The 60,948-nt window shown below is 39.0% G+C and overlaps 2 protein-coding genes and 1 long non-coding RNA gene across 4 annotated transcripts in view; 2 read left to right on the top strand and 1 right to left on the bottom strand.

Annotated features, from left to right (window-relative positions):
• Nucleotides 1-2,915, top strand: part of LOC145769448 (uncharacterized) — a 3,215-nt gene extending 300 nt beyond the window's left edge. Inside the window, exons 1-4 of one of the 2 annotated variants that reach the window (XR_014289013.1) lie at nucleotides 1-470; nucleotides 1,087-1,275; nucleotides 1,500-1,618; nucleotides 2,592-2,915. The exon at nucleotides 1-470 is cut by the window's left edge and continues 300 nt beyond it. This is a non-coding gene — a long non-coding RNA (uncharacterized LOC145769448). Of the gene's footprint in view, nucleotides 1,276-1,499; nucleotides 1,619-2,591 lie in introns of both variants that reach the window. The other variant, XR_014289012.1, reaches the window with a different exon arrangement.
• A 28,446-nt stretch (nucleotides 2,916-31,361) lies between these two features.
• On the top strand, nucleotides 31,362-51,900 carry LOC145769287 (DNA (cytosine-5)-methyltransferase 3A-like). The gene is made up of 17 exons (XM_082580876.1): nucleotides 31,362-31,490; nucleotides 32,145-32,241; nucleotides 37,119-37,256; nucleotides 37,567-37,693; nucleotides 37,782-37,883; nucleotides 38,634-38,782; nucleotides 41,423-41,530; nucleotides 42,298-42,410; nucleotides 46,122-46,176; nucleotides 46,358-46,492; nucleotides 48,076-48,157; nucleotides 48,512-48,657; nucleotides 49,536-49,629; nucleotides 49,958-50,106; nucleotides 50,389-50,474; nucleotides 50,717-50,947; nucleotides 51,212-51,900. Exons 1-17 carry the CDS (start codon nucleotides 31,423-31,425, stop codon nucleotides 51,354-51,356), a joined length of 2,025 nt encoding a protein of 674 aa, XP_082437002.1. The 5' UTR covers nucleotides 31,362-31,422; the 3' UTR covers nucleotides 51,357-51,900.
• A 2,211-nt stretch (nucleotides 51,901-54,111) lies between these two features.
• On the bottom strand, nucleotides 54,112-56,366 carry LOC145768707 (mitochondrial nicotinamide adenine dinucleotide transporter SLC25A51-like). The gene has a single exon (XM_082580283.1). The coding sequence runs from the start codon at nucleotides 56,238-56,240 to the stop codon at nucleotides 55,350-55,352; it is 891 nt and encodes a 296-aa protein (XP_082436409.1). The 5' UTR covers nucleotides 56,241-56,366; the 3' UTR covers nucleotides 54,112-55,349.
• Nucleotides 56,367-60,948: the final 4,582 nt, after the last annotated feature.

Genomic DNA, 60,948 nt, shown 5'->3' on the forward strand with positions numbered 1-60,948 from the left:
TGCATAGAACAACACTGCAGGCACAATAATTGTTGTGAAAACTCCATTATGACGTCACTACTTAAACTTTGACTGGGCAATATGACGCGTTGAAGTGAAAGAGGCAACAAAGCTTTAGAATGCGGCGATGTGTTATATCAACGTGAGGAGATGCAATTTAGCAGAAGAACTTGGTTTGTTTTGATGAAGGAAGACAGAGGCCATGACTTAATCCTTTGCTAAAGGGATTATGACGTCACTCGATTCACTTCGACTGTTCAAGCATGGCGGTTGTGCTCAATACACAATTACGTGGAGAGCCGAAAGCACAATGCTTATGTGAACAGCGCTAAGAGGAATTTTTGCTTCTTGCATCGAAAATATAAAAAATCGAATTCAATTGAGATAGGCCTATTACGGCCGAAAGAAGTTTTAGAAATGATCAAAATGAAACTATAAGAATGACTTACGACAATGTTTATGAAAACCTGGTAAGTGAATGTCTTTTATTCATTGAACCTGAAATAATTGTGTAAAGTCGTTTTTGTCACTAGGCTACGTTTACACAATTTAAAGAAAGTTATAAAACTCAATTTAGAGAAAGTTATAAAACTCAATGACCAATGGAAAACTTTCATATGAAATATTCTCGTGACAAATTTAGTGCCAGTGCTTCTAGATGAGTGCTAAGAAGATATCAGCAAAGTAGCAGAGCTTGTGATGTCCCACAACATGTGTAGGGTTCTGCTCAATCTTTGATTTTGCTGCTCCGGCAGTGTTTGCCTGACTGCTTGAATGTGTTTGTATTTTTATGTCGTGTGGATAGGTCTGTGATGGTTGTAGAGTATTTGCAAATGTAGCTTCCATTGCCGTCAACTGAATAATAATAATAATAACATGTTTTATTTTGCGCCCATTGCGACGACATAGCCTACAGTAGCCTACACTGCGACCTACATACGCAACAAAACAGACGACTGGAATCCCAAAATAAACTTTAAACGTTGGCTGTCATTTGTAACAGTCGAAAATGTCTGTAACAAGTGCTGAAGCTTTTTAATATGATGGATGAAACCCCTGTCATTACATTCGATTTACATTTTGCAGGTAGCAAATTTAAGACAAGCTGTTGGCAAAAATGCAAGCGATTGTATCAGTGGCCTTATTACCAACTATTATTATCGAACACAACACAGTTCAAAGCATGTCGAGAAAAAAGAAAGGAAAAAAAAAACGTCGTGAAGTCTAAGCACTCGTTTGATTGTTTAAAAAAGAATCTGAAAAAGATTGTTCTTGGTGAGTACGGATAAATGTTTTTACTACGACTAAATGATTATGTCATAACTATGCCATTTTGTTCTTTTGATTAATGTATGATGTAATTGTGAAGAGTATTGAGTAATGTATGAAAATGTTTTAGTGGTGTATTCGCAGTGATGTGAACAACGAACATGGTGGTTAGTAGGCTATGTCGGCATTATATGCTGATTTAACACTTCTTTTTTTACTTTCATGATTAGACATGGTGATGGCGCACGACAAAGCTGCTGCCGTGCAGCAAATTGATGAAGAGTTTCAGAGTGATTTCGAAATTGGAAGGACAGGCAAGGTGGCTGAAAACGGCAAAAACTAACTTTTGGTGAGCTTGTTATATGTTTGAAAGACAACAGCGCATGTGTTGCTTTAGTTGTTGAATAACTACTGTACACGCAATTAGAATGTATTGGAACTTGATTATTGCTCTGCGTGGCGCAGAATCGAATGATAAGTTTTTTGTCACGCACGTTGGAGAGAGGGATATTACATTGATATTACAGATTGTCAATTAACTTCGTAGTATCCTGAACGACAACTGATCAAAATCCTACACAGTGGCGTAGCCAGAAAAATGTTTTGGGGGGGGCCAAATATTTGATGAATTGAAGAGAACAACAAAGTGTTTGATTTAAAGCCATCGCCACTTGATGTGCAGTGGCGTATCCTGGTGGGTTGAAGCAATAAAACTGGTAGCGGGGTTAGAGCGTGCCGAAGGCACGCGTATTCTAAGGGGGTCCGGGGGCATGCTCCCCCGGAAAATTTTTGAAAAATTACACTCAAATAATGGATTATAGCGCTTTCTGAAAACACTTTTAGGGTAATATTTGTATGAAATTTATTAGCAGATAAACAGCTATTAACTTATTAAAGATAGCTCTTACACACGAACTGGCAAAAACTGCGGCTAAATTAGAGAACACCAAAAACACAGCTAAACAAAAACTCAATAACTACACAAAAGCCCAACAGAGTAAGCCATTCTGAAATTGCTTCCACAAATTAGTTCAAAGAAATGTAAATCGCGTAAATTTTGGGCGATTTACGATTTGGAAAATTTATTGGTGTCTTTCTGTGTGTCTAAAACAAGTCCTTGGGGGTGTTAATAGCCAGATCTCTTGGAAAACGATATAAATTTCTACAAACTTTATTGCATTTTCAACAAAGGGCTCAACTTCGGAATCCAAAGTTTGAAAATTTGGGGGGCATTGCCCCTTTTGCCCCCCTGGTTACGCCTATGATTCCTACACTGTTGCCAAACAGCCCTCTTGATTTAAATATTTTTGTTTCATTCGCAGGAATTCACAATGATAAAGATACACAAGAAAAAGCTGCTGATGTGCAATGAATCTCCATCTGTCAATACGATTTGATGTGGCTTGTTTCTAATAAATGTGAAAATATACGAAGCTCGGCTGTTACTTTGCTTTGTCACAAAGGGAGAAGTGTTGCTTATAAATCCGTGTTGCTGCTGTTCTTTCGCCCAAGGATTAGCTAGGTTCAACAATAAACTTTTGGTGATGAGCGAGGTTTAAGTACAGAGACGTTTGGCAAATGTAGATGCCAATGCTGTTCAGATGTTTTATGCACCAGCTTGCTTTGCATGGCCAACCTTGGTCAAAGCGCGGGCATCACAATAGTCAATAGATCAGATGAAGCAGCATCATGGTGCATAAAAGTCAACCAGAATTTAGGCGCCAGATGAAGCAAAATGGTGCACAAGCCATCTTGCCAACGTTGGCCAGATACAAATGCCAACGTTGGCAAGATGAAGCAAAATGGTGCATAAAACATTTTGCCAACGTTGGCAAGATACAGAAGCCAACGTTGGCTAGATGCAGAAGTCGACGTTGGCTAGATGCAGACGCCAACGGTGGCAAGATGCATACGCCAACGCTGGCCAGATGCATCCAAATGGTGCATAAAACATTTTGCCAACGTTGGTAAGATGCAGAAGCCAATGTTGGCTAGATGCAGAAGCCAACGTTGGCAAGATGCAGAAGCCAGCGTTGGCAAGATGCAGACGCCAACGCTGGCCAGATGCATCCAAATGGTGCATAAAACATTTTGCCACCGTTGGCAAGATGCAGAAGCCAATGTTGGCAAGATGCAGATGCCAGCGTTGGCAAGATGCATAATCCAATGTTGGCAAGATGCAGAAGCCAACGATGGCAAGATGCAGACGCCAACGCTGGCCAGATGCATCCAAATGGTGCATAAAACATCTTGCCAATGTTGGCTTCTGCATCTTGCCAATGTTGCGGCCAACTTCTTGCCAATGTTGCCCCAACAATCAATGTTTACTGGGTAACAGCAGTGACTACAAGGGTGAACAACGAGGCGCTACGTGAACAAAACAACGGTGAACTGACAAGGATTATAACAAGTAACATATACAGGAAATGTGCTGCGTCGCACGCTTAGATGGGAGAAGCGCAGCTCCTAAAGACAACTACAGAGCAGGGAACTACTAAACGAGAGAGTGATTAACTGAGGTAATGTATGCAGTTTCAAGTCTTACCCAGGACTAAGAAGTGGTTGAGAGCTACTGTAATTCCTTTGAAGACTGTATGCAAAAACGATGACTAAGCTAACTAAGGAAAGGTGGAATGAATGAATAGATGGATAGATGGATAGATGGATGCAGTTTTACGTCGTACCCAGGACGGAAACTGCTGTAATTACTACGATAACTGTATGCGAGAACGGCACCTAGCTGATGGAAGATGGGATGGATGCAGTTTTACGTCGTACCCAGGACGGGGAATTAAACAGTGAACGTGTAACAAAGCCTAAGATACCTACAGGCACCACAGTCCAGACGGGGGCGAAACACATTGTCATCGCTGCTGTCAAGACGCCCCGATCGCGAGCCACGAGTGGGGCAACGACCAAGGACGACAACGGCGAGGGAGATTAAAAAACTTACGGTTGTTGGCTCTTTCTTTGTTTCCACAACGATAAGAGTTAAACTGACTGGTAAAGCGGTGGTCGAATAAATTTGTGGCAGAATACGGTGCAATACTGATGAGCCCAGCCTCATGGTAGAAACACGTGTCTATCGCTGTCAATTCTTGCTACAAATCGGCTGCCGAGAAACATATTGTTGATTGGATGGTCTGAATGGCTTAGCGTGGAAGCTACACCGTTATGGTTGGCGAATCGCAGCTGCTCGCTGAACTAGTGAGTGCTCAGCCTTGTGCTGATAGCCGGGAAGAACGCCCCTTTCTTCACATTGTCCTCTGCCCTGGCGCCTGCTGGTTTTGTTGGCTCTTTCTTTGTTTCCACAAAGATAAGAGTTAAACTGACTGGTAAAGCGGTGGTCGAATAAATTTGTGGCAGAATACGGTGCAATACTGATGAGCCCAGCCTCATGGGCGAAACACGTGTCTATCGCTGTCAATTCTTGCTACAAATCGGCTGCCGAGAAACATATCATGAATTAATGTTACTTAACTTGAGTCCCACGGCGTCGTCGTTGAAGGAGCGTCCGATGAAAGGCAGGCTTGTTATAATCCGTGATATAATCCAGAATAATCCAGTGCATCCAGCGATCAGTTCACATTCAGTCAATTCACAGTTAAGTCAAGTAATTAATTCACAGTAAGATCGCGTCGTTACAGCTCACAGTTAGCAAAGATCACGTCGGGGAATCACGTCGGGGTCACCAGAAATATGTAGCGGACGCTGCTTTCAGCATATCCACCCATACACAGCCATCAGTGGGATGGCAACATTCCTGGGCAAAGTCGGCAAGGAATGATAGGACACGAGGTCGATTACGCTGCTGTATTGTTTACTAACCCAACTCAGAAGATCAACGCTTGCTCACAACGTAATTGTTTATAGTTTTTAATCTTCGATCCAGCAACACAGAAAGTAAAGGAAAACACCGGAATATTAAAGCTCCACCACCAACAACTGGATACGAAGTATTGTCGCTGCTACATTAACAATAAACTGATCCAAACGTCATCCTGGCAGTGCCAAAAATCGAAAACGGTAGCAACAACGGAACTGATATATTGCTTTAGAATTACCAAGACTGATTTCTTGATACCGGTTTTAAGTTCTGACTTTTGATATTGCATTCAACTGATTTCCATATTGAAAGAACCGACTTTTCATATTGAACAAAAACTCAACAAACTATTGATTTTCACATAGCAAAAACTTAACACACTCTGATTTTTACATGTTGTAGAACTCTACAAAAGACTAAATTTCACATAGCAAAACGACTGATTGATTCTATAGCAAGAACTGATTTTACATATTGCAAGAACTTAACAAACGACTGATTGATTGATTGATTTAAAATCATGAGCTTAACTTCTTTAAGAAGGTACTAGTGTGAGATTGCGAGTTTTACATATGATCACACAACGCAACACGACTGCAATTCTACATAACGATGAACCAAGGTAGGAATTCGGCATAGTGACGTTGATTACAGAAGTTGAATTCCCGATTGCTGAATTGAATTCCCGAGACGTGCAGTTATGCGCTCAAGGCGGAGTCTTCTGGAAAATTCTAGTGACGTGTACGTGTGACGTCAGAGACGACAGAGCTCTCTGGCGCTACATCTTACTAGTGCATATTGTTTTAATTTACCATATTTCCTTGAAAGTGTCTTACGATAGGAAAGTTGACAACGTTCCGCGAAGTTTCATGATTGTTTGACTTGTATACATGAGACTGGCTCACAGAAGCTTAACTGATCTTCTTTAATACCGTACCCTATTATCTTCCCATGAACCGTGTGAAAACTTATTCTGTTTATTGTACTGTATTTGCGATGTGTGGTTATACACCTGTTTCTGTATGATGTCTTTACAGTACCTCGATGCTTGGGCGGAGATGTAGTGTAAAGGCATAATACATGTTATGCCCTGAGACGCCACGCAATGGTAATTACGCAGCACTGTGCGCGTACCTGCCGTTGGGCGACGCAAGGACTGCTACGTGAGCGATGACTGAGGTTTTTGTGGTCATTCGAGACTAACGCAACAGTAGCTTACATGACCTTAAAAGGGCACCATTGCCCCTGCCCCTCCATCCACAAAAAAGTTGAGGGCAGGGGGGCATCCACCCCCTGCCCCCCCCCCCCCCCCCCCCCCGCGTCCGGCGCCCCTGGTGATAACACTAAACAACTTTGATGGCAGTGGAAACCGATTGAAAAAATCAAGCAATAAAACTTCTTGAAACCTATTTTTCGCATCTTTTTGTTGCTAAAGTTTGTTCTAGGCTACATTAACCAAAGCTTTTGAAATATCTATGCTTGAAATAGGAGACGCCAATGCACAAAGTATTTTGATCATCTAAACAAAGAATTACACAAGGTAGGTAGCCTATTTGTATTGATTTCATCAAGGTTTGAGTTATCGTAACTGGTCTTTCGATACCTTTTTTTGACCTGTGTTCGCAATAGTAGGCTAATAATAATGTTTATTTGCATCAGACAAGGCTGTCCATATCCAAAACACAACAACAACGAAAAACAGCAAAATAATACACAAACTGCAAATGCACAAAATCTCACTAAATAGGCGATCTACTGTTACAAGTCTACAGACAATGGTACAGTAGTGTTACAAGTTAGAAGAACTGAAAGTATTCAGAACGATAACAACAATCAGATGACATGGCAGCCATCAAAACTAGATAACGGCATACATAGAATTATTATAATGAAGACGGTAATTTGATAAACGATGGCAATCGGACCTCATCAGGGAGGCAACAATAGAGTTAGACGATACTTCGCATCTTCCAACAAAAGAAGAAACATATTTCTGAAGTAATGCATCAAATGTTATAATGTTGCACAAGACTTGATGTTCACGTACGCTATAGTGTTCAGGCAAATTGTGTATAATTCTAAATGCATTATTGAAGGCAACACGCAGGCGATTAATGTCACGTTGATGATAATTTTCCCACAGATAACATGCATACATTGGAGTACAATATGAACGGAATAGAACATTTTTAATATCACTGGAGCACTTGTAAAGTGTTGATTTTAATTTGTTGGCAGAACAGTAGATTGATCGCACTTGTCGATTTATATCCTTGTCGTCACACATTGACGTGTCAAGAAAAACACCCAAATATTTGACACTGTCTACGAATTTGATCTCACTTCCATTGAGCGTACAATTGGATTCAAATTTAACTTTAAGTGATTGGTTTGGAAGTACATAGCAAATGACTTTTTGCAGTTAAAAATGACATCGTTAGAAAGCGCATAATCTTCACACACATTCAAGATACTCTGCAGACCATGAGCACTTGGAGAAACACAACAAATATCATCAGCAAACATGAGATGATTGACAAGTGTATTACCTATGTAACTGCCTGCCTTGGTTTTGCTTAACACAGTCGATAGATCATCCATATACACGGCAAATAAATAAGGTCTGAGGACACCACCCTGTTTGACACCATTGCTGACAGAAAAAGACTGTGAGTAATTACAACCCCAGCGTATGTACAATTGTACATCCGCTGATGGGTATACCAATAAACTATTAGACGAACAAGACATATCGGCACTCCTCGTTGAATTAGTTTCTTGAATAGCAATTCTTGAATAGCAATAATATACAGCAATTAGGCAATTCCACAAAGAAGAGATTGTTCGCCAAACGATTTATCGCGTTTAATCAGGTACAGCCATCTTCGATTCTTCGAATGGGTGTCAAACTTTTTTACTCCACCATGCACCAATGGGGAGTGCCTTTTTCCTCTTCCTGCAAATTTGACAGCAGGAAACAGGCAAATTATGTCTTCAACGATTGAAGAGCTTATTCCTTCCACAAAATGAACTCCGATTCGGGACACGCCAAACTCTCTCTGACTCCACAGCCCTGGTTATCGTCCATTTGGCAAAACAAAATTCTAGCAATAGTGTTACACTATTGGCATCACGAAAATAAATGGTAAAAAAGAAGCAAAACCTTGTGTGGCTTAAAAACGCGCATGAAGAGTGATAATAAGGTAATGAAAATGGAGTGATAAGTTTGAGTGGAAAATCATCAGTGGCTATAGCAATAGTAGGCTACGGCGACATCGATATGGACGTGATATGGAATTTGAAAAAACTACGAGAAAAGGTAACTTTCACCAACTGTGTGGATGTATTCGAAGGAACGGAGTTTTTCTGACATTCCAATATCGGACATTGTCAATTGTGATTAGTCAGTGAAAAATCAGGACACTTTTAAAAAGTTCACTTTATGAGAAAAAATGTAGGTTTCAAATGATTTGAATGTAAAACGATGACGTTTCAAGGTGATGTTTCCGTTTCCTGTTATTCTCCAAGGTTTCCGTGATGTCATCGGATGGCGGAACATGTGCTATTTCGGTGGCAAATTGATGTTAACTGCAATTTCCATTGTGTGTATGTAAAACGCGAAGTATGAAGACTGTTCTTGAAAAAAATCGAAACTGTTTACAACGCACTAAAGATCTCCCACCGAAATTGGCAAACCCATAGCAAGCAAGGCAAACCTTATAAAAACTTTCTCTTGATTTAACCAAGCCATGATTAAACGTATCATTATGCATTATGCAATAGCTCGCACAAAAGTGCTGACGTTAGCGAGATCTGACACGTGAGTTTCCCAGAAATGGCAAAATCATCATACACACCTCTAAACATTGTTGTTGCATTGTCTGGAAGCAATACATTCTACATCACCTTGCCGCATTCATATCCTTCCAAAAAATTTTGTGGAGTATTTTTGTAGATTTAGCTTACTTTTAAACTGCTCTTTGGCGTTCAATTTCCACGTTTTGTTTTTGGCCACTGTGGTAATTTCCAGTCAGCATGTTCATCGTTTTTACATTGATCAAATCATGTAAAATCGATCAAGTTTCTGACTTGGCTATATCAATCACCACAAGTTGTAGGCATGATTTGTTCACTTAATTAACCCAATTGACATTAATTACTTTCGTACGTTCGACGTTTATCAATCAAAATTTTACAGTCAGGCTATTCAGTCATGCTATTTGCGAAACTGTGCATCATTTTTAACACCATGAACTTAAGTTAGGTTATTTCTACTGTTATTACTACTGCCGTATCGGCTGTAGGCCTATAACAGTGAAACTAATAAATCAGTGCTTATTTTTGAGCAGAAACTTAGAGAAGCTTTTCAATTTATCTCAAATTTTAATATCAAACCAGTCTGCACAATGCCCAATGCCCATGTTATATGGGTGATATGCATTCATTTACGTCTCAACATGCAATAGCTCACCTTTAGTGTCGCTGTATCGTATCAACTGAAAAAAGTTTAGTCTTTTTCATCACATATGTAAATGTATTCCAGCGCAAACTTGCTACCATAGATCTTCTTTGAAGTTTGCTACGTTTACTTGCCAAATCAAACTGCTCCATATCATACAAAGTAGGAACACATATCCTTGAAATATTTTCTTTTTCCGGATAGTAGCGACAGGTATAAGGCACACAACAGACACCGTATATTTGGCATCTTATAGGCTACAACTTGCAGTTGATTATCTACATTGTGTAGTCTTAATGGTTATTCATTGTACAACGTTAACTACAAGGGTAATACTTTTGTAACAGCATTATCGAACATGGCATCTTACATTTTTGTGACACAATTTGCATAGTTAGTGCATGTATATTTGTACAACACACATGTATGATCAATAAGAAAAATATTAAATATTGATGTGATAAAAAATGTAGAGATGTTTCTACATTCCTAACGTGATTAACATATTATTGTAGGCCTAACTACAATAACAAGTTGTAGGCTAGGTATCTTACCGAGATAAGATTTTAATAAATCGTTTTAGCAATCTTAATTTTATTTTATCTTGATGATACTTTCACAGATTACTATCAGATTTGTAGTTTACTAGGTCAATGTAGGTTATTTGTAAAATTATTGTTGCTGTCTTCCATTTGTATTCATTAGTTTCTCTGTGGAAATACGTTTTTCGTCTTGACGCTGAATTCCGCAAATAAAATGGTAGGCTTCTAGGTCTACGGCAAGAGTTATAAAGAGTTAGGCTACCTTAAATAACTGAGAAATGGCTTCTTTTTTTAAACTCCTTGAGTTGACACGCTTTTGTCTGAGTAACTTACACGACACTATGGTTTCGTTTGCGACAGCGTGTAAATAACACTAGAAACTGACAAGTGAAACGGTGTCGCGTGTCCTTTTTGCAGAATAGGACCAAGTGGGAGTGCTTTCACAAGCTCGATAAACATTAAAGAGTAGGCTGCTTGTGAAACAGTCGTGAAAAGCTTGTGACACACAAACAACATTAAAACTTCAAAATACCATTGACACATTTATTGAAAATTTTTTTCAAAATTTCATGGATTGAACATAGTCATAAACAGTGACGTAGCCAAGGAAGGGTTTCAACTCCCCCTTTGGCACGCGTGTGACGTCACGATATTGAGAATGATGCTTTCAGTCTCTTTATGTCTCTAAAACAATTGTACGTCTAAACAACTTAATGTCTCTAAAGCAGGGCTACTCAACTGGCGGACCGCGGTCCGAATCCGGACCTTTTGGGTGTTGAAGGTGGACCTCGGGCTTCTGGAAGAATAACCTTATTGCCACATTTTAGGGCCTCTTTAAACAGATTTCCATTAGTTAAAAGCAATGTTTTGTGATCATCCAAGGAGTTGGGGGCTTCGCCCCCAGACACCTCTACGCTTTGCCGTCTTCTCTGATGTGCGATCCACACAGCTACACAACAAAGCAACACAATAGCTACATTTTTTTCCTTTTTTAATTCTTTGTTTGTGTCAGACAAAAATCCAAGTCGTTGTTACATGGGCTACTACCTGAAAAGTGTTTCGGTGCTCGTAGGCTAGGCCTAGCCTACTGGTTGTTTAATTTTCGTGGTTGCATATGAACTATTCACTGGACCGCAAAAATATTCAACTTGTCAAAATGGACCTTTGCTAACATTAGTTGAGTAGCCCTGCTCTAAAGCAATGTCTTCGTCCGCCCCGTTAGCTCAGTGGTTACGCAGCCGGCTCAAGATCACGTGGCACTGGTTCGACTCTCGGGTGTGCGCTTAAGCAACGCATTTCAGGACTGCTCTCCATTCAGTGGCACCTAGTAAATGGAATAATTCCCCGGCAAGAACACTTCAACAATAGAAAAACTTCACTCTGCCGATCTCAGTAACCGGTCCTGTGTCAAGAGCCTCTACAAGTATGCGAAACCAGGAATAACCTATAAAGCTTTGTCAGTCCGAGGGTAAAGATTCAAACCCAACCAACCAACCAACCAAACAAAGTTTCCTAATTTTAAACAAAACTGCATTAAAAGAGCGAGTTTTGCCAATGCCAAACATTTAAATATCTCAGCCAGGAATTAGCAACAAGAAAACATCGAGACTTAGGCCACTTAGCTTTATTTCCGAAAAATGCCGAAGAAAAAATGATCTTATTCTTTTGCTATGCCACCGGACAGCACTATTTTACAGGAAGATTTTCGGGGGGGTCTCTCCCCCTAAAAAAATTGCATGGAATTTGGTGCCTTCTGAGCATGTTTTTAGGCTACTCCAAATTTTGAAAAAATGCATTCAAACTTTGTTGAAAAGTCGATGTATTTCTAAGCTGTATTTAAAAAAAAACTAACAGTAGCCTATTGCTTTAGAGACAAACTTTACTAGTATTGAGCTTAGTCTTGACTAGCCTAGCCGTTGCATACAAAGTTCAAGTGATTTTGAGATGCCCTAGCACTTCCGATAACCTGTTGAATACACTAACTCTACAGCTAACAAGTCAAGTCAATTTATTTTGTTTTAACAGCGCCATATATTAACAAACAATCAGAGTAAAATGTAATTGTCAAAACAATGCATTGTACAACTGTTGGTTAGATTATGGCGCAATCAGGATGGTAGCGAAAGACCATAAGCAGTCATCTAGTCAGCCACTACCCCATCACAGTAAATTTAACTACACATTCATACACACTATAGTGTGCAGAGGCAGGCACACTACTTCATTGAATAAAAGGGTTCGCCACTGAGATTGAAAAACAACTGCTGTTGGTTTGAATCTGCATCCTCAAACTGAGTAAGCCGAGGATGAAGATTCAAACCAGCGACCAAGAATTAACCAACGACCAATAAGTGATTGTGTGCTATAATAGGCTACAGCACTTGCGAAAGTTTTCTTGAAATAACGGGGAAAAACGTGAATACCACCATCGAATTGCAACAATTTTTATGTAAAGCATACAAAAACAGGGCAATTTGATACTAACTGTAGAGAACAAAGATTAATAAGTACGATATGATGATATACTGTAAAGGTAAGTTACCCTTTGTATTGAGCACTTAAGGTACGCATGCATATTCATGTAACAGTTGGTTTTTGACATTTTTTTTAAAGCAATGGAACGGTAAATCTTTTATATCGTGTGAAATTTCACTCCACACTTGCACACACAAGAAATGGAGTGTTTTTTTGCCAAAGCTTTTTTCAAACCTGGGAAAAAAAATCTGGTTTTAGCCTTATGTCTTGTATCATGTTGATGTATGTCGATAGAACTGGGAAGCAGCTGACTCGATGACTGATATAGTCTTTCGCTGCTTCCTGTCTGTTGTGGTATTTAGATAGCTATGGTACTATTTTATTCGTATTGTGTATAATTGTACCGTACTATTGTCGCAACAGACAAAATAAAAGGTTTCTCTCTCTCTCTAGTTTAACAAAGTAGCCAGAGAAACATGCTGGTAAAAAATTATTTTCGTACTTGAACATGATCTGTGCATATGCCAGCTTTGCAAGGTCACTCACTTTTAATACCTGAAATTTGCTGTACATGTAGGTCGGCGAGGTTTTCCTGTCACCAAACAAACAGGCTCTAATAAATTTGTTCTGAATCACTTCCACCTTGTGTACTAACGTTTTGTTGGCCCTACCCCAATTAATTATTGAATATTGAAGATTTGATTGAAATAATGAAAAGCAAATTAACCGTAATGTGGATATTGGGACATGGTATCTGATTTTGTAAGCAATGCCACATACTTTACTCAATTTTGTGCAAAGGTCAGATATATGGGCGTTCCAGTTCAATCTGTGGTCCATCGTTACTCCAAGATATTTTACTTGATCAGTTTTGTTAATGCTTTGGCCGTTTAAGGTGAGAGAGAACGATTTTGCAACAGGAAGATTTCTACAAATGATCATAAAATTAGTTTTAGTGTAATTAATCGATAATTTATTAGTTCTCATCCATACATCAATCTTTTTTATTTCTTCATTGGCTTGTTGTTCTAGGCAAGTCAAATTATGGTGTGTCATGTTTAGGCTGGTGTCATCCGCAAAAAGAGTGGTCATGAAAGAGGACGCAGTAGGTAGATCGTTTACATATAATAAAAATAACAAAGGACTGACCCTTGGGGGATGCCGCATTTGACCGTCGAAAAGTTTGATGATAATGAGTTAAGTTTGGTGCATTGTTGTCTGTTGGTTAAATAAGACTTCATCAAGTTCCATATTTTTCCAGGCAAACCATAACAATATAATTTGTTCAATAAAATTCCATGATCAACAGTGTCAAATGCTTTACTCAAGTCAAGAAAAATGGAGCACGTATAGTTATTGTTATTTAAGTTTTTGAGTAAATGATCATATATGTGAGTTATACTGAGTTCTGTCGAATCGTTTGTCCTAAAGCCGTGTTGACTGGGAGTTAATATATTATTTTTATCCAGAAATTTGATCATTCGTTCGTACAAAAGCTTTTCAAGAATTTTGGAGAAAGTGGGCAAAAGAGATATTGGCCTGAGATCGATTAAAGCGGTGGGATTGGATACCTTTGGTATTGGGATGATTTTAGACAGCTTCAGTGGATCTGGATACGTCTCTTGAGCAAAGCAGTTGTTGTATAATCGAGCAAGGATGTAGAAATAATTCAGTTTGCAAGTTTGATGAATTTTGTCGGGATATCGTGTATTCCAGGAGAAGTTTTTGTTTTCAATGTCATTATGATGTTTGAAACCTCACTGGGAATGATGTCTTCAAGTAAAAAACTGGATTGGCATGTTGTTGTTAAAAAATCTGAAGAGGATACGCCAGTTGGTTTAATTTTACTTGCCATATTAGTACCAATATTGGTGAAGTACTCATTCATTATGTTTGCAAAGTGGGTTGATTCAGTTTTGTGTAAAATGTTATTTATTTCCTTATTGGTGGAAAGCGATGATGTTGACTTGGATTTGCTAGTGATCAATTCGTTAATTACTTTCCATGTCTTCGATGCATCAGCTTTGTTTGCTTCAAATAAATGAGTGTAGTGTTGTCTTTTAGCTATTCTTTTTATATGCACCAAGCGGTTATTGTAAGCTTTATATTTCTTTACTTTCATGTCGTCTTTGTGCTTATAGCACGCTCGATATAGTCTATTTTTGTCTTTATGGATTTGAGAATTCCTTTTGTGATCCAGGGTTTGTTTTGCAATTTAACTTCTTTACGGGATAACTTCCTTACAGGTGCGTGTTTATTGAGTGCTTTTTGGAACGCGTCTATGAATTCACAGAATTGTGTGTTGACGTTGTTTTTTGTGAAATCAAGGGAGTTCATAGCAACATGCATTTCAGATAAAAAGTTTTCATTGTCAAAATGCCGCATACATCGTGTCAATTTCGGAACTTTGGTTTTAAGGAAATTCAAATTAGTTACGCTCAAGAACACTGGTAAATGATCAGAAACACCATATATAAACAGATACCGCTGGTTTTGTGTTGTTTTTCAATGTTTGTATAAATATGGTCCAATAAAGATGGTTCACTAATTTTAAAAAATCTAGTGGGATGGCTTATCATGGAATTACAACCTATGGCCACAAGTGAGTCCAAATATTCTTTTACTTTAGGGGTTTTATTTTCATACATAAGGTTGATGTTGATGTCTCCGCAAATGATGTTATTGTGATTTCGTCTTCTCAATTTCCGCAATAGTTGATATTATCCTGTTTTGAAAACTATCAATATTTGGTCCAGGATGCCTGTAGATGACACCCACGACTGCGCTGTCTTGAGAATTTTTTTTATCTCGATCCAGAGGTTTTCACAATTTGGTACATTTAAGCTAATATCATTACGTATAGAATATGCAATATTATTTTTAATGTAAAGTGCAACGCCACCAGCATTTGTAGGAGAGTTTTTGTGTAAAAATTTGTATTCGATGAGGTTAAAGTTATCAACACAATTGGGTTTTATTTTAGTTTCAGAAATTGCAATAATATCAGGTTGGTGATTAATTTCGGCCAAAAACTCTTCAGTTTGTCTTTATTTTTACTTAGACTGCGGGTATTGAAGTGGAACAAGGAGAGCTTTGTTTTTTTACTTTCTTGAAAGAATTTTTTAGTATCAGATGTAGAGAGGTAGTTTTTGGAATCGAAATTGATGTTAGTAGTGGACATTACAACAAACACAATAAAAATGACTGACATATACATGTGCAATGAATAATTACAATATGACTGGTTAGGCTACGGAGTGACTTTCAGTTGATAGACGAAAAACTTTGAAAAATAAACACTATATTATTGCGTTATGAAATATTTAATTTAGTCGGTTTAAGATACCAATCAATGTCGGAAAACGAAATGTATGGTAAAAATTTCAAAAATACTATTATTACGTCACAAACTATGAAACTTAGGAAAAAAAAATTAGCAGTCAGTCTTGACCTAGTAGCCTAGCTGATCACTCCAATATTGTGCAGAAGTACAAATTAATAGGATAACAAGATAAAATTAAACAAAAAAATGGAGTGGTATCGTACGATGAACTGTCCAGATTTGATCTTTTTTCTTCTGAATTTGAACTGTTTAGTTTCCAATAAATGAACCTCTTTGGTGTCGATGGTTGAACTTGGTCTTGATTGGGTTGAAGGTTAGGCTACTTACGGTTGGGTAAAAAATAATGGCTCGGTTGAGAAAATGTAAAGGATGCCAAAATGAGTCATTTTGACTTACTTTTCTTTGTCTTCAAAACTTGATGATTTGTCTAGCAGCAGTGATTTAACTTCTTAAATGCAAAAAATGACTGTTGACTTGTTGGCTAGTCTAACTCAAGGTTTCTTCAAATTGTAACTTATTATCTCTGCAACTTTCTGATGGATTTTGAAAATTTTGATTTTGATATGACTACAATTAAATTTTCTTCTTGGTTCTTCTAAAATTAGCTTTTCTCCAGGCCTTATTTTTTTTATGAGTCCATTTTTTTGATTTGGGCCTGGAGAGAAATATTTTGCTGCTTACTCTAAAAATGCCTTCGATTCGATCCTTCTTGCATTAAAACTAACACTTCTACATTCATGGCTCATCGCTACTCTGCGAAATAAAAACTAACTTTAAAAAGTGTGTAAAGCTTTTCGGTTAGGTGGGGCTGTTTTCCATGCAGCCCCAACAGATTCAAAAACTGCTGTAAAATACCAAAAGAGGTGGAGCTTCAAGGATAATTTTTAGCCAATCAGAGCGCTTGAAATCCAGAATTTTGGACTGCAAAGAATTGGTAGGCACTTTAACATCACCTACTCGTCGAAGAGTGCCTGCTTTTCAATGTGAAATTGCTTTGTGGTTTAGTCACAATTTTCCTTATAAACTCCATTGATTGCAGTCATTAAGATCCTTCTTGCACTCAGTTCTGTTGCAGAAGAAAAAATAGCATTAGCAGAGGGTGGGAATCGAACCCACGAAATCGAAATTACTACCGGTACTCCTCTGCCCTAACCATTAGGCAACGCTGGTTGTAGCGAAGCACTGTTGCCACTCTCTTGTCATGGAAAAATACTAGATTTGACTGAAAAAAACACTAGATTGACAAAAAAAACACTAGTATCATAAATACACGATCATTTACATGCATAATATACAAAAATGACAGCCAATGGCGTTAGTGAGTGTTAAAAGTCCTTAAAATTTCCTTAAAGTGCCTCTGACAGGTAAATAAATTCGCTAAATGTACCTAAGATACCAAAAAGATGACACTAACAAACTTCCCTGACCAGAAAATCGTAAAAAATATCAACAGGCTACCGGTACTAAGTTACACGCTTGCAAACTTTCGTTGACATCGGCGAATCTGGCACTCATTCAATTGCGAAAATAAAAACGGCAACACCGCTGTGACGTCACAGTAAGCGGGAAGGATACATTCTTTCTCTGTGATGACTTGGTAAAGTATGGTACGGCTACTGCAAAACGTGAATGTGTGGGGCTCTGTTGGTCTAAAGCATGTGCAAATTAAGAATTATCGAAATGAAAAAGTGAACTTATTATTACTATCAGGTTTCGATCAAATAGGTTGAGTTTACTTTTATCAAACAGCATCTCAATTCAATTGAAATTGCAGTTTCATAGGGCTACAATTTTCATACTTTTTTATTTGTCCTAATCTGGCTATAGCCATTTGCAGTGTAACAACAGTATCTCACAAACAGTAGGCTACCTTTAATTTATGGTTGAGGCAATGCCTACAAATTGCTGTTTATGGGACATTGTCAGTGACAAAGACCGTGTGCTTTCTTTTCCCACTTTCCCACAAAACGAGGTACTGAGAAGAAAATGGTCAAAGTTTTCTTCAAGTGTTCGAAAGTGGGATGGGCCATACAAAACTAGTCGTATATGTTCACTTCACTGAAGATGATTTTGTTAATACCACTCAAGTAAAAATGCCTACAGGCATGTGTTGGAGTGTATACTACAAGTCTCTACAAGGTGATGCTCTCGGAAGCAACAATCGGATTGTGATGCCGTCATGCATTGTTTGGGGAATCCGAAACAATTTTCCAGATCCAGATGGCAGTTACATAGGATTTCAATGGCCATCTGAAGGCACATTATGAGAGAGAGAGAGAACTTTTCTTTATTTTTGAATAGTGATGATGAATTAAATATGAATGATGATTCGTACGATTTCTTCCTTTTTCACTTCAAGTATATTTTAGGTTTTGTAGGAACGTATCCAGTACAGTTTTATTAAACTGCAAAAAACAATAAATCTTCGAAAAAAGCAACCTCTTGTACCAACTCCGACCAAACTGTGATCCACCAATTACATCTAGGAAGCGTTTGTTTCATCCGTTGCTAACGACGTCCACTTAGGATGACGTAATAACACCAAAGTCGTCCCAGAGCAGTGAAATATGGAGTTTCGCCTGTGGTGGCGCTGCGGAGCAGTCGTTTGATTAAATTACGTCCTAACCAGTCGAGCTACGAGGTTAAGATTAAAAAGTTCGCTAAGTGTAATTCTGCGCTAGGAAATGCTTTAAAAAGTTACTATACTTGGATCCAACCTGTCAGGGGCACTTTAAAGTGAGAGCCTGAAGTCATAGCCGTAGGAGAGTAAAACATTTTGGGGGGGCAAACAAAATTTTCCAAAATTTGGCCTTTGCAAATATATTGTCAAAAACGCCATATTACTCACAATCATCTCTGAGGTAGTATAGTCTAAGAACTCCACACTCATCAAATGTAAGCTGACGAAATGTAGCCTAAGCCTCCGGTACCATATGGTAGGCTACGCTACCTACTTTAAACACTTTTTACAGTCATTTGTGTGTATTTTTTAAAGTATATATTTATGCTAAACATCTCAAATTTGGTCATCATTGGGTGTAACTAGACAAAAAACTCGAGTCCACTTTGAAAAGCACTACAAACACATTGATGCAGCCGAACAAAAATAGGTGGGGCTACTTTGAACACTGTCCAAACTTATGCACACCAACATAGTGGTAAATCGCTAAAAAAACACTAGATAGCAAAAAAAAACACTAGAACACTAGATCTAGTGGAAAAACACTAGGAGTGGCAACACTGTAGCGAAGCATTCAGTTAAATTTCTTTGTATCAAAATTTTTCGATCAGAATATCACGTGTCGAGTCACATGACTGAAATCAGCTGAATCGCGAGCACGCATTTCGACGAGTGGGTAATGTTAAAGTGCCTACCCAAAGAATTTGTCCAAAATCGGTGTTACCAAACGAAACTTTTAATATTTAATATTCGATTCTCAATTCTTAAGTGAAATAAGTAACCGCCAAACCGGGTCGGACAAACACAGAGGAAAACATATTTTCCCTTTTCTCTTTCTTTCAGGTGGGCCTCCACTGGAATACGACATTCAATAAAGCTCAGTATATACAGTAGGCCTAATGAACATCTGCTGATATCAAAACTGAGCAAGGGAAACGAAATCAAGAAAGATCAGCATAAAACTTTCATGTAAAGGGGTTGATCGCTTACAGAACACAGCCCGAAAAAATCACGACCGTTGACTGAAAATTGCCAATTATGGACACTTTTTATACACGATATTGTGCACCAACTGGAGTAAAATAAATTATTATTATTGGGCAACATGATTTTTATAAAACTCTTTTGACAAATTAGTGTTACCAGATTCAATTTCTTGTTTTCAAAAGATCTGGTGACAACTAGGGAAAATTTTGACTTCTGAAAAGAGAAACTTTGTAAGAGGATTCAAGTCCTGTGCAGAAGTCAAGAAATACATCCGAATTGGCTTCCCAGAAAGTAAATGAATTAGGAGAAAAACAGCCCCTTAAGCCAGTAAAAACTTTTTTTTTTTTAAATACATTCGTGGCGTCTAGCAACGCTGCGACAAAATCGTCTGCAATTGCAAGTTTGAAACTTTGGTGGATTCATGAGCTTTTTATGGTGCTTATTGCAATGAACTAACCAATAGGCAATAGTAAACTATTTTATTGTTTAATGTTGGTTTATAGTTTACTGTGCTTACTTTGTTTGGTTGTTTAGTGCTGTAGTTAGGCTATAGGCCAGCATGGCAAACCTTTTTTATGGTTTGGGTCACAAAAGACACCTTTATCCAAGACGATCTCTATAACAGGCCTGGACACCGCGCGCCTCCAGTCAAAACCTGGAGGCGGATGGTTCAAGCGAGGTTTTTAGTTATCACACAAAGTGCTTTTGATTTTTGCGAGTACATTGTTATTGGAGCTAAATATGCTTAATTGCTTAATACCAATAAATTTAAACTAGGCAGTAGGCACTGCAGTTTTTTCAGAGAATTTGAGGTTTTAAATGTGAAACTAGATTAGCCTGGCAGTAAAGCTGCAGAGGCCACCAGCCACGTGTGTTAGATATGTTTAGTACATGAGTTAAAATTGAATCCAAGCTAATTAGTCCAAATTGTGTGCTTTTGAAAGTAACATTTATGTTTTGTAATTTAGAGACACGGCTAGCCCTAATGTGATACCGTAAGTGATAATGGGCAGAAAGTGTTGTATTACTGGATGCAGATCTGGTTGGAAATAAACAATTTTTGATGCATCACTAAAGGATAGTGAAGAGAGAGAGAGAGAGAGGGCGCTCTTACTAGAATTGCATCAAAAGTTAATAATATGCAAGGGATTAACTTAAAAACTATTTTAGATACCGGTACATTGCAGAGTCGCCAGAAACAAGTACGGTATTTTTTTTGATAAACGAAATATAGGCCTGTGTCAAGCCTAGTATGTCTTACCACGGAAGAGAGATTTTTATGGAAAGCTCAGTATAATTCCAAACAATTAGCAACCACTGTTCTAGCAGTTATGGTTAAGTATTTTTTGGCGGTCCCGAATTCTTATTAAAAATGATACCAGTTCATCATTTAACAGCAGACTTTCAATATGACCAAATCATCATTATTATCGATAAACTTGAGCAGTGCTGTTCACATATTGGTGATACAATCTGTGATCGAAACCAAGTCTATAGGTATTTTTTCAAACATTTTGAAACAATTTCAAACAAACCTAACCTTGGTTGACAAAACACAAAAGTAGGTTCATAAAAATGTTTCTTCAATTTTGGAAGATTGTCAATGTGAAAGGGTTAGAAGCTAATTTGTGCTTTAAAGTGCCTCTGACAGGTAAATAAATTCGCTAAATTTACCTAAGATACCAAAAAGATGACACTAACAAACTTCCCTGACCAGAAAATCGTAAAAAATATCAACAGGCTACTAAGTTACACGCTTGCAAACTTTCGTTGACATCGGCGAATCTGGCACTCATTTAATTGCGAAAATAAAAACGGCAACACAGCTGTGACGTCACAGTAAGCGGGAAGGATACATTCTTTCTCTGTGATGACTTGGTAAAGTATGGTACGGCTACTGCAAAACGTGAATGTGTGGGGCTCTATTGGTCTAAAGCAGGGGTTCTTAACCTTTTTTCCCTTATTACCCATTTCTGTCCAGATCAAAGTCCCATTACCCAAAATCTAATTTTATCTATTTTACCATATTAAAAATATAAAACAGCGTTGTTCAGCAAAAACAACATTTAATGTAAAGAACGGCATCAATAGTTTCAGTGAGACATTTGCGCTTTTTTTGTGTACAATCGATGCAATATTGGGTTTGATTTTGGATACTGCACAAAGCAAATCTGACTTCTGATCTAACAGCTTGTTTCGAAATTTGACTTCAAAGCAACAACACTTGAAAATGCTGATTCACAGAGATAAGTGGAAGGAAACATAGTCAACGGTTTCGCACAACTTTTGGATATGCTTTCCCCATCATTCCCCAGAATTTTCCCAAGCTTTCATCTTCAAAAGAATATAGCTCGCTCGTCTCAACACTACCTCTAAATGTACACTATTTACACTGTATAAACTACTTCAAACAACTGCTAACAGCAACGCAGCCATCAAGTTTGCTCATAAAACAACTGTAAATGAACACAAAAATGAAATACATAAAACCGGCAACAAAAATGATGCGAAAAATAAATCACTATGACGAAACAATTCTAAAAATCATAAAATATCACTGTGCTTGTTTGGTTGTTTTGAACGGACTCAAAACATCAAAAAAAAGTTTAAGTGATAAAGCAACTTTACCACTTACAACTGTGACATTGTTTGTTACACCTAAAATTCTAAATATTCTGGTTCAGCTGATTACCCACCTGCTATCCTGAAATTACCCACATGTGGGTAATTACCCATAGGTTAAGAACCACTGGTCTAAAGCATGTGCAAATTAAGAATTACCGAAATGAAAAAGTGAACTTATTATTACTATCAGGTTTCGATCAAATAGGTTGATTTTACTTTTATCAAACAACATCTCAATTCAATTGAAATTGCAGTTTCATAGGGCTACAATTTTCATACTGTTTTATTTGTCCTAATCTGGCTATAGCCATTTGCAGTGTAACAACAGTATCTCACAAACAGTAGGCTACCTTTAATTTATGGTTGAGGCAATGCCTACAAATTGCTGTTTATGTGACATTGTCAGTGACAAAGACCGTGTGCTTTCTTTTCCCACTTTCCCACAAAGGTAGGCTACTGAGAAGAAAATGGTCAAAGTTTTCTTTAAGTGTTTGAAAGTGGGATGGGCCATACAAAACTAGTCGTATATGTTCACTTCACTGAAGATGATTTTGTTAATACCACTCAAGTAAAAATGCCTACAGGCATGTGTTGGAGTGTATACTACAAGGTGATGCTCTCGGAAGCAACAATCGGATTGTGATGCCGTCATGCATTGTTTGGGGAATCCGAAACAATTTTCCAGATCCAGATGGCCGTTACACAGGATTTCAATGGCCAACTGAAGGCACATTATGAGAGAGAGAGAGAGAACTTTTATTTATTTATGAATAGTGATGATGAATTAAATATGAATGATGATTCGTACGATTTCTTCATTTTTCACTTCAAGTATATTTTAGGTTTTGTAGGAACGTATCCAGTACAGTTTTATTAAACTGCAAAAAACAATAAATCTTCGAAAAAAGCAACCGCTTGTACCAACTCCGACCAAACTGTGATCCACCAATTACATCTAAGAAGCGTTTGTTTCATCCGTTGCTAACGACGTCCACTTAGGATGACGTAATACCACCAAAGTCGTCCCAGAGCAGTGAAATATGGAGTTTCGCCTGTGGTGGCGCTGCGGAGCAGTCGTTTGATTAAATTACGCCCTAACCAGTCGAGCTACGAGGTTAAGATTAAAAAGTTCGCTAAGTGTAATTCTGCGCTAGGAAATGCTTTAAAAAGTTACTATACTTGGATCCAACCTGTCAGGGGCACTTTAAGGTTCCAGTCAGAGATGTTGTAAGATCTGACAATGACATTCAGCTGAAGATTTTAACCAGCGTTGTACGTGCATCAAATTTTTGTTGGCGCTGAGGCTAGCGCCGTCAATTATTTTGCCGATTTTAAGCGTCAATCGCTATGCGTCATTTTTCGTTTTCATGGAAAATCTCGTTTCACAATGTATTCTGGCCAGCGTGCCGAATTACCGGTTTTCACGTTGGTTGAAATGGCTCCCTGGAATACAAGTGGAAGAAGTTCGCCAAATGGTGATCACTCATTTCGTAAGCAGTATCGAGAACGAGGGGTCAGAGAGAGTAAGCAAAAAATCAATGAATGTCATAGCGGAGGTTGAAGAAACTCTAATTAAAGAGCTCTATGCTCCTGAAAAGAGCGATGTTGGTGTAGTGGACCTCGTTAAAATAAGATTTATATATGCTAAGCCATCACAGCACACTTGGAACAGTGATAGGCTACCTTTCCGAGTAAACGTTTTCAAGACTTGTTTTTGAAATACAACACACCAATACCATTCAGTGCTGCTGTGGAACGCATGTTTTCGCTTGGAAAGGACATTATGCGTCCCAAACGCAGCAGATTGTCAGACAAACGTTTTGAAATGCTTGTGTTTCTACAAAGAAATAACTAATAAGCTAAAGCAGCTAATTACAATACAGTTTCAAAACATAAAACCTGCTCTTCATTTATAGCTATTGTTATCTTACACTTGGTTGAAATACTTCCGTTTTGTGAGGCTCTGGCTAAAATAGCGCTAATTAGCGCTGACGCCGTCAATTTCTTTAACAGCTGACTCAGTAGCCTACTTTACGCCGTAAAGTTTTTAGGCAATTTGCACTGACGCTGACACTGTCAATTTATTTCATTGACGCGTACAACACTGATTTTAACATAGTTGGCTAATTCAGTTGAATCTATGGTTAGAGTCCAAAGAAAACAAGTACAACAGTTGTCCAGTTTAACAAGCTCAGCTTTTCATCATACCTGCTTAGGTCTAGTTGATCTTGCTCGAAGCCTTTTATCAGCAGATCATGAGTTTGTTATGTTCAGTGAGTTTTCAACAGATCTTCTTGAGAAATTATTTGGCAAGGTTGTGGGGGAACATATTTTATAAATGTTCAGCAGGTCTCCGAAAAACTGTCAATAAGCAAGACCAAGCTTGCTTTGCATCAGGGCATGGGCTCCGTTAGAGGGAGGCCGCGGGGGTGATTACCCCCCACCAATTGGAGTGGGGGTAACTAATGCAAAATTACCCCCCCCCCCCACTAATGTAGAGATAAAAATTTAAGTTTTATATTTTTTCTACTTTTGTGTTTTATTTTCTTTCTTTTTTTTACTTTGTTGCATAACTTTTTAGTTGTTTGCTTGGAAATTCCGATTTGCTAGACAACGCAAGTATGCAATAGAGCCCTGCATAATGCTATGGGAATTGTTCAGGAGCTAAGCAGTTTGCAAAATCAGTCTGGCAAGTTCAAAATCACCCTGCAGGAGGAATCCCACCATGGCTTGCACACTTTGTGCCAAACAAGATGGCTGACACGTGTACCGGCCATTTCTTCAGTGTTGTCAAACTACGAAGCCTTGCTAAACACCACACTTCAAAATTTCAACAATGCGAAATCATTAGGTCTTCATTCCCAATTATTGCAAGGCAACACATACTTTGCATTGCAGTTTTGCCGAGTTTTATTCAAACCACTTGAAAAGATGACTGGCCTGTTGCAGATCAAGTCTTATACCATCAGCGACATGATGGAGCTGGTTGAAAACTTAAAGGTTAATTACCAGAGTCTTAGAAATCAAGAACAATTTATGCAGTTATACAAGGAATTTCAGCAGCAAGTAGATAGCTTAGGCTTAGCTAAAGTCCAAATTTCAAGAAAGCGCTGTGAGCAAAGTGCTTCCCATGACCTCGCTTCTCATTACAGAAGGCAGTTCTGTGCATCTATTGACAGCATAGTGCAAGTCTTCATCCACCGCTTCAATGGCGAAGAAATAAAAACTCATTAAATGCTTGAAGTTTTAGTATCTGGCACAGTCAACGACAGTGCTGTTACAGTGTTGGAACGATATGGCTTCGACGTGAAAATTATGGGCCAAGATTTAAGCCACTTCCATCAGAAATTTGGGCCGATCAAGTATGTGCGCGATGTTCGAAACAAGTTAATGGGACTTAGGCCTATTATTGTCAAAGAGTTTTATGCCAGTGTGAAAAAACTTGTAAAATTGCTATTGGTCAATGGTTAATTGGTCAATCACTGCAGAAGCTGAAAGATCGTTTAGCTCGCTACACCGCTTAAAAACATGGCTCCAAAGCACAATGACTGCTTCAAGACTCAATTTTATTGCCATATTGTGCCATGCCCATTAAGTGTATTTGGATGAACTAAGTGTAGATGAAATCTCAAAGAATTTTTTTTCAACAATGCACAAGGATTTAAAGTGTTTGGCGACTTCTGACTGTTCTGCTTAGAATAGAAGCAGAGTGCACACAGTGTTTTGTTTGAGTTGAGGTGTTCGTTTATAATGTTATTTCTTTGTAGTTTTTGTGAGATTTTGGCACAAGGTATTACCTGGGTGTTATGCCATTTTTTGTTTAGTGTTATTTCTTATACAGCGCAGATGGTAGGCCTTCATGTAGTATCGATCAAGATGTCTCCTAATTTTCAGTTCTTGTAAAAGTTAATGCATTTTAGCTTTTTTTTCTGAGTTGAATGTATAGGCCTAACCCTAGATGCTGAAACGTTTCATTTCACTGTGGATGTTATGGCACAGGTTGTCGTGCTGTATTCATGTAATTGTAAATTAAATTTTATAGATTATAGCATTTGACCTTAACGCTTTTGGCTTTTTAAATCTAACCTTTTAGCGGCTGAAGTGCAAAATTTGGAGGACTTGAGGCAAGGAAGAATACAGAGAGAGATTTTGCGTCGAGAGACTCTTCCGGTCAAAATTGTTTCAAAACCTCAAAAAAATGTGGCAAATGTTAAAAAGCTTTTGCTCGTGATTTCAGACTCGTTGAAAGAATTTTTCGATTTTAAATCGTGTTTGAAGTCAAAAATTTTGTGCCTTCGGCGCGAAACATGCAGCCTAAAACGCTGTATAAGAAACTGAAGCTTTCAGTAATGCAAACGAGGTCTGGGGAGCGACCTTCTAGAAGTATATGTGATGCAATAATCCAATAAGCCCCTGTCAATGTCAAAACATCGTTCCCGCCCCTGCTTAAATTACCCCCCCACTCTCAGGAAGTGTCCGGAGCCCCTGCATCAGGGAATTGACATTGCTTCTGTATGTGCACCAGCAGGGCATGTTTGCAATCTATGCTCAATTGCTCATACAGAATGGTTTTATCCGAAGTGGAAGTGTTTGAGGAATTGCCAAGTATAGAAAAGAATTTATCATTTGATGAATTGCAAGCCATTGTTTACTTAGTTGGATAATGGATGTGTTACAATGAAAGAGGAAATTTGTAGTGATGACACTTTCTTTTACTGTGAAAATTTTGGCTCTTATACCCGGGTCTGCTACTATTCGATGAGTCCGATTCGGTGAGTTCCTAACCTCTAACCCTAAAACGGCAATGATAATTAGGCTACGCTACCCGATAATTTAAAAAAAAAATTGAAAAATCCCCCGTACTAACCTAAAAAGTCAAGACTAAAAAGACTAGACCTACCAACACTACCATTTAGAAGACTCCAAAATGACATGATTCAAACTTTCAAGTATTATATCTTCAAAATTTTTATGATGTTAATGAAAAAGAACTTATTTCCTTACATGAAGGTGTCTACAACACTCGAAGTCACAAATTTAAATGAAAAAGTGGGTCTGCTACTATTCGGTGAGTCCGATTCGAGTAGAAATGCAGTTATTTACTAAATAACTGCTTTACTAATTTACTTACCTTACTTAAAAGTTATTTACTAAATAACTGCTTTTCTACTCAAGATAGGCGCAATCACTGTTCAGAAAGCAGATAGAAAATCATGTTTTCTGCATCTTTTGACACAAAAACCATATGTCTAGCTCAAGCAGTTTTTGAGATATGCAGATGGTATTTTGGGGGAGGGCGCAGAAATTTAGGGGGGAGGGCCAATAGGACCATCCCTAAATCAATTTCAAGACTTTTGCAGGAGTTATTTTTTCTGACAACCTCACCATTTGAAAGGGTGTCCTCAGCAAAATTTTCATTTTTTGCCAAATGAGAGCCACCCTACCTCCCCCACCCCCGAGACTTTTGCATGTGATGGTCAAGCTCATGATTTCACGGGTCTGCTACTATTCGGTGAGTCCGATTCGGTGAGTCCGATTCGGTGAGAGCCTTTTTCGGTGAGAGCCCTATTCGGTGATTTTTTTGAATTTTTTTTTGAAAATTATCGGGTACCGTAGCCTAATTAAAACCCTTAACCCCAAACCCCCTAACCCAAAAATCCAAACCCCCAAAAAACCCCAAACCCCCAAAACACCCCAAAAACCCCAAACCCCAAAACCGCAAACCCCCAAAAAACCTCAAAAACCCCAAAAAACCCCAAAACCCCCAAAAACCCCAAACCCAAAAACCCCAACCCCCAAAACCCCCTAACCCCAAAACCGCAAACCCCAACCCCCAAAAACCCCCAACCCCAAAAACCCCCAACCCCAAAAACCCCAACCCCAAAAACCCTCAACCCCAAACCCCCAACCCCAAAAAACCACAACCCCAAAAACCCCCAAACCCCAAAAACTCCCATACTCCCTAACCCCAAAAACCCCCAAACCCAAAAACCCTCAAACCCCTAACCCCTATCCCCTATCCCCTAACCCCTATCCCCTATCCCCTAACCCTATAACGGCAATGATAATTAGGTTACGGCGCGCAATAATTTAAAAAAAAAAACTCACCGAATAGGGCTCTCACCGAAAAAGGCTCTCACCGAATCGGACTCACCGAATCGGACTCACCGAATCGGGCCATTCCGTGATTTCACACCTGCATTTACTATTAAAGGAGTTAGGTTACATATTTCAAACTCGAACTGTCTATAGCTTAGGCAAAGAAGATTTTTTCCTGAAAGTTTCGACTTTTTGAATGGCTGTCCACAGTGTCAAATATTAACCACAAGTTGGCGCATTTTGAGTTTTTTTGCTCGGGCTTCATCTTTGCACCCTCCAAACTTCAATAATTTCACTTTTGTTTGGTGTCAGTCTCATGAGGGTGAATTACCAACTAGTATAAATTAATGATATGCAAAATGGTAGTTCTGTGACTATTGGTTTGGGAGATAGCAGACATCAAAAATCGCTAAAAAATTTTCAAATGTAAAAAATTTCAATTTTTGAAACGTTCTATCTCTAAAACTAATTTGAAATTGGCAATTTTGATGATAGATATGAAAACTAGGGCTGCTTCTTACTCAGAATACCAAATTTCAGTTTTGTAAATGCTTTAGATTAAAAGTTGTGAAGACCCAAACATGGAGGAAAATTAACATGCAAACACATTTACAAGTTTTACATTTACTAGAAAGTCAAATTCCAGTAGCCTACAAGGCAACCAGTCATTTTAAGTTGAATGTTCTTTGCTTCCTTTGTACAATGTGCTGTAGTTGTTTAAGTCATTTACGATACAACAAGTGCAATTGGCTAACTTAAAAGTTAATGTTCATGTTTTTCTCATTGCTTGAAATGGATATTAAGAGGGGTTAGACATCACTGCTTCTCACCCCTTAATAGTTGCGGAACAAAGTTGAAACTCAGAAGATGAGTTCCTCGTGAATATCTCTTTGAAATGAAAAAAATATTTTTTTTCAAAACAATGTCTGACGGGGTCATTTTTTCACCACAAGATGGCGTATTTTAGAAAAATTTGCTGCTGGTCCATATTTTGACGTGAAATAACTTTTTAATGAAAGCAGTGTTTCCTTCCAAATTCAATGTAGTTGTAATCCAGTATGAGGGGAGCCTCCAGGATAAATTTGAGAGCAATGCTATGTTTTGTATGGAAGCTACAGCTTTTTTAATATGGTCCAAAATTTGTCTTCGCATCAAAACGGGGACACTTTGGGCCTCCATATTTTCAAAATGCTTTGAGACAATATAATTTTGAAACTGGATTCATGTAATATACCTACAAGTGTCTCATTTTGCCAGAAATGAAGTAGATTAAATTTGCAATGAGAGAGATATGCTTGTTTAAAAATGACCGAGCGCTCATCAGCGCAGGGATGTACCCAATTTAAAAATGTCATAATTTGAAAAGTACAACAGATTTTGAGCTAAAATTTTCAATTTTTAGCTCAATCATGTTATCCAAACTTTTGTCCGATTTTCAGAAAATTTGGAGAGGGTCAAACTGGAGGGTCCAGGACGTTTGGCATGGAATGACCCATGAAGGTGAAAAAGCACCACTGTGCTTGCAACACCATTATTATTATTATTAAACGATCCGACATGTCAGATTGTCAGTAGTGTGGTTTTTGCTATAGCTTATTTTTGGTTGTAAAATTAAATGTTTGCCAAAAGTCACTTAGCACAATTTTTCAGTATATGTAAGTGATTTGTTATGAATATGACTTCATTACATTGCACTACTTTGTCCAATATTTTGCTCAATAAGTTGTGCAAAACAATGACTCCATTGTCATGCAAAGAACCATCTCAGAAACTGTTAAAGTTGCAGTAATCATAATATACAGTACGCTACTAACAAACTGTTCATTCTGAAAACTTGTGATTCTAAAAACACATAACTTCTAATGTTGGCCTCGTATTTGGTAACAACAACCCCCTAATATGTGTGGACCCAATTGAATGCATATCATAAATCATTGCTCAATCACACCCAACAAGGCCAACATGTATAAACATTAAACAATATTGTCACCACCTACTGTATTTAAGTGATTCCCTTGAGAATTTTATGCCAAATGTACAAGTTTGGCCTAAAAAGGCGGAAGCTGTATATCAAGTATGTGTTAATAAGCATTAAGCAATGTTATATATGTTGGGTGTTTGAAGTACGAAGTTTGTTGCATTAATTAATAGGTGCTTGTGTACTGAAAAATTTGGTTGTTCCTGTTCTATGTGGCATGCAATAAGCTGAGTTACATTAGTTTCAAGGTTTTGTGTTATTCTCTGTTTTTCTTGTGCTGCCAACAAGCAAGGCACATTCATTTACAAGGTTACGGTATATATATTATATAAATGCATCAATTAAACAATATATTATAATCTTCTATGGTATCATTATGATGTCATAAACAACCTGCATCACCCCCAAATAGTTGCTATTGACCCATGCTTAGCAGAAAATATCTTGACTCTAAAAATATGTAGTCCTTTTGAGGAAATGTGTATTTATACCAACCGCCTCCAGTTTTTGACTGGGGACGTGTGGTGTGCAGGCCTGTTATAGAGATCGTCTTGCCTTTATCCTTTAAAAAATACAAGTGGGTTTTTCATTTAATTACATTTAAAAGCGAAATTCAACCTATTGCATTTAATTACAGGTTAATGTTAAATTTTATGTTTTTTTTGTTCTAGGGAACGTTCAAATATTACGTAACGCTTTTTTCCGAATTTTTGACCCCCCCCCTCCCCCATGTAACGCCAACGTAACCCTTTTTTCAATCCCCCCTCCCCCATGTAACACTTTTTCAGTACGAATTCAGCACAAAAAACTACCATTCCGTACTCGAAAGCGTTACGTAACGTTTTGCTTGAACCCCCTCCCCCCCAATGTGACGCTAACGTAACGCTTTGCATAAACCCCCCCTCCCCCTCGAAGGCGTTACGTAATATTTGAACGTTCCCCTATGCAAACCGCAAGTAGTATAATATATATTTAATCCTATGTCATGGTTTTGTTTATTAATGGCAAGCTACTTTTTAGCTCAAAGTTTAAAATCATGTTTCTCAATTTGTTCAGTAGGTATCACCTATGTCAGTGTGGATTAGAGCATTGCTGAAAAATAAAATTTCATTCTGTTAAAAAACTATTCCTTTAAAAGTATGGGAAAATTGCGTCAAAATCGAAAGAAACCTGACTTGTTTTCGATAACACATTCACACAAAAAAAGGTAAAATTGTGTTACAGCATATAATTATGGCTGTATTATTTGCTACATGTTCTACAAGTGTTCGCGGCTGCTCGAGATTCATACTTTGTGTTTCTTGGCAGTCGAGTGTAGCAGGAACTCAGCGATAGACACGTGTTTCGCTCAGTGTGGAGGCTACACCGGTATGGTTAGCGAAACACAATGCTCGCTGTTCTATAGTGAGTAGTCAGGTAGTGCTGATGCCAGGAAGATCTCTCCTTTTCAACATTCATACTTTGTTGTGGCCAAAACAATTCAATATTTCTATAGTAAGGCATTGATTATATGCTGGGCTACTATAAGTAACGAAGCTTTACTAATGTTTTTATGTATGATACTGAGATTGAGCTGTAGTCTTTAAACCTGTTGGTGTTGTTTAGCAGAACTAATGTACATTATTGAAAAATGATTAAAAACAGTGTTGTCAAAGAAATTGACAAAATAGTTTGAGTGCTTTAGAAAGAAGCTATACCGGTGTGAATTATTTGGCAAAGCCAAAATCATTAATTTCTGATTTTCTGTGAAGAATGGTGAGTTACTATAGCGTACCATTTATGACTCAGCTACTAATAATCTTGTTTACATTTTGTGCACTAATTTCCAAAATGTCTTTGCAATATCTAAATTTTGTTATAGGGATGAAAAAAGACAGAAAAAAACGATAAAAGCTAATTTAGATGCACCCCAAGCCACAGAAACTGCTCTCAGAAGAATACAACCATGTGAAGACCTGGTAAGAGAGAATTTGCTCAACCATTTTCTTAATGGGCCAGTAAAACCCAAACCATACTTTTCGATTTTTTTGTTTGTATGTGCTCTAGGCGTGTATAATAAGTGGCAGGCCTTAAAACTCGTGTTTTTGTCCGGCAGCCATCGTGGCCTACCGAGAGCTCCTTCTCGGCGGCCAAATCTGCGTGCTTGGAGGCCAAAATACAAAATAACGATAGCACAAGTTAATAAAATTAAACTTGCAACAATGCCAAAATGATCACTTAGTGTTATTGAAGTCTGGGCGTCCTGCTATAGAATCGTTGTACCGCGCAATAACTGCTTTATCGGGATTGTAATCCGGTATTGCGGGACCATCTAACGACACTAAATTGTTTCAACTGCATACCGCCTTTCATAAAGCCTGACCATTTATACCGTTATGATGTCACCATTTAGGGTGTGAACTGTGAAGTCACAACCCACAGCGGAAACATTTCTCAACTCTGAAGACACGTGTTTTCCCCTCGGATGTCAACTAACCTTCCCAGACAACAAAATCCGTCATTTTCACATTGATTCTACGTTTGCGGTGGTTAAATTAGGGTAAAAATGACGAATTTTGTTGTCTGGGTATTTCTCCTTTTTAACAACGATTCAATGTCCGACAACATTGAATCAACATAAAAACGACAATATTGCCAGCCAATGTAAATTAGCAGTTCGGATTAACACTTAGTTAAAATAAACGTCGGGAATTGCAAACAAGACTTAAAGCTGGCGATCGCAGCTGGATATTTTCCATACAATAGCAAATGTTTCCGCACAATACAACAGTGGTGATTATGACGCGCTGACCTAGTTCTGCGTCACTTTTTGATACTAGATATTTTCGACAGTTAATCCACTATCATTCTATAGCAAAATTAAATAATTAGCTGAAGAAATCGGCGGCCAAATTGGCCGACTGAGGAGGTAGCACCGGCGGTCATTCAAGCAATACTTAGCGGCCATGTCCGCGATGGCCGCCTGCTGCTTTAAGGCTTGAGTGGTTGTCGGTGAAATTTTTCAATAATTTCATTGCGTTTCTTTTGTAGGGCCGTTTTTGTTAGCCCTAGTTTCAGAGCGACACGTGCGCACTGAACCGTGCGATAATCAGACGTTACGTCATAACGGTACAAGCTGCTCGTATGTTCGCGCCAGATGCATTTAAAATGCAGAGTAAGAGATCGTTATGGTGCCGTTTCCAGCAAATACAATGAACTATTTATGTCGATTTAAGCAGCTAAGTAGTCAAAGTCAATGAACACATAAATCGCTCTCTCTATGCACACGGCAAAGCTTTTCTTAAAGCAGACTTTGAATTGTGACTTCTTTTTATTTTAAATCAGTATATTTAAATCCAACATAATCTCTATCTGCACTTGAAAATTTCGACCTAATAGCCGAAACGACGCATGACGGCAGAGACACACGGATTGAACGACCAAGGTAACCCCAGATCCACCGAACAAACTGCTGTAGGCAATGCACCTATAACGTATTTAAAAACAACTATTGGTTACATGAATATTGAATATAATACAACATGATGGCCCATTTTTAGGTATTGCTACATCATTTACGTTGGGTTTTCGTTACAAAACCGTAAAAAATAAGATGCAATTGCATCAGAAACATCTCGATGCAAAAAGTCTGAGCATAAATACATGGGAACAGGTATGGTCTCCCATTCTTCTCGGTATTCTGCCAATGTTTCCCTTTCGCACAATACAATCTTCAAAAGGCTCTTGACATGATCTTTAAACAAGAAAATGCATTTTAAATCAATAAAAATGTCACAATGATTGCTGCACACATTTCGCTTAATCACATAGGACAACTACACATATGAAGTAGCAGTTTTGGAATATTATACTTTTTTTATTATCAATTGGAGATGTATCTGATGAGAAGATGGAAGATCCAAACAGTACAAGTGAAATGTTTTAGATTGTTTTATGGCAACAGAAACACCAATGTATTGGTGATAGCAAGCAATACAACTCAAAGTGCACAAAAACTTCATTGTCAATATTATTATTTTCCAGAAAAGATTGAGTCATTCCGCATACAGTATGTGTATTTTATCGCTTCCATACATCAGAAAGCCCAATAAAATATGCCAACAAAAAACAGTATACTTGTTCATAAACTTACCACAGGTTTTCACAACCTTCTCTTGTAGACACCTCCGAAAGTGTACTAATTAAGAAATTTGAATCATGTATTTCATTATCATCGAAATATCTGTCTTGCAAAGCCATTCTTGGTTTTTTGGGAGCGAAAGCAAGGAAATCTGGTGGACTTCGTTTTCTTTCTTGCAAATTGCATGTCACAAATTGTGTTGATACTAGTGGATTTGTCTGAGTTGCTGCAATTAACATATATTCAAAGTCAAGCAAGTACAATATTGTAATTATATGGCCTCACTTCTAGTTCCTTAAAGCTACTAAAATACACACCGACTGTTATTTCATATTGTTAGTTTATAGAGTTAAAATATCTTACTTTTCGCCGCACTCTTTGGCTTCATGACATCCTTTGACAAACAAACATGAAAATCTGATATGTCGCATTGTGTTGCGGCATTACAAGTAACGATTTATGTTTGGCATGACCCATCAGAATACCAGGACAACTATGAACACAAGAAGCACATTACAAAACAGCACAATGGCAGTAATAAAGAAAACTCACACTTATGTACTGTTACATTACTGTTGCATCTTCCTGTAATTCAGTGTTTTCAGCTTCTTCATTTACAACACTAGTGCTAGCCAGTAACTGAAATAAACAACACCAGTTTATCAAGGACTTGATTTTGTTAATACACTTGGTGAGTTATAGATGGGTCATTTTAAAATTACATGTAGCTAGGCATCGCTATACCAGTAACTAAAATGTAATAGGTCTAGCCGGCAGATAATCTAAATTGTATGAAAAACAGCATGCATTCACACTGCACACAATATCGCTACGACATCGTTGATATGTGCACATTGCTTGCGATAGGTATGAAATGTCTCATAAACAATTTTTTTTTATTAAAAGGCTGCATATTGGTTTGGTTTTGAATCTTTTTCCTTTATCCGACTGTTGATGTGTTGTTGCCAGGGAATTATTCCATCCATTAGGTGCCGCTGGATGGAGAGCGGTCTTTAGAATGCGTTGCTCAAGCGCACATCCCGAGAGTCGAACCAGCGTTGATTGATCTTGAAGCTTCTTTGATCACGAAGTTATGCGGTAACCAATTGAGCTATCGAGGCGCAGTTGTTGTGTATCGTAGTTGCTATTATATAGTTTGTGCTTTGTTGTCTGTCTAATATTTCAAGCCGTTCATATCACCATCATATTTTTGCTATTTCCGACCATCAAATCAAAGCAATGAAGACCATAAAATCAGTGAAGACTGCATTCTGATTCACCTCACATTCACAAGCTGCTTTTGTAACATTTAATAATTAATCAAAAGAATTAGCAGTAGCAGCAACTTGTCTTCTTAAAAGATAGCAGCTGATTTTCCCTACTTGATGATGCAACTTTGTGTCTTATTCTCCGCACATCTTAAAGAGCTGAAAGAGAGGGCTGTAGTGTCTTGAATGATGAGACAAAAGACTGTTGTGCAACTTTTGTGCAGTTTGCGCCTGCATGCCCGATTATCCAGTGTAAAATCCCCATGTGTTAAAATACACCCAAGTTTTTTCATAAATGCATAATAGGCCTATCAGCCACCGCACAGCCCTAGATATAAGTCGCACATCGTCAAAGCACATGTCAATAGGTAACTAGTTTGCTTTAGTAGGCCTATATGGAGTCACAATGCCTTTTTACGATTTGTGACCTCACAGACTTGCGTTGATTTTTGCTCTTTGTTGCTAGCGAACACTCTCGAATTCAGTTGTTAGTTGGCTGCTAACTTAGCAACTTATCTATTAATAAAATATGTTTAAAAACGAAAGTGTCATGACAACAACAAAGCCAAACATTTTGAATATCTCAATCAAGGCGTCTACAATAAGCCATACACAATCAAGACCCAGGAAAACATTTTACTTTTACCCAAGCCCTTTATAAACCCCTTTTTGTTTCTAAGAACTGGAGGTGTATAAGAATAGAATTTTTGGAGTATTTAGTAGTCGGCGTTTTGAGTTTCGGCCGGAGTCGGACTGGAGTGGGAGTATGAAATTCTTGGCAAGAAAAAGAGCTGGATTGGAGCCTGAGCCTAATTTTTTGCCAGTTGATACTTTAATTAAGCACACAAATATTTACGCTATTCTTCGCGCAGTTGTTTTGTGTAAGGAAGGTATAAGTATTTGTATAAAAACCTGGATTGTGGTTTATGGTTTGCGTTTGAAGTGGAGTTTGGACTTGGAGTCAATATCTCCAAAATATTTGGAGCAGTAGGCTACTGGAGTTTGGAGTGTAGCATAAGTCCAGAAAACCTGACTCCGTGGGCTACACCTCTGCTGTTACGTCTGCTGTGATTGCAAAGATGTGATTACTAATCAGTCAGTATATCTCACATGTTTTTACCTTCTTGGCACAAACAACTTCATAACGTACAGCACTACTAGGCTACGTGTACGCATGCTTAATAATAAACGTAGCATGAATTTTGTACACTTTAGCCAAAATACAGATTTTTCATCGTATCTTAAAAACCTAACAGGATAGAAAAAAAACGAAATGCAAAAAAGTATTGTCTTGATAATTTCCTCCAATACGGCCATTCCCTATTTAATGTTCAAAATTCAATTTTTTTTAATATTTTAATACTATTGTGAAGATAAGTTTGCCTAATTGTCATTCATTTAATCAACAGCATGTTTTCAACCACAACAAAATCTTGTTTTTCTTCAGCTTGTTTGGGGTCGTTGCAAAGGCTTTGGATGGTGGCCTGGTCGTATTGCCAATCGGTCAGAACTGAAAGGGCCGATTGATCCGCCGGATGATCCTACTCGTTGGATCAATTGGTTTGGCGACAACAAGTATACTGAGGTGCGAACACTTCGACTAGCTTATCCTATTCCAAATGTCTTGTATTTGTTTCAACGTATGCATGGCTGCTATTTTTCTAAGATTGTTGTTAATACACTGTTTACAATGCACCACAGTCAAATGCGTAAACCCAAAAAATGATAATATTGATAACGTGTTATCACAAATATGCGTAGCTCTCAACGCTTTATAAGGCAAACAGTGTCAGCGCAGCCATATAGAGACGCAGCCGAGTACATGATTGCCCTGCATTTATTCTTACAGTCTGAATTTGGTATAGGCTAACTTTATTTTCTATTTTGAACGACAGACAAAAGTTGACCAAATGCAATACTTCCACGATTTCACTCGGTTTTTTAAAGAGAATGTTTACAACAGAAGTCAGCTTTATCGTCAGGCGGTAGATTTTGCCATCACAGTGGCGTGCAGCAGAGCAGGTACCAATGTGTTTGAAGAAGCTTGTTTCGTGTAAATGTCACCTGTCAGGGTGTTGAAAAATGACACGAAACGTTTCAATTTGTGCAGGGAGATTGAACGAAGATAGCAAAGCAGCACTGAGCTGGGCGAAAAAAAGCTTCTATCCAGAAGGTTATGCGAAGATACTGCCAACGGCTATGTCTGGTACAGGTGTGTGTGGAGAGTGTTCATTTCGCACGGATTTATTTCAATTGAGGAATCCGAATAAGCTACTTTTACAAGTTTTATGTTACCGGTGTAACGGTCCAGGAGTTACTACGGTCCAAAAGATCATGCTGCTGCAGCATGGCAGTCCTGAAGTGACGTCAGACCACAAATGACCAGAGCTACCCGGTGCTTCCGAAAGCGATACAAAGACAAAAATTTTACAACTAAGTTTAATTGAGTAGTTGCTCTCAAACTAATGCATACCTTTTCATTTAAAATTAATGAAAGCTTAAAATTGTCAATGTAACTCTTTGAGCAGTAGGCTAGGAATTTCAATTATTTTCATAAAAAAATAATTAATTATATTTGGCAACCCTGGTAACTCTTGGACTGCAGTCACTCCTGGACTGTTACACCGGCTTCAGTAAAAGTACTTCCCTAAGGTTTTACACTACCCGCTTTCTGAAAATAGAACACTAAAGCGGTGTAGTTTTCTGTTAAAATGAAAAAAATACAGCTTTCAAGGATTTGTTTTCTTGCTTGAAGCAACGGGTTTTGAAGTAGAAAATCTCAAGATTCAAAGGAAAACACCACTAACAGCTTGGTGACTTGGTCTATAAGTTATTCAATGAAAAAGTGATTAACTGTGGCCGAAATTTCATTCAAATTCACCAAGTTGCAAATGTGTCGCTTGAAAAAACTGCCACTCATTTAGAGACATAACAATGTACAGCTAAACTATTGATGTTTTAGAACTCTACGTAGATTGTGATAGTCCACCATCAGCTCGGGAAAAAGAAACATATAACCCTGGAAAGAAAACAGTCAAAACCAAAACACCCAGCACAGATCATCGCACGGCTTCTGATTTTACTGAGCAACTAGAGTCCAGTTTCGATCAGGTTAGAAAATAGAGTTGCAAATCATCTTATAGCGCTGATAAAAAGACATTTTTTATCAATTTACACAATATCAATGTACTCGAACCAAAGTTTACAACCGACAAGGCTTAGTTAGTAGAATCTGGCAGCTAGAAACGATTCTAACTGAGGTTGAGGTTAAGCAAGTAATTGCAGTAGGCTACTGGTCAAACTTCTGGTTTGAAAATGTGAGCTTTTCTCATGATATTGTCAAGAAATTCCCTTTTAAGAAACCACAAGAATCCCCGGCGTTCTCACAACTAACCTATATGCCATCAGCTGGTCCATTTTCTTCCACTGTGGCCTGGTTAACTCTTCTCTACAGCTGAAAGACATCAAAAATATCCACATTAACTACAATTGAGTGGGAGAATTCAGCTGGGTACGGTACGCCGGGAGAATATTCTTCAGTTGATTCAACCAGAAGTGTGAATAGCTAACATCGTTTCACCGACTAAGCCAGTGTTTCTCAAAGTGGGCGAAATCGCTCCCCTGGGGGCGATTTCGAGCGCCAGAGGGGCGAAAAAATCAAAGGGGGCAATCGGGGGGCGAAAACACTCGAATGGGGCGAATTTATCAAACCACCAATAACAGTCTAACGAGCTAATAACAGTCCAACGCGCAAACCGCATTTACTGCAAATAAATGAATCCAACTTGACCGACAATGTATCGCTGCTGCTGCTGCTGCTGCTGCTGCTGCTGCTTGGATATGTGCGTTTTGTTCACAATATCAGAACAAGAAGAAGTTATTTTTGCCTTCAGTCTTCTTACAGATATTCGGGCATCAAGCATCTTTAATGCACTGAAAAACTTCTACGAAGAGAAGGGGATTCCACTGAAGAATATTCTACAATGCGCAACTGACGGTGCTCTGGCAATGGTTGGAAATCATCGAGGGTTCATTGCACTAATGAAAAGAGCAATTCCTGGACTTATTGCAATACATTGTGTAATTCACCGTCAGCATTTGGTTGCCCGTAGTCTCTGTCCTGAACATGGCATGAATCACTGAATATTGTGATAAAATGCGTCAACAAGATAAAAGCGCAGGTCAAAATGTCTTAACTCAGTTTCCCAATTTGAGCGAGAATGTTATTACACAAGAACAACGGCAAAAATACTGCTCACATTTAGACATGCTTCATAAAGACATGAAACTTCGCTTTGCAGATTTCGTGGACCTCCATGTTCCAAACTGGGTGGTACAACTATTTTCCACCGAACCTACAGACATACTGTAGAAGTGAAACTTCAAGAGCAATTCATTGATATGCAAACAGATGATGAGTCAAGAGTGAAATTCAGAAATGATCGATACGATTTGTTTTGGTGCCAGGTTGCTGGCAAATATGAGCTTCTCTGGAAAGAAGCTAGAATGTGGATTTTGTCGGTTCCTACTTCATCTATGGATGAAAAGGGGTTTTCGGCTGTGACATTGATGCTTTTAAAGCAAAGAAATCGCTTGCTAGTTCATTAAACGGGATGATCTTCGACTTTACCTTACGAAGATGTCGCCAAACATTTCAAAACTTTGTAAAAGTCCCCAAGCTCATCCATCCCATTGAACATTATCATATCATCATATGTTACTGTCAATTTCGTTGATTAAATTCCCAAAACTAAATTTGTCTATCACTCTATTTCAATGTTTATTTTACTTGACAGAATTAGGGGGGCGAAATTTTATTTCAATAACGAAAAGGGGGCGATGGACTAAAAAAGTTTGAGAAACACTGGACTAAGCGATATAATCTCGTTTTATTGGTTCGATTCCATTTGTGACAAACGCGTGAAAGTTGTTGCAAATATTTCACAGTGTAGATTCAAACGATCTGTTATAGCCTGATGCTGCGGGTTCTTTTTGGCAATATCAAACTACACTAGCTTTCGGAACACAGTTCCCTAGTCATGTGCTATGACGAATGGTGTTGAAGTCAGTCAGTGGTTCTTTAAAGTGGCTCTTTGGTTTAGCTTGAGGCTGCCGGCTGTTGAGTTTCTGTGTTGTTAGGCGTTATTGCTGTGAGGTTTTGTTGGATCAGTTCATTAGTAGATTAGGTGACGTAGTTCTTCCCTTTCGGCGCGGTTGTTGATATTAGGATTTTGTCTGCTAGTGAATATGGCCTCTTTAAAACGTAATTGTACCGCGTCATTTTCTCTTGCAATAATTTTAAATTCAAAAGCAAAAGAACCCGCAGCATCAGGCTATAACAGATCGTTTGAATCTACACTGTGAAGTAAGCAACGATCATGCTGCTAAAAGCGAAACTCATTCAACTACTTGTTGCAAATAGTTGCGCAGTGTCTGATCAAAGTCTACTTGAAACGATCAGATGTTCAGTTGAGAGTGTTGTCTGAGGTAACGCTTAAACAGGCACACGTCCCTGCGTTCTTTGAAGCAAACCGGGATTTTTATTGGTCATTAATTTGATGCAATTTTATGATGAGTGCTAGGCCTGTGTAATGTGTATATCAAGTTTACCTGATAGTGGATACTTTGTAAAATAAGCTTCGAAGGGGATTAACATTTTTAGCCTGTTGCTGTAGGTATTTATTTGCTTTAAACAAGTCATTGAAAACACTAACTTTCGTGATGTACTTCATGGCTCCACGTGTTTCATAGGTGAGGAAATCCACAGTAAACATTGATACAGTTTGCTTGGGATGTGGAAGCTTGGAAGTGCAGACTCCTCACCCCTTGTTTTTTGGTGGCCTTTGTGAACATTGTCAGGTCCGTATTTTGAAAGTTGTGCTGTCTTGTAAAACTATTTTTCAAAGTATTGCTTGAGGTTTGCTTGAAATTAGGAATCACTAATTTGTGTTTGCTTTTTAAAAATTAACGAAACGTAAAATTTAATAACTTTTTAATCATTAGCGAAACGTACGTAGGTCTATTCCGTTTATTCTATCCTGGGTGTGAGGAACCATGGCCACCTAAAGATACGGCCTGATTTGTCACATTTTGCAGAAATTTCCTGGTTTTTCTAACTTTGGGCGAACGTTTAAGTAAATTTTTCTAAAAATTAGATTTTTACGCTTTCTTTTCTCTTTTCCCCAAATGACAGAATAGGTTTTAACATCCTCACATGTTGAAAAACAAAGAAAATTTGATTTCGAAGATTTTAGTCAGACTGTTAATTTTTCAATAACAGTCTGATTTAACGTTTTTCAACTTACTTCTTTTCATTTGCTGCTGCTTCCCCAAGGCAACAAAAAAGTTTTATGTCATTAGGAAACCGCAAAAAGTAAAAACATCTCAAAAAATATCAGTCAAGCACTAGCAGTAGCCGTAATCAAAATCTGCAAAATGTGACATATCAGGCCGGATCTCCAGGTGGCCATGGAGGAACATTAAAAATTTATAAAGCATAAAATCCCTGAAAGAGATGGCTTTCTTTGTGGTTTTGAATGAGACGTTCATTTGGGTACTTGCCAACGTACTGTATGAACAATAAGAGTGATTAAAGACAATATGTTTTGTATATTGGTTTGTTGCAGGTCGATTATGTCGAGAGTTTCTATCTCGTAGATGACGCGGGCTACTATTTGTATTGTTGTGTATGTGGAGGCGGCAAAGAAGTTATTACCTGTGATAATGGGAGTTGCTACAGGTAAGTTGCAACTTGCAAGCCGATGTACGTACGATGGTTTTGTATTTCGAATGCTTTTTATTCAGCAGGACCTACATAATAGGCGCAGTTTGCAGGCGACAAGCTATCAGTGGGCTGCAAGTAAGACCTTTTTTACATTGTCAATCTCAGTGGTACAAAGCTTTCACGGTTACGCCAACCATTAGAATTGGGTTTCTGAATTAAGATTTCGCAGCCGAAAGGTAAATAACTACCATCAATCAGTCAAAACTTCAAACACCAATAACTTGTGAATATGAATATTCAACATTAGCTGACTGCAGCTTCTTCTTCTTCTTCTTTTGTATGAGACAGGATTGTTCAAATTTCGGGACAGGTGATGGAAAGCCAGGTGAGTGTAGCTTCGTCCAGTGCTGTTATACCTTGCATTCCATTTGGTACCTTGTAAATGAGACATTCAAGAATGGCATGGTCAACAGTTTGTTCCTCCGCGCCGCATTCGCAGGCCGATGAAGGAGCCAAACCCCACTTGCACATGTTGGAATGGAAGCGGTCGACTCCTGTTCCGATTATGTTCAGCTTAACCCATGTCGGCCGGGGCAGTTCCATACCGGAATGGCCCGTCTCGGCGAGTCCGATTCGGCGAGTCCAATTCGGCGAGTGCCCTATTTGGCGAGAGCCCTTTTCGGCGAGTTCCCTATTCGGCGATTTTTTGAAAGTTTTTTTTAAAATTATCGGGTACCGTAACCTAATTATCATTGCCGTTTTAGGGTTAGGGGTTGGGGTTAGGGTTGGGGTTATGTTAGGGTTGGGGTTAAGGTTAGGATTAGGGGTTGGGTTAGGGTTGGGAGTTAGGGTCTTATTTCAACGTTTAGCGACGTTAAAACGATGTAAAAGCGGCAATGATAATTAGGCTACGGTACCCGATAATTTAAAAAAAAAATTCAAAAAATCGCCGAATAGGGAACTCGCCGAAAAGGGCTCTCGCCGAATGGGGCACTCGCCGAATCGGACTAGCCGAATTGGACTCGCCGAATCAGACTCGCCGAATCGGACTCGCCGAATAGTAGCAGACCCGGTCCATACGCGGGGGGCATGCTATCGGATGAGGTATAAAACCATGGAGTGTAGTGGCGGCTCACCATGCTGCCTTTCAAGTGTCTTCCATATAATGTGCTGCACTGATGGTATGATCGCTGAATGGTTGCAATAACTAGCTGGTACAAAGGGGTGTCTTGACTATCCGCCTGGAGAATTCCTGAGGTGGCACTGCAGCTGAAAAGCGGAAATTTCACAAGGCCGACGTTTGAAAATTCACTGAGTATGTGAATATTTGAGCTTTTTGTTTGTAGGTGGCGACATGGCGACGGCTATTTGCTTCTCAAGGCGAGCATTTATCGACCATAGTTCAAAACAGTGGCGGCTCGTCATAAGGGACTGCGGGACTGCAGCCCCCCCAACATTTTTGTGCATATGTGAATTATAATACATATAGATAGTTTTGCCATGTTTTTTTCAATTTATTTCGCTTGAAGAATTAAAAAACTCTTGATATTAATTTTTTTGTAATAAAAAAAAAAATTTGTATTAAAAAAATTAATTGGCAACTGTGGGTCTGCAAATTTTGCAGGTCCGGTGTTGCTTGTTCTTTTTTTTTATGACGTAGGTTTTTCAGAAAAAAGTTTTCTAGCATCACTGAACAAGCGCTGTACGGACTGCAAATAGAACAGACCCTGGTCAGGGATTCCAACTGTGGTTTTCGTAAATCTTTAGGGTAAGCGTGTAGAAGCTATCGGTGATTAGGTAAAGGGATCATAGGTTACTTTACTTGATCTGTGTTTTGAGAAGTCACTGAGACAGACTAGTTTTGATGTGAAGTAAAGCCAATTACTGTAATTATTTTTAATCATTTCAGACCAGTAGAAGCATGAGATGTATTGTTCACGCTTGTCTTTAAAAGAATTATTAGGTTGTGATATTTTTAAGTAGCTTAAGAATTATCGGTAGTCATGATTTAGATGTTAACTGTAGCCATTTTGGTGCTCTTTCACAATTCGCCCTTTTGGTCAACTGGATGATGACGTCTCACGTCACACGTTGGAATGGACTATTATAAAGGAAGAAGTACGGGGTGGAAATGAACTGAAAAACACCTGAAGGAAATTGTCTCCCATTTATTCATTTGTTGTTCAATTTCTACAAATTTGCTATCGTTGGAAAGCACAAGCATAGATCTAACCAACTAAGTTAATATCTAGTCCCAAAATAGTACTAGCTCTATCTGGTGGCCACCTAAACTTGACCAAATTCAAACCATTATCAAAAGTTCACTTTAAATCAGGGGTCACCAACCTTTTTTTGCATGCGGGCCACTTTGGCACTAAGGAGAGCTGTGGCGGGCCGCACTAATAAAATTTTAGGTAGGTTGACTCTTATGCTAGAAAAGAACGCATTTCGTAACCAGTATCCAGCGTTACATGTTGTTAACATTTATCTTAGAGTACCGCAGCAACAAAATTAGTCGAACAACGCTACTGCCAGGCCCAGCTCCTTTAACAACACTTTTGACTTCTTTAACAATGCCTAATAAACGAGGCCAATTGTTTTGCGCACTTATAGCGAGGCGAGCGGTTTCATCAGAATCATCGCCAAACAAGAGTGGTGTTGTCACTTCGCTTCAGAAAAGATATCTTGCCATTAACAGTTTCAGTAAACATGGAAATGTTTGACACATCGCAATACAGGCAACAATAGTGACCTGCAAACATATCAGCGAAAAATAGGCTCCAATAACAGGGAGAAACAAACCAGGCTCCATGAAACAAACGCTTGTGGAAATCACCGAAAAAACGTTTCTATCGTAACTCATGAACAGTGTTCCCTCTAAAAAAGCAATGAGTTGATTTTTCATCCTTTTAGTGAAAGTCTATAGCCTAAAACCATATCTCCTTGATTATTATAGACAACTGTCACTTGCGGTGCTTATCAGCATGGCAAGAATTGTTGATTAAAAAAATTTTGCAGTTGGCTACTGAGCTAAATATTTTCGTACCAGAAAAAGTCTTTAAATATATATATATAATATTTTTCCAATTTATTATAAATTGAGTTGGCACATCGACCTATTTTGCCAGCAAAAACTTGCTTAAAGGAACACTGCTCGTAAAATCCAATAACGGTGAAACGCACACTAGTGTTTACAGGACATTTGACAAACTTAAAATAAGCAACCCTATGCTCACAGACATTTTCGAAATTCGAAAACAGACGTTTTAATCAACCACTGGGACAGTGTGGCTGGACATCGCATTGGAATAACTTCAAACGATCCCTACCTAAAACTACATTCTGATTGGTCGGTCGGTGGAATTGCATGCAAAGCAAAAATATGCTTCCCGGAAAGTATTTTTTGCCTTCATGCTGTTTAACTCTTCAAGAAAAGTATTTTTGGTTATACTTGTGCGCTGATACCTTCTGCGGGCCGCACATAAAAGCGTGGCGGGCCGCCAGTTGGTGACCCCTGCTTTACATGTTTATGTTTTAAGACCACGAGCCGCCACTGGTTCAAAAACATGCTTTTGACGATAAAATTTGTAAAAAATACTTGATCTGTGTCGGTGTGTTGCTAAAATTTCAAATGTTTTACACTCGGGAAAAAATCATTAAAAATAAATTCCGTATACAAATTTCAAAAAGTATTTTTAACTATGCTTTTGTTTTGTTTATTTTCAGGAGCATGTGTCGCACTTGCATTGATTGCATTGTAGGAAAGAATACATTCTACAAGGTGAATTGCTTTCGAATTTATACAGCGAAATATTTTTCCAATCGCTTCTGATCACTGCTGCAATATACAGTATAACTATTTGCATGAAAATAATTGTGTGAACAGACGCTGCTTCTGTAAATCCATTTGTCTTGGTTTTCACTAAGTTTTGTATATCAGTAAGTTTTTTATATGTGATCAGGAAGTTAAAAAGCCTCACTGGCTCTGCTATTTGTGCGAGAACAAAAGAAAGCATGGCTGCTTGATACGCCGGGATGACTGGACTGACAATTTGCAAAGGTTTATGAATGAAGATAAATCAACAAAAGATTCTGAGGTGAGTTATAATATTGCATGCTATGTCGCTTGCTTTTATTCGACTTATGAAGCTGACCTTTAACGAATTGCTGCATATTTTGAAAAAATTATATTATTGAATTTCTTTTTAGAATTTAAAAAACGTTTCCTTCTGTATTTTTTTTAAACCTTTTCCAAACCTTGGCTGGCTAGCCGTATGCGGCTTTATAGCCCTTTGAAGCACAACGAAATTGCCGAAGCAAATGTGAGCATTTCATTTATTTTGTCATAATTATTGTTGACTTATTTCAAATTTAAATCTAGTACTTTAGATTGATGTTTACTTAGAAGCAAAATGGTTGGAACGCCTGGCCAATCTCACCAAAGAGCCCAAAATTTAATAGTAAACTCATGCTTAGCAAACGTTTCGAAAACGATAGGCTACTGCTTTCAGTTAGTTAGTACACGGTTTTTGGTCCTTTGCTCCCGGTATTGCGAGTGTTAGACGTCAGAAAATTGCGATCCGTCTGGATTGCAATTTACTGATGTACAACCATCCCAATACCGGGAATAATGAACTGCTTTCCTCTCACCATCTCCAAGTTTTGCACTAACAGCCATTCAAAGATTTACTTCGTATTGAAATATTGCAAATGTACACAGACTACACTACAAAGCTATCGGTCCCCCGTAACATGTTTGTGTAGAAATATCAAGCCAGGGGTGTCCAAACGTTTTTCCGGGCGGGCCAGATTTGATAATGCTGAAGCGTCCGCGGGCCAACAGCCTCCGACAATCTTGTTTTGCGTTAAGAAAGGTACACATATTGTATTATTTAATGTCATTTTTATACAACAAAGCAATATGCGGGTTTAAGTATTTTGTTGTAGCTATAGGTATCACGGGATATGAAGTTAAGCCGTATAAGTTAGCCTATCTGCTTTTCCTTCAGAAATTAACACATTCAGAAACATTGTAAAACACAGCTGTATTGATGGGACGGATGAACTGACGTCTTGATGTCTATACCCAGGTGAAGTCTAGTTCGGGGTTAGTGATAGACAAGCGTAAAATATCACGTAGGTGAGAGTTGCTCAGCTTTGATCTCAAGTGGTTCTTGTTCAAATTCACAACCGTGGCAAGAAAATTGATGAATGCTCGACTGTATCATTTATTGGCATTAATATACTTTCCAGGCAATAACCGTTGATTTGCAGTTATGACGCAACAAAGATTCTAACTATTCTCGCTTGGCTTTTGTCTGTGAGAAAATACTGTCTTCTTTAATTTTTAATAAAATGCAAGTTGAATTTATATGACTTCTGTGTCTGCGAGTCAAAGATAACACATTGTACAAATGTACTACGACAGGCGCGGACCATACAAACATGTATCGCAAGCCGGAGTTTGGACACCCCTGTCTTAAGCCACCTTCTCAATACCCTTTTTAAACGTTATGTATTTTGCTGCTCTCAATAAATTGGGATTGATCACTCACTGCTTCAATGTAAAGAGCAAGTGAAACCACAGCTATTTTGTGCGTTATTATACTGTTTCATTGTGTTTTTTAACGTATTTAACTGTATTTTTAACACCTGAAACATCATTAGTACGTGTGTGTAGATCTTACCTCTTCCTCCAACCATTCCAGCCAATTCGAGAAAACCAATCCGTGTTCTGTCGTTGTTTGATGGAATCGCAACAGGTACGTGAACTAAGAAGGAATCCCTCTTACCAAGGTTATTGCAACGTCATAGGTTATGAAGACATCGTCTTTTATTTAGTTGAAATTCACAACTCATGTCTTTTAATGTGCAGTGGTGGTTTTTGTTGCATTGGTGACAGCAAGGTGAAGATAAATCATGTTTTGAATTACTTTTCATTCTAAGTTTGGTAGAGTATTTAGAGATAAAAAGGAACCAATAAGGAAAAGAAACAAATTCTTCTTTACCAGAATAAAGGCAGGAAAAATACTTCAAACCATAAACTGTTTTCACCTCAACTGCTTTCACCATTCTCAAGTTTTGCACTAACAACCAACTCTTTTTTATTGGTTCAGGATGCCTTGCACTTAACGAGTTGAAGCTAAAGGTTGGCTGTTACTATGCGTCGGAAATCGACCATGAAGCGAGATGCGTGAGCGAAGTCCGACATGCAGGTCTAGTTCAAAATATCGGTGATGTGTGTGACGTAGATGACGCGATGGTGAGTCCGGCAGAGATACGTTTATGTCCATAGCCGTAAGAGATAGTGCTGCAGGAGGGCGATCGCTTCTCCGCTACAAAAAACGCCCCAAATTTGGGCAAAATGTTCAGTTGTTTGAGCAAATTGAAATTTGTTGCGTTTTAAAAATATAATTGCAACGACAAAATTTGGGAAAATTTTGTTTGCACCCTCAAAATGTTTTATTCACCTACGACTATGTTTAATTGTTTATGTTTGATGTTAATAAAGTTAACAACTTTTGTATGTTTTTTTTTTGCTTTCAAAACTTTATTACTGGCTGATATTAATCAGCCATATTTGATAACGCAATTTTTCAATTTACAATAATGACTTCCACAGAGGTATTTTTTCAAAGAATAATTTGTTTTCTCTTATTTTATCACATAACATATGTTGTCCTGTTGTTACGGTTGTTATCTTTTTAACCATAAACAGACATAACTCAGCAACAACACTACATTTAACATTATAAAACAAAAAGCGAACATTTTTGGCTAGTCATACAGCCCTTTTCAAGCCTATAAGAAAAAATACATATTAAAAGAAATGCTAAAGAATCAAGTTTATGCTAAAGAATCTGTTTATGGTTCAAAAGAGTTACCTCTCTACCCAAATTGTATTATCTTTTTAAATAACTAAACTTCCTAGCCAGGAAATCAATTCTTTTCGCCTGGATTCAGCATCTGTAGACCTTAAAAAATATCTTATTACCTTGCTAGATTACCGGACAAGTGGTGCAAAATGGGTTCAGCATTATAAGCAACCGCTGTTCTACTTCCTTATGTTTTTGGTCAAAAAAACACTTTTAACTAAATCGCATTTTGCTATCGTTCGTCACTTTGCGTTTTTAATTGCAGCTTCAAAAATATGGTCCATTTGATCTAGTTATTGGTGGTAGTCCTTGCAACGATCTTTCTATTGTCAACCCATGCCGGAAAGGCTTATGGTCAGGTAAACTACCAGTTCAAATGAACTGCTATCCCACTAACCAATTCTTATCAAATTTTATAGAAGTTAGCCTATCTTTTACTTGAAAGACAACATTATCAGTAAACCTCATTAATACCACATCGTTCTCTCACTGCTGCTTCACCGTTGAGTATCTCCATCCAACAAAAGTTTACTGTAGTTTCTGCAATATCTCCACTTTTAGCAATCTGAATGTCTGAAGTCCCAGTTGTCGTAAAAATTTTGGCTAATCCACCAGTCGTAGCAAAGTATAAAATTCTACGAACCGCATTCTAGTTGTGTGGTTTATAAGCTATCAATTTTATTAAAGGTTCTGGTCAGCTCTTTTTTGAGTACGTTCGAATCCTACGATCTTGCCAACTGATCGCAGCCACCCAGGGCAAATTTGTCTTCTGGCTCTTTGAAAATGTGGTTTGCATGGACAAGCAATCAAAAATAGATATTTCACGATTTTTCCAGGTAAGTGATCGACCGTTGAAACTTGTTTTCACTTTTTCAGTAGTCTAGTTTGATTCGTGGCCCTTAAGTATTATCTTGGCAACGATCTTGTTCCGAGCTTTGTAATTTGTTTACCGTGATGCTTGCACCAAGTATTGCTCCTCAATACACGACGTTCTTGTTTTTGACGTTCGCTACAGAGGTCACTTTTATTTAGTGTTGATAAAATGAATTATTATCAAAGTTGTGCTTGGAAGGTTTTAACGAGCGATCAATGTTGCATCAACTTTAGTCTCTTTCCAGCGGAATCCCGTATGTTTGGATGCGAAGGTTGTGTCACCCGCTCATAGACCTCGCTATTATTGGGGCAACTTACCTGGAATGAACAGGTGTGGTTGGCTATTTTGTTTAAGATTTCATGTCATTTGTAGCTGGGCAGTCGCACCGTTGCGTTGAAATTTTCTTTTCATAAGATGTATGGAATGTCAACATTCAAAATCCGGCCAAATAGAATATGCGTCGATATTTTTAAAACACATACTTCGTTGCATAGGCTACAACTTACCATTGACAAAAGTGTAGCATAAGAACTGCTTCAACTTGAGTTGATTTGAAATCAAATTGACTTTAGACCAATGGTGGCCGCTGCCAACCACAAGTTGACACTCCAAGATTGCCTTGAGCCTGGCAGACGCGCAATGACGGAGAAGCTGCGCACGATCACAACCAAAGCGGCTTCGGTGAGGAGAAGCGGATCTTCTGAGAGCGGCGAGAATGCAACGTCTTCTTTAGTGAGCAGCATACCTCTTGTTTTGCAACGGCACAATCAAAAAGATACTCTGTGGATCACTGAGATTGAAAGGTAGGCCTACCTATGTTGACGTATAACCTGGAGCAGTCATTCTACTGTACCTCCATTGCTTGATAATATAATGAAGTTTAATATATCGCGTTTAGTCGCCAGGGGTAGGCTGTGAAAGATGAGACAAAGCGACTTGAAAAAAAAGCTGTTAAACTGGCATCTTGCGACAGTCTGTAAAATGTGACAGATCAGGCCACATATTATGTAGGTGAAATTTGAAGATGAAAAAAGCAAAAACGTGATTGAATAATTCTGTATTTCTAGAATCTTCGGATTTCCTGATCACTATACTGACGTGTGCAACATGCCACGGTCAGGTCGACTGCGAGTTCTTGGAAAAGCGTGGAGTGTGCCAGTTATAAAGCATTTACTCGCTCCACTGAAAGACTATTTTTCTACTGTCTGTTAGCAATTGGTTCATAGTTGGTACCGACTTTCACAGTAGGCTGCTTGACTTCGGTTTTCGGAGATAAACTTTTGATTGTCAATTGTGATTAATTATTTTTGTCCTTTCTGTCGTGACCTTGCTGTTTCACTGGAGTTACGTTTACATGCATGCTATACGTTTTTTTCTTTACTTTCTTGAGCCGCACTTATTCTAGAAAATTCTTTCCTGTGTTGCACCTTGCCGACTTTGCCCACGAGAACGAAACTATGCATTTTATTGCTTTGAAAAAACTGTTTTGACACTCAGCATGCAGATCACTTCAAATATGACTGGGTTTAAGGTGATTCTGTAACGGTAGAGATTCGCTTCGAATTCAATGAGTTTTTGCCGTTTCCAGTGCATCCAGCCTAGTGTAGTGGATCTAACTGAGCTGATAGCTTTTACTTGTAATGCAAATATTGTTCTCTGGTTTGATTCGTGTTCGTGTTGATTTTCATGTCGTGAACTCGTTCTTTCTCCGAGGGTTGGATACACCGACCGTGGCTTATTTTCGGATTAAACCAAGTTATATTACATCCTGTTGTAGTGTAACTTGCTTTGTAAACTCCAATCAAAAGCCACTGATTAAAGTCACTGATAAGCTTCCCACAAACTGATTCTCGATTAACCAATCAGATAGCTTCATAAGGATTGATAAAACTTGTGTTAAGCAACATAACAGACTTTCTCAGCTGTAATTTTTTGAAAAATTGGGAAAATTCAATTTTGTTACAGTGTAAGTGTAGCCTACCTTTGTTCATTTCAGCCTAAACTGATTGCTTTTTCAGGTCTCAAATTTTAACCTAGGCTACATTGTTCATTTCTTGTAAGCTTAGAGCTTTTGTTTTGCTGATACTCCGGCGCATCCCCTCCAAAGCTTTTTTTTTAGATGCAGCATGTAATCCAGTACGCAGCCAGAAGAGGTCGTTAACTCCCAAACTTCGTGATGTCACGATATTTAGAAATTTCAATTACCGGCATCGTCAAGTTATAGGCTACGGTACATAAGTCAATGAGGGAAATAGGAGTTTCGCAATCTCCTCTGGCAACGCTGTTGTGGTTGGCTCTGTTTTTGCAGCAAAGTACATTAGCGAAAATATTGTTAATCTAAAAAATCCGTTTTGGTTACTTAGTCGCACATAATGGTGCTCATGTCGTAAATTCCAACTTAAAGGAGAAAATCGATGTAGCTGAAAACGCTTTTATCGAGAATGCACAAAGCATTTTGCCGATTATGTGGAGTGTTGGAATTGGAAAAATATCTTCACATACAGTATCACCCTGCCATTGGAGCACTTAATTTTAGTTGATTTAAACTTCTGCAGCCGACGATGACGCCAATCTTTACTTTTATTATCCAACACAAGCAGATTTTTTGCTCTATTTGGTGGACAACACTGTCGTCGATGAGAGGATCTGCGATTTGTTTTCCTAAGTGATCCTCGTGGAAAGATACCACTTCCCGGAAATGGTGTGCAGAGCGGAAAGCCGGGAACGTTTGAGACACACTTACCCCTGTTTTAAGTTGGGCGATGAGACGAAAGCATGTGATTCGTTTTCCACTTACGGTTCATCCAATAAACCGCAGAAATATGTGTTCGTCACATACACTGAGAAAACGTCCGTTCCGATAGCTCAGTTGGTTAGCGCGTGACTTTATGAAGAAGCTTCAAGATCAAGCGGCGCTGGTTCGAGTCTCAGATTGTGCGCTTAAGCAGCGCATTTCAGGACTGCTCTCCATTCAGCGGCATCTAGTGAATGGAGTTTACCCGGCAACAACACTTAAACTTCCCTCTGTCAATCTTGGTAACCAGCCCTGTGTCAAAAGCCTCTACATCTAGGCCCTACAAGTATGCGAAACTATCAAGAATAACCTATCAAGGCTTTATATCCAGTCCGGGGATAAAGATTCACAACCAAATCAATGCTGACCGCCTGGAAAATATGAATGTCTTATTTCAGTCCATGAGAATATTCGTTTAGACTTTGAAATTAAGGTGATTTGGGTTGTGCTCGTCAACCAAAACACAAAGTGGCTTTCGCGGCGAAGCCAGTTTTGTTTAGAACAGCATTTCTATAACGGGTAAATTTCCTCGTTTTGGGGGGTATATGAGCTATCAATCAAAATATCCACATCAGTTGATGGGACAGAAAAGCTGTGCCAGCTATTGGTATTGTAGATATCATTTCACCGCTTGTCGCTTTCGCATTGTAGATATCATTTCACCGATAACTGGAGATGATCTCAATCAAAACTTGAGGGATGGCATCATCAGCTATCTTCAAAACTTGCAGGAGGAGTGAATGAACACAACTCGTTGCCAAAAAGCAAGGGCAGCCATCACATCGAATTTAACTGATGGAATTTGTTACTTTCGATTTTTAATAAATGAGCGCCACTTTATCTATTGGGGTTAAATCTGATATTCATCTTTGTTGAAAGGGTAAAACATACAAAAAAGATTAAGAACCACTGGTTTAGAACAACAAAACTGTCTTACTGTGAACAGCGACGCAGGCATACATTACAGTGGGCCTGCTTTGCACAATAGGCAAGATTGATTTCAGTTTAACATTGCCATTCTAGTCGGCGGGAGAAGGCACTTTTTATAATTAGGCTAGGATTTATGATCAAAATATGAAAACATTAAGAACATTTATCATATAATCCCACAATTAAAACAAAACACCTGTACGACTGTACGTATTATGTGAACGAAGCGTCATTGGTTTATAATCAACAGCACAATCGGCTTGGCGATCCTCGGAGTTTATTACTTAATGAAAAAGCTCTCATAGCGTTGCAATTCAGAAGTAATAAAAAAATGCACACACTTTTATTAAACACAGAGCTGTGTAGCAATATGCAATTCGTTTACAATGTTGGCTGTAACGTAAAATTAACAAATTTTCATATTGCCTAATGAAACAAAAAGTAACAATAAATATATATCTTTGAAACGAGGTCAAAACACCAGGCTTAAAATCAATTGTACGGATTTACTTCTCTATCATTAAAATCATATCTTTTAAACATGACTACGAATCTTTATAAACTGTTAAAATAAAATGTCATTGTCGCACAAACAAACGTATCGATATTTTGATCGACAGAATAATTTTGAAACAAACCACCTTCAAAGTATAATTTTGACAAAATGCATCGTTGATGTCATTATTCAGTCATGCAAATTGATGTCATAAATGCTCAGTTCACTACCTTTTCATTTGTAACATTGACAGCGTGCTGTTACCAGCTCTGATGCTATCAAAACATTAAGCTACCGTAATAATAGCATGTTTTCAAAAATGATGCTTATACTGTACGCCAGTAGTCAAAAGTTTGAGGAAAGGCTTACTAAAAATCAATACCGACGTACACCAGGAAACAAATCGGTCTGTTTTTACATTGTAAACATTGAGCCAATGTAACAATCGGACTAATTTGATGAGTAGGACAAACTCGTGACAACATGCCAAGCATTGAATGACGATCGTGACAATCAGTGAAAACCCTAACAAAATTTAAATCAAATTCCCATCAAACTTTTGCGTACGGTACAAAGTTTTTATAGAGCTTTACAAACAATCTTGTGCTTTCATTGGAAATCACATACGTATGTACTTCTGATCTCATGCAGTTTGTATGATAAATCAAGTATCATTACAGTAATTTCCTCACCCAGATAGCAAAATCCATCATTTTTACATTGATTCAACGTCTGCAGACGTTGAATCAATGTAAAAATAACGGATTTTGCTGTCTGGGCAGTTTGCAGTGGTCCTGGCGCTTCAACACATAGCAAAGGTCTAAAATTGAAGGTATTATATGACCTTTATGGAAAATCACTTTTTCCATCCAAGCGACATGATTAAATCCGGCAAATATGAAAAAACAACAGTGCAGAACACAATCAGATTTAAACAAAAAGCTCCGGCATCGAAGTATAACATGAAACCTTGTGCAGGACTTTCTTACTTATGATCAGGGTAAAAAGTGTTTAACAAAATTTCGTACGCAGCATTTATGATGCCCCAAGAAAGCAAAGATCTTCCAAAATTTAAATGGATGCCACGATACATTTTGCTCCACTTGTAACGTCGTTCCCGGAATACATATTTGAAAGTGCTTTGAAATGAATAAAATTGCCCACCAAGATTGGATTGCATTCTTGCCTTCACGACATTGACCGGATAAAACATTGTGCTACACAACGCTCCAATCAGAGCACCGCTAATGAAGTCATTTAAAGAGTTTTGTACAGTGTTTTTTTCAGCTTCAGGTAGGTAGTGCTTTATTGGATGCCGAAGTGAGAAAAAAATAACATTTGAAGGACCATTCCGCAGCAATATGGCTGACATGCCTCGAAAATATTCCTTTATTCCATAATTTACATAAATGATATAAAACGAGTGATATGTATTTCTAAACGTGTTGTGATGTTTCGGATCCAGCAGCAGAGTTTGAATTCTTTCAAATGGAGTAAGAACTGCTTCAAAGGTTCCAGCAAACATCCCAGAAACTAGAGTTGAAGTCATTCCATGATAGCCAGCAGAGTGAATCAAGAAATCATAGCTGTAGTTGTACAAGCCAAACATCAATGAGACAGAAGTTGACTTTTGTACGAGTGGAGGAATGAGACCACGATAAAGATGGAGGCCACCTTCTCTGATAACCTGTCGCAAGGCATTGTGGGTCTTGAACCCATACAACTGCTGTCGAAACATAACCTTATTAATAGGGAAAGTTATTAAGATGTTGATGAGAGATGAACCAGCACCACAGATGTAGTGTTTCATGCTATCCTGATGAATAGCGGTGTTTGTGACAGAATATGATCGATTCTTTTCAACCTGCATTTTCATGTTGCTTGAGAAAACAAATCTTTGCAGTTTCAATTACATCGACAAACTTCAAGCAATATATAGTATTCCTTTTCACATGATTGAGCAGTTAATAAAAGCTATGATAAAAGTGTGAAACAAAACACCTAAGCTCTGTTTGTTCAAATATGGCAAAAGTTTTTCATTATGGAAATTATTAAGTACAGTAGAGTGTAAAGTGGATAAAACTGTTTCTGTTTGTGAAAAACATAGGTCAGTTACTGTATTCCACTTTCTATTTATTTGTCCTCTTTAAATAATCGCTGTGTGTCAATGTATTAAAGCTATAAGCATGTGTCTCAAAAGCAAAATCTGCCATAAGGGTGTGTCTATATCTACAGTGAGGCACATATAGCCATTCCGTGCAAACAATTTTGTATGATACTTACATCACTCTCAATGAGCAAGCTCATAATCATGTGCGCAATCCTAAATACTGTTTCACTTAAAAAGTCCCACCCAGGGGACTCATGTTGTCAACCTCCTCGTGGTGAGTCCCGGTAACTGCACAAAACAGGCTAATGACAACAAACAGAGACACATCAGGGCGTCTCTGGGGTGGTAAAAGGATAAACCCTCGGCCCCAGAGTTCGAAGAAAGAAGCCAGAAGTCCCAACATCCTACAGCTTAACGTTGAAGGCCTTACGACTGCTAAAATCGACGTCGTACAAAGAATGGGTCCACGTCTTTTAGGCGCAGACAGTTAGGCGCCCGTCAAATAGGCGTGCACACTGTGGCGTCTGGATATTTAGGTGCGGAGCACTGTGGCGCCCGTTCATTTAGGTGCTATTCCTAGTAAAGTCTGCAGATTGTATCAGCTTGGCAGGTAGGGCAATGCTTTTTCACACAAAATGTTATATAAATATTAAACAGAAAAATATGTTGTTTTGTTAATGCGCGAATGGAGATGAGGTGCGAGACAACGCTCTACTACTCTTGATATTAGCACATCTCCACAGGACATTTGCTATGCATCCTGAACACAGGTTGCAGCCAGATGGAACCTTACTTAATCTGTTATCTTTCGCAATTACTTCTACTCGGGATGGATTGGTCGTGTGGCGAGTACGTATGAGACAACGCTCTACTACATGAATACATTTCTATAAGGCATATGAACCCTGGCTACAAGTTGCAAGCATAATGGTGCGACTTTGCTCGTTATTAAACCTAGTCGGGGTTTTGACGGATAACTAAGTTAGTCTTCACTCAAGCCTACCACCCGCTTGAACATAGGCTACGGTATATCCGCTTGAATATAGGCTCAGTCATGTTCGGAAACTTGAAACCTGGGCTAACAACAAATAAATGCCGTACTTGCACATTAAAATACAATATATTTTTCTGTTCAATATAACATTTTGTGTGAAAAGCATTGCCGGTTAAAGCAGCTTCACTCACGGAAGCCATGACATATTTTTCTGTTCAACACAACATTTTGTGTGAAAAGCATTGCACTACCTGCCAAGCTGATACAATCTGCAGACTTTACTAGGAATAGCACCTAAACGAACGGGCGCCACAGTGCTCCGCACCTAAATTTCCAGACGCCACAGTGTGCGCGCCTATTTGACCGACGCCTAACTGTCTGCGCCTAAAAGACTTGCTCCCCAAAGAATAGCTCAACGACAAAAGGCCCTTATCATCATCCTCCAGGAGACCCACAGCCACAGCGCAGATAGGCTAGTGATCCCAAATTACTCATTAGCTGGGTCAATCCTAAGCAGGACACACGGCTTAGCCACATTTGTCCACGAGAAGCTGAACTGGAGACTGGTTGAACAATCCCCTTCAGACTCAGAGATTGAATGGCTAAGTGTGGACGTCAACGGCTACAAAATCGTAAACACCTACAAGCCACCTCCCTCGCCACTCACTCCGACGGCCATCCCAGTGTACCCCCACCCCTGCCTCTATGCTGGCAATTTTAATTGCCAGCACGTCGACTGGGGATACCGCATCACCAGCCCTTCTGGTGCATGTCTGGCTAACTGGGCATCAAATAACAACTATGCCCCACTGAACAACCCCAAAAACAAAGCCAGCTTTACATCCGGGCGATGGGGCACTGGAACAAACCCAGACATGGCCTTTGCTAGCACTGGCAACGACAATCAGCTTCCGGACAGACGTGTGCTACAGAAGTTCCCTCGGTCCCAACACCGACCTTCTCTCATTACCGCAATACCGCTCAAGACACCAATTCCGAGTGAACCAGTCAAGCAGTGGAACTTCCGTAAAGCCGACTGGAATCGCTTTAGCCTCCTTACCAACAAGTTCACAAACGAGTTACCTCCACCTAACTGTCACAATGTGGACGAGGCCTACCAGGACTTTTGCAACACCATCTTAACATGTGCCAAACAAGCCATCCCTCGAGGTCGTAGAAGTAACTACACTCCATGCTGGGATGCAGAGTGCGAGCGCCTCTACCAATCTTTTGTTAGCTCTTCAGATGGTCAAACAACACCCTCAGCCGCCAAGGCTCTTCTGGAAAGACTCGATGCAAAAAGAAAAGAACGCTGGACAGAGACTATCCAATCTATCGATCTCTCGCACTCAAGCCGTACAGCGTGGAGCACACTCAATAACCTTACGGGACGATCAAGACAATCACCCCGACAATGTCCCATTCCTGCTAATAAGATCGCATCGCAGGTAACAAAAAATGGGATATATAAGCCGTGTGATCGTACCTCCGATCGGTTTGTTACCAAAGAAGTGAAAAAGCTATGGAAGATCAACACACCCGACCAGGAGAGCATTTCTAGCTCCTTCTCACGGAGCGAATTTAATGCTGCCCTCAAGCACCTAAAACCTGGTAAGGCCCCTGGTCCAGATAGGATATGTCCAGAGCTTATCATGCACGCTGGTTATGTTCTAAAGTCCTGGTTATGCGATTTCCTGTCGTCCTGCCTGCGCCGCCTCAAGATTCCTAAAATATGGAGAAGATCTCTGGTCGTCGCGATCCCTAAGCCAAACAAACCACTAGATGATGCAAAGAGCTATCGCCCCATCTCCTTGCTCTGCATACCTTTCAAGATCCTTGAGAGACTGATCTACGCTCGTGTCGAACCAATAATTGACCCACTGCTTCCCAAAGAACAAGCTGGATTCCGACACGGGAGGTGAACTGTAGACCAAGTCACACTACTAACTCAGGATATTGAGGAGAGTTTCTCGGCAAAAAAGAAAGCGGGGGCTGTCTTTATCGACCTAACAGCAGCCTATGACACTGTTTGGCACCGTGGCCTAGTCTACAAACTACTCCGCCTACTCCCTGACAGGCACATGGTCAAAATGATCATGGAACTGATCCACAACAGGAGTTTTACCCTTACCACCGGAAGCGGAAAACCTAGTAGACTGCGGCGACTCAAAAACGGTGTCCCACAGGGATCAGTCTTGGCTCCCCTCCTTTTCAATGTCTATATGCATGACCTACCATCAACAACATCTGACAAATATGCATATGCTGATGACTTGGCCATCTTGCACTCTGCGAAAGACTGGCAATCGTTAGAAATGACGTTGAGCCAAGACATGACGACCATATCTGGATACCTTCACCAATGGAAACTGAAGCTCAGCGAAAGTAAAACTGTGACGGCAGCCTTCCATCTCAACAACAGGGAGGCAAAACGTGACCTGAAAGTGACCGTTAACGGCAAAATTTTGCCGCCCTGCCCAGAACCTACATACCTTGGGGTTACACTTGACAGGTCACTCACATACCGTCACCATTTACAGTCACTACGCAAAAAGCTGACATCTCGCGTCGCCCTGCTGAGACGTTTGGCAGGCACAACTTGGGGTGCAGGTGCTGACACCTTGCGCACTGCAACCCTGGCGTTGGTCCACTCCACTGCTGAATACTGCGGCCCTGCCTGGTGCCGCAGTGCCCACACCCGTCTCATCGACAGCCCAATCAACGACGCATTGCGAACTGTAACTGGATGCCTGCGCCCAACTCCAACAGAGTACTTACCAATCCTCGCAGGCATCCAACCTGCTGAGCTTCGCCGAAAGGGAGCCCTTATACACCTGGTTCGCCGGGCGGGGGATCCTAACCACTTGCTTCATGCAAAACTCAACATCCCACCTCAGGAATCTCCACGGCAATTAAAGTCAAGACACCCCTTTATGCCAGCTGCTGTTGAATTACTACATCCGTTCAGCGATCATGCCATCAGCGCAGCACACTTCATGGAAGACAATTGGAATGCAGCGTGGTGTGCCACCGACACAAAATTACATCGTTTTATACCTCACCTGGTGGCGCGCCCCCCTGGTATGGACCTGCCTCGGCCGACTTGGGTCAAGCTTAACAGAATCCGAACCGGAGTCGGTCGCTTCCATTCCAACATGCACAAGTGGGGTTTGGCTCCCTCACCGGCCTGCGAATGCGGCGCGGAGGAACAAACTGCTGACCATGTCGTTCTCGAATGTCCGATCTATAAGGCACCAAATGGAACGCATGGTATAGCAACGCTGGACGAAGCTACACTCACCTGGCTCTCCATCACCTGCCCTGAAATTTGATTTGATCTAGTCTCAAACGAAAGAAGAAGAAGAAGACTTAAAAAGTCGACATCAGAAAAAGTTTAAGACAGAGCATGCCAGATAGAAAATTCTATCTAAGTTTGATGAAAGAAAAATGTTATATATCTGAAAGAGGTAAAACATTCTT

This window comes from Aplidium turbinatum, chromosome 4 (assembly GCF_918807975.1).
Source record: "Aplidium turbinatum chromosome 4, kaAplTurb1.1, whole genome shotgun sequence".
Lineage (NCBI taxonomy): Eukaryota > Metazoa > Chordata > Ascidiacea > Aplousobranchia > Polyclinidae > Aplidium > Aplidium turbinatum.

What these genes read in the sequence shown, in the direction of transcription:
- LOC145769287 (XM_082580876.1), top strand. Translation starts at nt 31,423, where the DNA reads ATGGGAAAATTGCGTCAAAATCGAAAGAAACCTGACTTGTTTTCGATA. An exon ending in AACGGCTATGTCTGGTACAG is followed by an intron (nt 37,884 to 38,633) that starts GTGTGTGTGGAG and finishes TTGATGTTTTAG; the next exon opens with AACTCTACGTAGATTGTGAT. An exon ending in TAGAGTCCAGTTTCGATCAG is followed by an intron (nt 38,783 to 41,422) that starts GTTAGAAAATAG and finishes CGTGTTTCATAG; the next exon opens with GTGAGGAAATCCACAGTAAA.
- LOC145768707 (XM_082580283.1), bottom strand. Translation starts at nt 56,240, where the DNA reads ATGAAAATGCAGGTTGAAAAGAATCGATCATATTCTGTCACAAACACC.